General features: G+C 38.4%; 1 protein-coding gene across 1 annotated transcript; it reads left to right on the top strand.

Annotated features, from left to right (window-relative positions):
• Nucleotides 1-37,468: 37,468 nt before the first annotated feature.
• Nucleotides 37,469-70,189, top strand: SYT10 (synaptotagmin 10). The gene is made up of 7 exons (XM_053943159.1): nt 37,469-37,619; nt 49,259-49,616; nt 55,174-55,738; nt 66,760-66,880; nt 67,218-67,389; nt 68,867-68,996; nt 70,066-70,189. Exons 1-7 carry the CDS (start codon nt 37,469-37,471, stop codon nt 70,135-70,137), a joined length of 1,569 nt encoding a protein of 522 aa, XP_053799134.1. The 3' UTR covers nt 70,138-70,189.
• The last annotated feature ends 1,900 nt before the right edge of the window (nt 70,190-72,089 follow it).

Here is a 72,089-nt window from a genome sequence, read left to right as displayed (position 1 = left end):
ACACATTTCTACAGATGTAAATGTGTAGTTAATATTACAGCTGACAATCAGCAACTACCTGTTTGTGGAGGTGATTGTTAAGTGATGGCCCTGACTTATAATATGCAATTTAAATTAATTCCAGCAAAACAAATTTTAATTCTGTAACAGGCAGGAAAAAATCATGGTTCCATCAATGAAATCATATTCCTCCTTCAAGCCAGATAATAAAATATTAAGGCAACATGATCTCCCTATTATTTAAACCACTCATGCTTGCACTCTCTTGATAAATATTCCTAGCAGTACTCTCCACATTCTCAACTCTCTTTCTTTTCTTTTTTTCTAGTTTATATCCTTCCTGCCACCACTTTGCCATTGTCATTTTTACTATGTTGTGTATGGCCAGTCACTTTTAGACATACAGTTAGTCTGGTCATGTCCCTGACTAGACGAGAATATGTGGCAGACCCAGCAGAATTGCTACATTCACTGCAGGGTTAGCTTTCACTCCAGGATGCAACAATTCACCTTATTTTAAGGAGCAGTAAATGTTGAAAAACCCGAGACTGCAACAGCTGGGAGTACTTTCAGATGGAAGAATAATTCTATATTAAGTACTGCACAGTTGTTGAGCCAGAAAACTAAAAAGAGCATTCTGTTTCAGAATCATCCTCCTTCTTAAAAGTCTTCATTTTTCCAAAAGATCTGTGGTCCTCCTCTGTATTTCAAGGTACCATAGATAGAAGTGCTGTGTCACAGATATGTGAGTAGGGACAGGCATTATCAAACCAATTTTATAAATCAATAACCTCAAACATTAAGTGTCTAAAATTCACTACAATCAAAGCTGAGAAAATTACCTGTTTCTCACAATAACCAGTGTAATGTCCTACCCATTGAACCATACTTCTCTGAGACACTGAATCAGTGTTCAAGGTCCTCCTGTAATTATACAACCACATGCTTCCATATGAAATATTTTGTTTGATAATTACACAAAGGATGATGAGTCTGTTGCAAAATCCATTTGGATGTGTCTTGCAAGTTGCTGTCATTAAAACTTCATGTAATATTATGGATATTTTAAGAACCCATGAAGTTACATCTTTTTTCTCTTAGGGAATGCAACACAGCACAGGTTGATTTTTTTTTATCGCATTTTATAACTTACACGTCAAGGTAATTTTATTTTCTCAACAACAATCATTATTTTCAAAGGTATATTTTGAAAAGCAAACAAGCACTTATCATAGCAAGTTTAAAGCCTAAAAATTCTCATAAATTCCATTTGCAAGAATGGAAATGAAATATTTTAGAAAGATAAAGATAGCTTGCAGAAATGCAGGGCTCTTCTGTCTCTATTATTACTCTTCAGCAATTTTCCTGTGCAAGTACCTAAAGACTGGCAATAGAAAGAAAACAAAGAGATCAAGAGGAGCATTGCAAGAGACAGAGTGAGAAAGAAGAAGTTGAATTGTAAAGAGAAGAGCCAGGCTACAGGATTTCCATGATTCGTGGTTTGATATAATGTAGAAAGTCATGACTCAGAGGACCAGGGGAGGATATTCTTCATTACAAGAATTCCCATCTCCAGGTCAGCTCACAGGCAGACAGAAGAGGATGTTTTCCTACCCTATATGCAGGTTAAGAAGCCCCTAAAACCCTAGTATTAACATTAGTATTATTGCCCTTATAATTTAACCAGAATTGGGCAGAAGCAGGTAATATATCAAATGTTGATAAAATCTCCTCTGGTGAAACAAGGCAGTAGGGAAATGCATGCTTGAAAAATATATTAAGTGTCCTTGTTGTTTAAAGTGAGAGACATGCATTTTATCTAAATCTGACTTTTGCTGGAAGATGAAAGTTCTGCAGAGGATGGACACTCTGGAGGTGGAGTTCTCTAGGAATTCATGTTGCTTTTCTTGACAGCTGATTGATACCAGCAGAATTAACCACATTTTGATGCAACAGAGCCATATATAGAGCCATGCATTGTTAAAGAAAGAGCAAAAAAATTAATTTAGAAAATCTCTGAAATGCAAATTAGATAAATAATGAATTTATTAGCTGATTTATTGTGGCTTGAAATGATAAAAAGAAAAAAATGTGTCATGAGACCTGCCTGTTCCTGGTTTCAAAGACAAACTGACGTTCTTTTCCTCCTCCACTTATTTTTTAATTGCAGCAAGTAACTTGTTAAAGTGTTCTGGTTGATGGAACTATGCCAGCCTATTTTATGATAACACATTTTGATTCACTATGAAAGAAAAGGTTATTGCACATGTCATATCTTTATTGTACTTGACAAGCTGGAAAGCATGTATCCCAAAATGAAACAGAAGGTGAAATATCAGATTACTTTTCCATTATCCACAACACGAGCTGAGATGTTGTAACAAAACTGTGTTGAGTGGACACTGGCATTCCACAGTGATCCATCTGGGTTTTGCATTTACTTCCCTGGAGAAGGAATATTAAATGCACAATTCCACAGGAAAACTTGGATATGTATATAAGTGGTGTCCTAAGTGGGAAAAGCTGACACACTGTTGTTGGACTTGCTTACCCAACTTGAACTGGAAAGAATGTCCAAAAAAAAAGCAAATTCTTGTTACTCTGAATAACACCTTTATCCCTATGTCATGTTACTACACATATTTTTAGATGAAAATTGTGAAAAAATGTTTGAAAAAGCTTTCTCAAAATATGGAAATGGAAATATGTTTTCCATTTTAAAAGAGCTTCTCATTAGTAATGTGCATGTGTTTATGCAACAGTATAAAAAAGACCTGATTTGATTAGGATCTCCAAATGCTACAAAAAATATTTACAATTTTTGCATACTAAACTCAGGAAAAATTACTCCTAGCCACTTGTGAAATTTCTTCACCTACTGAGCCCTTTTCCTTTTTTTTTTTTTTTGCCTTTGATGTTAGTTGACAGGAAAGAGTTTCATTCAGATTTTGCAAATATAATCTCCATGCATATTCACCCTATGACATGAAAAGATAAATTAATGGAGGTAAAAACTAAACTCACAAATTAAAAATTATCTCTGTGTATATTGTTCAGGAGATTGGGGCATGATATTCTAATAGTTCCCTTAATTTTCAGAAGGACTTTTATTGGGTCTCAGAATTTTACTTCGACATACAGCTAGAAATGCAATGAATAATTGCATATTGCAATATTTCAATATCATATCAGTAGAAATTAGCTAAAATGATGGCATGCAGAAAAGTTATTTCCCCTGAAGACAGCTGATATTTAAAAAGAAAATATAAAAAGTAAGGATAAGCATGCATGATATGTAGTTCCGGGATTGACAGACACACAGAAAAAAGAAATAAAAAAAAAAAAAAAAGACTGGACTTTGCCAATATTTCATCTCTGCAGTAGAACATTTTATTGGATGAGTTTTTAGTTTGCAATAATGGTCAGGAGCAGCATAGTGTCCAGATTAGCAGGCCATCAGCGCTACCCTAAGTCATCATTCTTCAAAGAAACACTAAACTTGTCAGTGGTCCACCTTTAAATAACATTTAGTGTTCATTTTCATGCCACAGGAAGAGCACTTAGAAGGAAGTATTTCAGCATGGAAAATCATATTTAAAACAATACATTCAAAAAAGAATTCAAGAAAAAGTCAATAGCCACAGTATGTGAAGAAGCCAGACTGTAACGATCTCTTGTTTTGGAAGGAACTAGAAAAGGATTAGACAATTTTGTCATTTGTTTTGTTTGTCTTGGCAACAATGAGCCCTGGCATATAACCAGCAAAAGAGACTCATAAATTTGCAAGATTTTAAATAAAAATGGGAACACATATGTCATGTATAGCTCAAAAACAACACAGAAAGTTTAATGAAACCTTTAGTACTATGTGAACCTGCTTTTGTAGGATCCTGAAAAAACAGAACACTTATTTTAGTCATGGTTATTTGTACAGTTCCATTGATTTAATTGCAGATTTTTATTACAAAAAATAAAAATGGTATGACAAAGTCTCAAAGAGCCAGGGTCCACAAGTCCTGTCACAAGTCACACATTCAGACATGATCTGTGATGACAGGAGACAGCCCTCAAACCACAAAAATGCTGAAGGAAATAACATAGACAGTTTTCTTCCTGCCCTTTTGCATTCTCTGAGAGGCCATTCAAAGAAATTTTGCATGAAAGTTCAAAATAGAATGAGCTACTTAATGATTCCTCTTCCTCACAAAGGGCAAAATTTATAATGATACCTCAAATGTCTTTCTTTGTGAGTACTGGTACATTTTGGAAGCTAGCATTATTTCTTAGGAACTTTTTACTTGGAATCAGCTCCAAGAAATCAAAGAGTAAGAGAAACTTGGGCCTTTGAGTTGGTCATTTGGCCAGCATCAGTCCTGTCGCTTTTTCAGTGTGCTCTGAAGTCTTCAAACACTTTGGAATTCTGCATCAATAACATGTGAGGGACTACATGTGTCAAACCTATTCAATCACACAGCTGTCGAACAGACCTCAGGCACTGCTGTTCTTAGCTCTTAGATATTTATTTGTATGGAAAAGGACAAACTTGGCCTCCGTATATGCAAGATTCTGCCCGCTATAATTTACAGATGAACTTCATAACATTTACATTTTCAAAGCACATACCAATGTTGAGCAAATACATGACCTTGAGCACCATTAATTTCATCATCTACCCGCCGGTTTCCACCAGCTCTCTTTTTTAGCTAGATTAATGTACTGCACAAAGTTATATTCTCATTTTCAAAGGTCTCTAACTCCTGTTTCTATTTATGCACTAAGAGGAGATTTGATGGACTGTAAGACCTTTTCTTGTGAGGAACCAAGCTGTGCTCCTGTAGAAAGCCAACTCCTTTGACCAGCAGAGAAGCAAAGGGAAGGCTGATTATATGGAAATTTCCTCTTTTCAGGTAATGGGAACTCATTTTGGAACTTCTTACCCTGTGACCTCTTTTGGGCAATGCTCATGTCCTCCAGCTGGAATGGGATTGTATCTATACCCATGGATTGAGACATGTGTCTCCATTTACTTTGTTTTCTGCTCCTTTAATCCACTGGGCAAAAATAAGTACACCCCACATCCAGTCCTCAGCAGCTCTCAGGTGGCTGCAGCCAACTGAGTTGTGATAACTTGAACCTGTTGATCCTCCCCCTTTGCTTACGCACTTGCATAGACTACAAAAAGCCTCACAGCCACAAATCTGGAAGTTGAGCAAAGCACAGAAATTTTATTCTAATGGCTGTGAAATGGAAGATCTTTCAGCAATGCCACAGTGAGGTTAGATAAATTTTATGCTCGCTTTGTGCTAACACAAATTACTACCTGTAGTGCTTGATGGGAGAGCATTTGGTTAGCAACTGACAAGTGTCTCATCTCTCCCTTTATTCTAGTTTGGGATGTTTTTTCAATTCACATTTGTGAATGTTTTTTTCAATTTCATATAGAATACGCTGAACCTGCCATAATAAAAATGTATATGTTAGTGATTACTGAGCTTTCCTTTCTCACAAGTAGCTATTATTATTCTTCCCATACAAGTAAGCATAGTCATTTGTGGCAACATTTTATAAAATGTCCATGATTACCACAGACCTGTAATTATCCTTAATCATTTGTTGATTCAGAAAAATCATTTGCTACTGCATTGCTTCACCTAGTTCTCTGATGTTTTCTGTTGGCACATCTTGGTTCAGGTGTTTGAAGGGTTAGTGACTGAAGAAGTTTGTGTTCTGCCAAAGCTGCATGGGATGGTTGCTTGGTAACAATATTTGTGGCATAAAAAGCATTGCATCAGGCATATGCCTGTTCCTACCTCTTTATAGGGGACAGGAAAGAATTATAGAGAAGATATATTTTATTTAAGGAGCCTAGGAGATCTAGAAGAATTGCTGCCTGAGAGATGAAGCTGAAAAGGGAATGCTTTGAAACCAATTTATCATTGGAGACTGCCTTCAGTAAACCACTCCAGAATTAAATTAAATTCCACTGGAACTCTCTAGACAGCTGCCATGGGAAAATAACCTGCTTCCAGCTGCTTGCTGAGAATCTCACCCCTGTAAGGCAGCCATCTGCTTTGGGGAACCATTTGGGCATAAGGTCCTCCACATTTTGGCCTCAGAAGGCCTTCCAAAGCATTCAAACTCCAAGCCAGACCACATGTTGCTGTCTGCAGCTGTGACAGTCACCAGGCACTGCAGCAGCCTCCTCTCCCAAGGGCAGACACAGCACCACACAGCACCACACAGCAGCCTGAGTGAGTGCTTGGTGAGAGTTTCTCCACAGCTCCCACTGCTCCCATGACCCACCCAACTCTCTGTGCTGTGACCCACAGACTGACCAAAGCAGCATCTGCTGAACAGATTAATCTTTATTAAATGCCTCTCAGGGCTGGATGGAACCTCTATTTTTTTCTTCTCATCTTCTCAACTGTTTACTAACAGGTTTAATCCTGTGTCTGTGCACTTGTCAAGCCAGCAAAGTTTAATTCTTTAGTAATTAATAAACACTAAACAATGCATAAGGAGCAGAAGTACCCAGACAGACTGAAGGAGTATTTTGCCCACCAGACATCATGGGTTACTACCACGGCTGTCAAAATGCAGTTTGGAAAACAGTGAGCATCTGTGAAGAATCTGTGAATACGTTTACAGCATCCCCAGTTCTACTTCTTTTGAGGATGGGCAGAGGTATGCTGGTCCCAAAGGGTAAAGATTATGTGAGCTTAGAAGAAAATGTGTTGTGCTAAAGAACCACTAAACAACTGAGATGGGAAGAGACCTCCAGAAATTGTCTAGTCCAATCCCATCACTCAGAGTGCCAGCTAGAACAGGTTGTCCAGCACGTTGTCCAGTCCTTATTTCAGAGGGACTCTAATTCATAGCTTTTACTCTTTTCAAGCCTCTCTTGAGTCCTCAGAAGTTCACCCTGGCCTATAACATTGATGGCTCAGGTTTTACCTTTTATATTTTTCAGATTCTGTGCTGCTTTAGTGTGTACTTCTGAGCTTCATATTGGGGGATAAAAAGCTCTCTTCACTGAGTAGGGAGACAAAACAATTCCTTCTCTAGCTGGGGATCAAGGACAAATGATCCAAATTTCAGGCCCAAGAGCATAAACAATGGTGGACTGAAGAGAGAAAAACAAGAAGGATGGGACTTCATAACCTACAGCTGTAATTGGACAATTAACTCCAATATGCAAACGGACCAGAACTTAGAAAAGTGTGAGACCCTGTGACCGATTGTTCATTTTTTGTGACCATTTTGGTTCATCTTGGGTGTAGCCCTGGCTGGGCTCTTGTGCTGCCCAAGGTGTATCCATTGAGGCCTTCTAATAAACACCTACTTTATTCTTTAGCTCTGTCTAGCCTCTGTTCTAGGTCAGCCTTCAAAAGGCATCAGATAAAGCCAGATGTGGTAATGTCAAAAGGAAGAGACAGGGTCTTCTAGCCAAACTCCCTGTTCATTACAGTCAGAGATGTTTGTCTATTAATTGTGGCATCAAGTCCAATAACCTCTGGTTGATTAGAGCAAATCTTTCAGGATGACATTTTAATCTTCACTCTAAAACTCCAAGTGACAGAGAAGCTAAAACACCCCCTGGACAAATTACTCTGATGATTAATTGCCCCTTCTATTAATAATAATTTTTAAAAGACAGTATTTGCATTTTTTCATGCATATGATAAGTGTGTCTGCTAGATTAAAAAGACTCCTATTGCTGGGATTTTTCCCCCAGATAGATATTTATGCACCATGTTATTTATACTTTTCTATGCTCTTGGATGATACATCCAGTAGCAGCCGTAGGATAGTGTTCCATGCCATTTTAATAATCACCCAATCACTGTTTTGATCTGCTTACTATGGATTTGATCAAACAGATTTGATATGATCCATCATGGTGTATTCTATAAAGAACTGAAAGGAAAGTAAGAAGTGCTGGTCAGCTACTCTGAAGTGAGGAAAAAGATCTAACCCTTGAAATGAAGTTTGTCATTAAATCTCCTATCTTGTGCATTTTGTTGTCATTAAATGGAAACTTAATCCTGGGCACCAAGTGATTTCAAATAAACAGCTGCTGAACACTGGAGAGTCAGGAGATTCTTGTGTGCTCATCTTTGCTAAAGCTGTTTCACTTTTTGTTGCTAACCCAGTTTAATCCAGCATTACTCATGTTTTATAATTGCAGAACCTGGATAAAATGTGTCTGGGGATAAGTGTATTTTCTCCAGAGAAAAGAGCCATGCAAGCGGAGCTCAGAATCCATCACACCTTAGCACCTGTCACTCCCCTTTTTCCTAACTCCCTCCCTGTGCCAAAATACTTCAGTCACATCAGTAGAATCCTGCAAAAATAGGCCCTGGATATATGTTAAAGTTGTGACAGCAGACTTCCTGACATGGCCTGCTCATTCCTTCTGAATCAGCTAGCTGGTTCTATCAGACCCAACAGCAGACTGCAGATTTTTGGCACCAGTGTGAAGCCTACTTTTAGAGAGCTAGGGGCTTTAGTGATTAGCAATTGAAATTTATTCCTTCTGGAAACAACACCAGGTGTAGAACACCAGCCATCTGAATTCTTCATAAATTAGTGTCTTCCAAATAATGCTGAAATTGTGATAACCTCTCCAATTCCTTTCTTATTTGAATACAAGACCTACATGCATGCATGTATATCTAAAATATGCATATATTTTTCATCTGCACATATAAACATTTTCATCAGTACTTTGGATATATCTTACTATCATACTGCTCCCTTCTCTATGTGTATTTTTCAGTGTTTTGCCTTGCAACATTTATAAGATAAGGATAGAGTTCTGGGTTTAGCTAAACCAAGAACAGATGAGTCCATGCTGTTCACTGGGGCATGGACTAAGACAGGCCAAGGCTGGTATAGAACCTTACCAGCCTCAGGAAAGTTTTGTAGCTGTGCCTGCATCAGCTGCCTGGTGGGGAGGAGTTTCTGGCTTTTTGCTGTGTCCTACGTGAAAACAAGTTGCCCACAAACCCACACGTGGCTCATATAATTACTTATTCTTTCTAGCAAAAAGAAGAGAAAAAAGATGTACCAACCAAGCTGTGTTTTCCCTTGTTTTGGTTTTAGTTGGATAAATGAGTAAAGAAAATAAACTATATCTTCAATAGGTGGAAATTTCCATCCAGAAAAACATATGGCAAAATCCAGCAAAGGTCCCCCAAAAGAGGCTTTGCCCTGGACAGCTGAGAGCTGGATGAAATACTGTGAAAACTGAGTGGTGTTTTCACACTTTCTTATGGAACAATAAAATTTGAGATTCCTTTTTACTCCTTTCATCCTCCCATTTGCATTATTTCTGTTTAAGGTCAGGAAATGAATTCAGGTCAGCAAATTAATTCTTACCACTGTTCTCTTCTTTTTTTCTCCCTCACCTGCTCCTTTTTTTTTTTTTTTTTTTTTTTTTTTTTTTTTTTTTTAATATTTGTGGTTTACACTATTTCTGTGTATGAAAAGGACAGCTGAGCAATCCCAGAGGCGGTTGCTTTGCTAGGTGCTGGGTAGATAGTTGAAAGGGACAGATCCTAACTTAAACTCTTTATGGATGGATAAAAGAACAGATAGAAATAAATAATTTCCACCCCTGAGCCTTTTGTGTGTGTGTGTGCATATGTCTTTTGAGGTACAGACATCTCAGAAAACATAATGGTTTTCCTAAATCTATGAAGGAAGAGTATTACAGAGCCATGGAGAGATTCAAGACCCACTGTCCTGCTCTCAGACTTTAATCACAAACCAATCCTTCCCTTCTTGTTTCCTTTCCTTTCAGAAAGATCTTTAGTGATCAGAACATGGGCACAGCTACCCAGGCATGTTTCTTGTCCTCAAGACAGATAAATGTTGTGAAAATAGATACATATGAAATTTAAGTTTGCCTTTGTTCTAGGGCTAATATGACAAGAGATTGGGTTAGACTTCTTCCTCAAAAAGAGCCTCAGGACTCAGATACCATGGAGAGCTGTTAGACAGCAACAAAGAAATTAAAGCCAGAAGATTGTTCTGCTTTCCTGATGGTCTCTATCTGTATTTATTAATGTGTTTTTTAGAGAGCAACTTCAAGGATCAAACTGTCCAGCAAGTTCAGATTCCTCTGGGGCTTTGCAACTTTTTTATGAAGTTAAAGTTATCACTCTTTCAGACTGACATAAAAAGAATTCAGTGCAAAGAGAGACAGCTTTTCCCACATCTGATTTCTTTGCAGTTTTTTCTTTTTTTTTTTCATTTTTTTCTCTTTTTTTTTTTTTTATTTTTTCCCCTCCATCAAGAACATTCTTAACGATGTAAGACTTATCCTCAGGGTAGTTCTGAGGTCTGTCTAACCCAATAGTCTGTCTTTTCAACAGTAGATCCCTCACCAGAATGGACAAGAAAGCCACTAAACCATTCTTTCTAATTTATGCTAGAATTTGGTCAATTACTGTAAAATAAAAATTCACACTCTTGTTAAAACTTTCTTTTCACCTGTAGCTTGCAAATGTTTTGAATCTCCCTTTAGCTTTTGGTTCCTTTTACAAAAACCTGAAGTAAGAAATCCCTATCAGTCTTCTTTCTCTTCTGCTGTTTCCATTTTTCACATTTATAGCTTTTTCTTTCTATATAAACCAGTCTAGACCTATTTGTATCAGTCAAGAATTTGTGTTCCACCTGAACACTAAGTATTTAAACAAACTTTTCACACTAACATGGCAAATGTTCTCTCATTTGTGGAGAAATTCATTTGTTCTCATAATGCCATAGTTCAAAGCAGGTGGGAAACATCTCCTCTAGCCCATAAGAATGCAAAAAGGACACAGCATAAAGAACTCATTATTTCTGATGTTCAGCATATCATTCATATCCCATTCAGTGAAACTGAAGAAAATACCAAGTTTTGAGGATTATAAAGTAATGAGTCCTAAGCATTATTCAAAATGACTTAAAATGCAGATTTTAAATATCAAGTGCAGATTTTAAATATCATTTTCATAAGGAAAAGGTGGAGGGGGCGGGGCAGGAAATAATGCAGCAGCATTCAATACACCATCTGGGAAAATCATGCAATACATATGCATGATTTTGGGTCTCTCTTCCCTGATCCAGCCTCAGCAAACCAGTCTCTGGCAAGCCAGAGCAGGTTGATAGGCAGTCTGGCATTAACAAGGACCCTATTAGTTGCCATTACCCAGAGCCACTCTCTACTTCTTAAGATTAGACCATGAGGAAAATAAGAGCAACATTAAAATATTTATTACTTTCCCTCTCAGCATCTCCCTGTAATTGCAACTGAGAACCACAGAACACAAAGATTGAAATAGTCATCTTAAGCAGGCATAAATTTAGGAAACACATTTTCTTTCCCTGACAAAGGGAGATGAAACCAATGATAATACAAATACCTTTACCTTGAGAAAAACAAAGTAAGTTAGGAGCAGCAGTTCTCTGTCAGAATATTCTAAATTCTCAACATTTCTGTTTAATAAATAATAAATTAATTTATTGTTTCTAAAGAATAAATTGCTAAAGAGCAAATTTTAAGAAGCTCAACAGAAAGAAATTGGCATCATTATTCTTTCTTAAACAGATAGCACAGGCACTCAAACCTTTAATTAATTATGGAGGATTTAAACAGTATTGTCCTCCATTAACGAGCAAGCAAGGAACAGTTTCTTTTTAGGCAATTGCATTAATTTAAAGTGACTTTTAAAGGGTCTTTTTTCTAAAATTAAAAATTCCATTCACAAGCATCATCAAAATTAATTCCACAGTGATATAGAACCTGGCTAACAACCCAAGTTTCATATTCATTTGGAAAATTGGTCTCTGCATAGAATCATGGAGCTATCCAGATTAAATAAACAGAAATCAGTACACAAAATTTGCTAATACTGAATGAATTCATACATATTCATAGATATCTGTGTGTTTCAGACCTCCAAGTATACCATTCCATAGGCCACCAGAATTCCTTCTTTACCTGTAACCCAGCTCAGGTGGAAATGAATTTTAACCTCTGCAATCCTGAATGAATTATTGGTAAATCATATCAAGGTTTATCTGTACTCACTCCACTTATATGAGGGTAGAAGATATGCCTGATAGCATCTCACTGTCATTCACAAGGGATGAGGTAACAAAGCTTTTAATTTTTTCAGTCAAGCTTTTAAGAAATGGGAGAATAACACATGAGGATTCTTGCATAACACACCCCCTCAACACTCCTGGCTTAAACTAATATTTCCCCAAGTGATTACACCAAGGATTTCATTGTAAAATATTAAACTGCTACTCTTTCTTTCCCAATCTCATTTTTTCTCTCCTGAGAACATAAAATGCTGCAAAGGCATTATTTCCCTAGAAATGTAAAATCCCACAAGTGGGTGAGCATTCCTCCACCAGTATATGTAAGAGGGTGAGGATCTGAATAAATAAGTCCTTAATATTCAGGGTCAGGTTGGACAGGGCTCTGAGCAACCTAATCCAGTTGAAGATGTCCCTGCTCATTGCAGGGGCTGGATTCAGTGGTCTTTAAAGGTCTCTTCCAGCTCAAACCATTCTGTAATTCTATGATTGTACAATACTGATTCCATTCTCTAATTAATTTAAGTAGGAGTGTCATAGCAATTTCTGAGGGAGAAAAATTCAATTATGGGTTAAAAGGAAGTGTATTTGAAGTTATTACAAATCATGATGAACATGTCAGTCTAAAAATGGATCTGTGATGCTTTGGTTCTGCCTTTAAAAATACTATTTACAATACCATTCTGCATAGCAGCAATTAATAATTTGTATGTATCCTTATCTTGCCTCACCTTTTGATCCAAAAGGCCATTAATTCAAGCAAGTCTTCCCATTACCATTTCAAATGGATTTGTACTAGAAAAATGACAGTTGATTTTTTTTTGAATACAGGCAGAAATAAAAATCATTTATGGCTTTATGAGATAAATACAGTGATATTTATCTCCACCCAGAAATGAAATGTACATCAATACAGCCTGCAAGACCTTCCTTCAGAACAGTTTTCTGGTCTGTGAGCACATTAAATGATTCTGGCCTCATGTCCTGTTCAATCAATTTATATGCACTTTGTGTGTTTTTATAAAGTTCAGCTCTTTCTTGGCCAAACTTTGCTCTTAAGGATGAACAGATAATACAGGAGTAGATCTGCCCTTTATCTATATCAGCAATGCTCCAATAGCTCAATAGGCAGTATATCGATTTATATGAGTTGGGCATGTTCTGTAGTCCCTGAAATTGTCCTCTTTGTTTGATCTAAAGACAAATCAGAGTTAATGTGCAGCAGATATGTCTGAAAGCTAAATTTTTCCCATTATCCTGACATTCATCACTTACCATGCCCTGTGCACTTTAGATTGTTTTCAGATTCCATTAAGTCCAGCAAAACTTGTAATTAACGATTGATTTCATTTGGGTTTTGGCACTGTACCTGTAGGGTTGCTGTCAAAGGAGTGTTGCTGTATTACACTTTTACTTATTTATTTACTTGTTTCATTCTTGGTGCTTTAATGAGCCTTCATCGCCTCCAGAAAACTGATGGCAAGACAGTAGGAAAAATGACTGCTTGGAGGGACACAGTTTGTGGTATTTTGTAGCCCAGCCTCCTGGTAATGGTCCAGAACTTGTGCATGTGCACACTCATGGAAAGAGCAGAGCATCTAAAATTATGGCAATTTTAGGAGCATTTCTTTTTTCGAGTGAATTAAATTGTTACCGGTTTTGAAAGCACAGAAGTATTTAAACTATTTTAGAAATCAAGGGCAGCTGCTTTCCCTACATATTCACAGTAAGCAGTAAACACAACATTCCAGTTTCTCACAGATGTTGGGGAAGGTAATATATGCCTTTTGATAATCTCTGGGACTGGGAGCAGCAGGTTATATTCTGTTTGCTCTCAGATTCAGTTTTCCAGATAAAGTAAGTCAGCATTTATAGTGAATGTAGTCAATGCCAAGGCCAGATCTTCAACAGCTCTAAAGGGTTCCTTTGCCTCAGTTGCTGATATATCTGTCTGTAAAGTCTTTTTAAACCTTGTCTTTCCACAATTATGCAACTGGAATTTTATTTCCATGAATGTCCAAAGTGTAACTATAAGATGAGAGAATTTTGCAAAACATGTTTTCCCCAACAGCATTTTCAGGAAAGGTCTTAAGAGTTTTAAAATATTCCTTGAGTGCTTAATTTATTTAGCATGCCTGTTGAGAAATTACATACTCATTCTGAGTAATTTTACAGAAGTACATGTTTTAAGGAATTTAAATATTGGCTAATTTTATATTGAAGCTAAATGCTTCAATATAAAATGCTTCTACTTGAATATAAATTGCTTCTACTTGAAGCATAATGAATTGAAAAGCACAGTCCAAATAACAGCATTAGAGAATTAATATTTTCTTTATATTTGATAAAATCCTAAAATATAGATCTACAGTATCATTCCTGCATGACAGTCTGACATTTGCAATTGAAGAAGAAGCTTGTGAAAAATTAGTGAATGTGAAATGTGACATGTGAAAACACAAATGATAACTCAGATGTATCTGCAGCCCACACACTGATCTTAAATGTCCTTTTGTCAAAGAACAGTCTCTGCTGATCAGCCATGATATAAACAGTATCTAAATATTTTGTTTTATTTAAGGCAATAAAAGCACACAGGGTCAGCATGAGGAGATTTAGGTTGGTGCAATGTCCCAACCCACTGATGAAGCTAAGGAAAGAACAGTCAGCTTAGCCTGATGTAAACTCCTGAAGTACCCACATCCTCAGGAAGGAGCTGCAGCTCCATTTGCTCAAGCAAATGGAAAGAATTTCCTAAGCGTTTTAGGGAGATCAGTGCTTCAGAGATTCCCTCATCTTTTCTGTGTAGTAGAATGAAACACCACTCCCATTTTTCCCTCTCCATCTTTGTAGCGGCCTTTAGGAATAGCATTACTGCAGCCACCACAAAAGACATCAAATAAATAAAGAAATGGAGGTGGGTTGCAGTTTGAATGTGACCTGATTCTCTGCTCATGACCTTGACCTCTCCAGATCACAACAATTTGTGTATAGAGAAGGCTGAATTCTTAGCCTATTTTATAGAAGGAAAATTCTCCAAAGGAGTAACAAGATAACCGTCATTAGTTCAAACTCATAATTTCTATTTCTCTGCATGAAAATTACCTGTCAAGGGAATAATAAGGCCCTTCTTTGTGCTTCTAGCAGTATAAACTGTTGCTAAGATTTTAGGGGAAAGTTGAATAAGTTCACCTTATTTAAACTTCTGTCTGCTTAAATTCTGAGAAGCACTTACATTTCTAAAATGGCCTTCAGTGAATAAAAGGCAAGAAGATTGGAAGAGTGAAGTTTTTCTGTCTTTACCTCTATAAAGTTCCAGTTATTTCTCAGATTGCATGCTATCTGCTGAACCTGGTGAATCACACCCTGAGTACCCAAAAGCTCACCACAGGATTACAAAGACTTGGTTTGTAGCAAAGTACCTAGAGGAATCTAGCCAAAACCCAGACTTAATTTAGATTCTATCATTGATATTTAAAACTGTTTTCCACTGGTCTAGCAAAGCAGCATACATGCAAAGGTCCACACACAGAACACAAATCAAAGGTCCAACTGAACAGTTTTCAGAGCATTCACCCTCCAGAATGGTCTCACTCCTTGGTTATGCCAAACAAATCTGCCACCGAATTCCTGAATGCTGTGCTTTGATCCTTCTGTTTAGAAATTCAGTGTGGTGTTTCTGAGCTTGTAATGGAGAAGTCAGGAATGAAAAGGGAAATGCTGACAGCTCCTTTAGTTGGAGCAGTTGTTGTCTCTGAAGCTGTGCTATTCAGCATGGTAGTGCAGGTGCATATGAACGCTTTCATATTCATAACAGAAAGGGAGAAACAGTGATTTCCTAAGAGACAAGAGTTAAACCTTTACACTTACATGATCTTAATGGAAAGATATGCATTGAATCAAATTGACTGAGCCATAACTCATTCATGGTCTTGACTGTTCAAGAGGGAATCAGGAAATCTAAAAAACCTCCATACTTAATAATTAATAATCATTCTTAGTGGAAAAAGGTGCAAGGACCACTGTTCATACCTGACCAGGACATGCTCCAAGTTTTTCATTGTTTCCTTGGCTACTCTATGATTCTCATTTCTATGGAGTTCCTTAATGGACTAGTCCTCACTGTGATCAAGGATATTCATTATTAATAAAGTGATTGCTTCTTTAGTCCTCTCCTTTGTTCAAATGGCTCTAAATCCTAATCGTGGAAGATGCAGTTGCTCAAATTCTTATCTCACTAAAAGTGTCATAAACCAAAATATTGAGTCAAAGGAATAATTTCAAATTTATAAAGACTCAAAATTCTGACCAAGTATAGCAAACATAAAATTCAGTGCTGCATCCTCATGAACACACAGCAAGCTACAAAGAGCCATGAATCTTCTTGAAGAAAAGATAAAAAGTGGGTAACTGCTGCAGAAACAAAACAAAATGAAAACAACCTTTATCAAAAATATTTTAAAAGTGCTGAACTGCCCAGCACATAAAAAAGACCACTACACACTGACAATATCATTACTTCAAATGAAGGAAAAACCATGAAATTAAAGTCCTCTGTGAACAAAAGGAGCTAAAAAGTAAAACAATCCCAGTCAAACCAAAATAGGGCATGGTACTGAACAGATCTAGGGAAGCAGGTACACTCTGAAGGTCAGGAAACACATCAATAAACTTAAATATAATTTTGAAAATAATAATTTCTAAATTGAAAATTTAACTCTGTTTTAGTAACCATTTGTAGCCTATACTTCCACCCACATTTACACATTGTATTGTCTGGATTTTGGGACATCACGTTATACCACTGTACATAAAAAGCAGTAGCAGGTCAATGTGAACTCTTCTGAAAAGTGTGGCACTCAGTAGATAAAACACTATGCATCTGCCTGTGGTTCTCAGGAAAAGAAATCACACAAGAGCAAATTGCAGCCTAAAGATGCCTTCCTTTCTTTGACTTGGAGCTGTCAGGGGAAGAGTTTTATGTGTAGACACATAAAGCAAAGTCTGCAAAGGGCTGCTCTTCCTGTACTGGTTAGATTGGTAACTAGCTTTCCAAGACGATGATCCTGACTCTCTAAGACACTCAGCATTGACTGAAAAGACAGCAACTAAGTCACAAACCTGCCAGAGAATTTCTTTGGATCCCTGTAGGACGTTCTCAAAGCCAATCAAGACCCTGAAGAGGTGCCCTTGCTTGCTGAGCTGCACTTCAGAGGTTAATATGGTTAATGTGCCTTCCTGGCCTTTAGAAATGTTTGGCTGCTCTTGCTTGCAGACAGTGCAGAAGGTAAGGACTCTTCTTTAGCTCCTGCAGATTGTCTCAGTGTGAGCAATTTTTTTGCCACAAAGATCACCTTGCTGTGATGAACTTTTAAATCTCCAGCATTTAGGTATCTTCTGGGAAATCTCCAGATGATTAGTTATTCTGACATTCAAGGTGCTTTGTTTCACCACAATCATTCACAGTGAAGTCAAAGATCAGGTCCCTGACCACCTAACAATGCTCTCTGTGGTTTTTGTGTTCAGACTTTGCTTCTTCACTATTTTTTCTGAAATTTTTAGAAAGTACTCTTTTTAATTCAATGAAAATTATTTAAAAATCTATTTATATTTTAAGATTTAAAATTTTCTAGCTTTGAAGAAATTAAATAGTAGAAGAATCACTTCTTTATTAAAAGTCCATCTGACATGTTATGCCTGTTCTGGACTGTTAGGAAGGCTTAACACCATCCAAAATTCATTTAATTTTTGTGTTTAATGCCCTGTAAAAGCTCTCAGGTCTGTCTTTTCCCATGTCTGATAATACATTATATTCTATTCTTTCCTATACAGCAAAATACAGATTACACCGCAGTTCTTTCATTACAAATGTAACAGGAACATTTTTTAAAGCTGTCACTTTGTTAATCATTTTACAGAATCTATAGCAGCAGAGCAAATTTTTGTTTCAGTTGATTGTGACAGACATTTTGAATTACCATTTATGTATAATCTTTTCATCAACAATATCACAGCAACGTCAAATCAAGTGATTTCACAGAACAGATTATCTAATACCTGCACCTCGGATTTTGGGCAAATCTGTACTGACCACTCATCACTTGTAGAAAGCTTTAGATGCAGAAAAGTTCCCAACTCATCTTTTTCCTGTCATCATGCATGGACTGAGCATAATTATTTGCTATTTCCAGTTAAAAAGATTTAGCCCAGATATGCAATTGCATCCTGAAGTTGCAAAATGTCTGAAACAGAATGCAGCCATACTGGGTCTTCATACAGAAATTATATAATTAGGTTAAATCCATTTTTACCAGTTCTACTTTTGTTTCCAAATACTTCCTATTGAAGCTCTCAACCTGCCACCATGCCCTATCTGTAATAGTTCCTTTTCCCACTGCTGGTCACAAGCAAACTGATACATAACATGCTGTGATGGGTTGACCCTGACTGGGTACCTACCAGCTGTCCACCAGAGCTGCTCTATCACTCCCTTTCCTCTGCTGAGGACATGGGGGAGAAATATCCAAGTTTACCCTGCATTTTCTCCCATTTGTTCAGTGTATGTTGTCCTGTAATTTCCTGCCAAATGCTGCAAGTGTTGGCAGATTCTGGCAACCTCACTGTCACTAGAACAGGTCATTACTCTTAAAATGGCCACATCTATTTCCTCATTGCCAAATCTGTACTTGAGGAGCTACAGAATGTGGTGCTTCATATGAGTAACCAGAAACAGCCTTTGTAGAAATCCTGCAGAATGGAACAATCATGTCTGGTGCCAAACACTGGTGTGGAAGATCAGCAGTGGAAAGCTGATGCTGTCTAATGGATTCATAGATAGATGGATTTTGTAATGTTATTTAGCAGACATTGCATTTGGATGGACCTAAGTTTGGGGCAAAATTTTTACATTTGTATAAAACTTATAAAAAAATTTTACAAGGATTTATATCACTGCCCTTGGACAGGCAGTCCTAGTCCCAAATCAGAAGTTACAGGGCATCAAGGTCCCTGCTGGTCTCCTTGGAGCTGGTCTCAAAGCCAGCTGCAGTCCCTGTTCCTGGCATTAACGCACTCAACTGCCTCTCGAAAATGTGAGGACAGGCTTAGATTTTTACTACCTTACTTGATTGGTCTTACATATTTATTGTGAGGAAATTGAAGGAATGTGTTGCATGAATTTGTCTGATCCTTCAAAATATATTCATGAAAGCATACAACAATTGGAAGATGGAGTGGCCAGACTCAGGGAAGAGAATGGGTCATGGTTGGATGGCATGTTCAATTGGTTTAATCTTGCTCCAGCATGAAGAGAATTCGTGAAGATATGTAAATTTGTACTGATTGGTGTTGTAGTCCTTTTAATATTTGTGCCATGTCTACTTCGATGTGTCTGACGGATGATGGATGAGGTTGTCAAAGGAGTGTTTTTGGTTCAAACAGAAGGGGGAGATGTGGAAACCCAGGGTAAAGTGAATATTTCTCTGTCTGCCCTTAGGGGTTCTGACTGCCAGGGAAGCGCACTGACTTTGACCCTCATTCATGGAGAAGGCCTTCAAAGCCTCAAAATAAACTAGAGACCACAAAAGTGTGAAATAGATTATAGAGAGTAGTATAGTATGTCACTTGGGTGAGAAATTTAGGTTTTAGGATTTTTAGTATGTTGTAGATGGGAACAAGATGGAGGGTGTAGGGTGTTGTCTTGTGTTCCTTTTTCTTCCTTCTTCCTTCTTCTTCATAGGTTTAGGTGGTATATTGTAATTGGGCAGAAAAATCCACATTGCGGGTCTTTAGGGGTCAGTTATTGGGTTAGAAAGGAAAATAATTTAGGTGTCACTTCTTAATTGGGCAACTTAGTTTTTGATTAGGCTCAAAAGGCCTTGTAACACTAGACTGTTAGCCATTTTTGTACTGTTTTCCTGCATGCAAGATCTGGTGCAGATAGCATGCTGAAGTTTTGATAAAATAACAATAAACAAGGAGCTGAAGACCAAAAAAGTCCTGTGCATCTCCTTTTCCTGACATGAAACTGCTCCAGGAGGGTTTCCCCTCTCAGGGGAGCGAACAGGGGGAGGCCCAATGTGGGGCCAACAAAGCCATAATTTATAACTGATTTATTCACTTCAGTACACTCCTCTCTGCTCCCTAACTGAAGTATTGTAACAGTGTTCTCTTTTCTAGCCACCAACGATTGGTGGTTCGATTGTTTTGCTAAACTGCCATTAGGGTCAGTAGCCAGAGAGCTCATGAAACCACCCCGTTGCCAGTCTCCTCTAGTATTTATTCCAGCTGCAAAATCCCTTACATGATTTCTTTGTTGTGCCAAAAATGGGCAAGGAAGTAATCTGCCACACCGGAGTGAAAAAATTGGTCTAACTGGAGATAAGGAAGCCCTCAAAAAGCCCTGCTCATTTGCTTTTCCTCTCCTTGTCAACACTGCAAATGGAGACAGATCTACAAAGAGTCCTGATCATTGCAAGGCTCAGTATACCAATACTCTCCTTATTTTGGGACTTGGCCTACAGTAAAGGATCAACAATCATCACTTATTTGTTCCACCTTAAAAAAAAAAAAAAAAAAAAAAAAAAAAAAAAAAAGAAATCAACTGCAATAACTCAAATTTAAATTATATAAATGATTCCTTTACAATGATTGTAAGGAAAATCTTAATTTTCCTTTTTGTGATGCAGATCTGTGAAAAGGCAGGCACTAAAAGAAATTTAAACTTTTAAGTGCTGCATTTCTAGGAGAGTTTTATTTTCTTCAAATTTCTGAAGTAGAAATGCTAGACTCCTGTATGTGTCCACACTTCTGAAGGTATTGGAGGAATGCAATATTAATAGAGCTGGAAGTCTCTAGATAAAGTAAAAACAAGTTTCAAGAGCAGAAACCTTGAAAACTTTATTGTCCTGACTTGGGAAAAATTAACCTCCTAGGAGCAATGCCTGGCTTAGAATGTGCTCTTGCATCTGTAACATGGTTTTATCCATGCAGGTGGACACCATTCTTCTCTCTTCTTTTCTGCAGCCTGCTCAGGGTGGCATCCACCTGATCATTAGGAATAACAAGTAGCTCACCTAGAAGGGCACATTTCATTTCTCATTCTTTTAATCATAGTACTTTGTTCCTGTATCAAATAGAATAATGAATTCTGGAACTCATGTAGGAAATCTTGCTATTGCCTGTAAAAGGAAAATCTTATCCTATCTTGCCTGTGTACATAATAATCTCATTGCCTCATCAACCCAGAGGCACTAGCAGGAATTTGGCTACAATTCTTAGCAGCAGAAAGGATAGGTAAGCTCTGAAAGAACTTGCTGCACTAGTTTGAGGCATGACAATGCCTAAATATTTCATTCAGTGTCTTCTCTTTGAGTTACTGCTTTCTAGCCCTCCAGCAAAAATAGCAGGGGGCTGGCCACGATTCATATTCTTCCAGTCATTGTTTAGCATCAGCACTGAGGGTGGGTTTGCACTGTGCCACCAGACTGGGAAACAAAGGGGCCAGGCTGTGAGCACACAAGAGCAGGGTGACCTTGTTCTGCACCAGGAAAAGGCTGCATCACAGTGCTTTGGTGTTGTGATTTAAAGTTTAACCTAGGAAATTTGCAAAAATATGTGTGTATTATAGATTCTGGTTATGAGCTAAAATGTAAGTTTCTGGAGAACAAGATTTTTTTTTTTTTTTTTTTTTTTTTTTTTTTTTTTTTTTTTTTTTTTTTAATTTTTTAATTAGAGGTATGCACTTTCTGGTCTGAAGAACCCTGACTCTAGATCAGGAAAGAAAATTTCAGGAGAGAGACGTCTTTTGGCAGCTGTTAGCACATTTAATTGGCTGTAAATCAGGAAGGTTGTTAGAAGCTGGTGGACAGAGGAGGATCTTGCAGTCTTTTTCTGAAGTGCAAAGAACTCTCTGTGTTTCTTGCACTCTTTCCAAAATACCTTGCTTTGTCTGAAAGCAGATAAGGAGGTGGAGGGACACTGGCATTATACAGTTTGACAGCACTGTGACTGCACTCCTTTGTTATCCTTATCATGCCTGTGCTGGCATCATTAGGCAAATATGAATATGTACAAAAGAATGTGGGGCTTAGAGCTTTCCTCCTGCTGAAATATTTGCAGTGATCTGCGGCAGTAAGACACACAATCTTACACCATAGCCAAATATAATTCAGACTTAGAAAGGATTACAAATACTTAGTAGCTACTCTGGAGGCATAAAAATCCTCAGTAGGCTCAAATCCATTTTATCATTGAACAGTTTGGGTTGGAAAGGGCCTTAAAGGTCACCTGGTTCCAACCCCCTGCCACAGGCAGGGACACCTTCCACCAGAACAGGTTGCTCAGAGCCCCATCCAGCCTGGCCTGGAACGCTTCCAGGGATGGGACATCCAAAACTCTCCGGGCAACCTGTGCCAGTGCCTCACCATCCTCACAGTAAAAAATTCATTCTCTCTTCTCCAGAGCTGGGAAAAAGCATAAGCTTTTCTAGGACCAATGTTATTTTAATTCTGTTCTAGAAATTAGGAAACAGGACCACAAGTTTCTCATGTAACTGTTAAATAAAATTGAAAATAACGTGCTTATTGGGATATATCTGATTTGAAATCTAATGTTTGTGACCAGTGAAAATGCCCTAAAAATCTTTCTTACATAAACTGTTATTTCAAGACATGCTCTAAATAGAATTATAAATGATGAGATTTAAAAAAAAAATGTGTATGAGTAACAAACATGCTTATTCATTACTCAAGAATTCAAGGCATGTATTTTCTTGAGGTAAATGTGAGCACAAATTTGGTGTTACAAAAGTTCCACCTCAACACAGGAAAATAAAAGATGCCAAACAGCACATGGGTAATTTGGCATAGTTTGGTGATTGTTCTGATTTATTCTTACCATAAAAACTGAGCCATTAAATCTCTAAATCTTCTGAATACAGATTGGATAAAGCAGTGCAAAGACCACAGCTCTGCAGATGGCTTTGTGCTGACGATCTTCTGTGGCTACACAGAGACCCAGCAACAGAGCTCATGTAGAAAAATTTGCAGAGTAAAATGTTTCCTCTTTCACCAGCATATTTTATTTAAGAATTAAGATTAAAATAAAATTTAACCTTATAACGAGTGCTGTTTGTGAATTCTGTAATTCCTTGAGAAGCCTAAAAAGCCCATGCTGTTTGGGCATCTATCAAAGCTTGTGCACATTCTAAAACATCTTTTCATGTGGCTGGCATGTACAGTTTCTTCTAAATTCCTCCTTTTATTCATTTATCTAAGCAGGTGTGGCCTCTTGGTATAAAAATCCACATAAGAGCATTTAGAGCTGTGTTTGGATGAGGGCAATGACACATATATTTAAGTAGGAACAGATTTTTTTTTTGAAAAATCATGTTTTCAGTAATGTAAAATGTGTTGTGTTAGTAAAAAAAGATAAGTATTCTTCTCTTTTGGCATTTTATTGTGTGGCTACAGTAGATGCCATTATGCAAAACAACGATTCCTCCAGCCATCATTAACATTTTATTTTTCAAGTGAAAATAATTAAGTTCCTTGTAGTTATTAATATTTTAACATTATAAATGTGTATTACAACAATCAAAACCTCTGTTGTCTGCTGTTGAAAGAGATGCAGACCAAATTATTCCTGGGCAAAGAGTGTAAAATCATTTCTAAGATTAATTTGCTCTCACAATGCTTATAATCATGAACCTTTTTTTGTTTGACTTTTACAGCAAACATCTTTTTTGCAGAAATATATAAAACACTGAACTTTAAGTGACCACTGGAGAATATTTGTGGAAAGCAAACTGAATTTCTAAACATAAAATATTCTATTCCCATCTTCAGTTAATCAGGATACGAAGCTTCCCATCTGATCTGAATACACATTTTAAATCAGCCAATACAATGCATAGTTCAGCTTTTGAATGCTCATGTTGAACTGCCCCTGCATGGTTTATGGACCAAGAAATACTAATGGAAATTAATAAGACATCTAAAGTATATAGATTTTGGGTTGTTTGGGCACTGACTGTGTTACAAGTAGAGCACAAAAGAAGAGTTGTGCAGGATGAAACCATTGGGGTTGAGAACCCAGTGCTCTTGTCACATTTTGCATGAAGTTAAAGTGGTTCCCTGATGAATGAATGGATGAATGAATGAATGAGTGAATGAATGAATGAATGAATGAATGATGAATAATCAATAGTGGATATAGGGTGTTAGGCACAATCCTGGATCTCTTCTTCAAGGTTCTTTCCCTTAGAAAGGAATCCGATTTCTAACTCTGAGAGTACCCCAAGATGCAAAGTAAAGCACAGAACAAGGGAATTGCTGGAATTGCATAGGTGATCTGAAACACCAGGGCTGCAGATGTGTCTTGTGTGTCCAGCACTTGCTGTCAGAATTTATACTGCAAGGTACTTCCATGCAATATGGAAAAAAGCACTCTTCTTTTATAGGCTAAGGCCTTCAGAACTCAAGAGCTCTGATTTCTAACTGATTTTAAATGCTATTCAGCATTTATATTTCTGAAGCAACCCTAAGTATTATTGTAGGAGTGTAAAATGCTTGCACAAAAACATAAAATACAATACACACACGGATGTTTCAAAGAGCAAAACCATGCATATGTATTTCTTTTTGAGTCACAGTCTTCAAACATAACATGTAATTTTATGAAACACATTTAAATTGCTTTGTGATAAAGATTTTTTTTCCCCACTAATCAATCTAGAGCACAGACTAGCTTCCTTTAATGTGAAATGATGTGTTATTTTAATTTCACAGTATGAACTTTTCTGACATGGAAGAGAGATAATATAATAAACTTTCTTCTGCAATGATCTTTAAAGTCAATACCTAAATCACCAGGGTTACATATTTGAAACAATAAAAGCCTTGAATTATGTCACACAGCAAGACAGGACTGGCTAAGCCTTTAGAGTTAGCAGCACGGTAGATTAGTTTTCTAGCTTTTCACCTCTGCAGAAGCAGCCTCACATCCTGGTGATAAATTAGCTCAGAAATAAAATGAGTTTGCAATTTTCCTGCTTATACCCAGTGGTTAGTCCCAAAGAACTGGTGCCTGGTTCTGGATGATTACCAGTGCTGGTTTAATAGAAACTTATCACTATCATAGCAGGGGGAGTGCCATATTAATGACACATCAAATATCAATGCTCCTCGTCCCTTGGTTGCAGAAATAGTGCGCTGGAGATTAACCTCAGCATGGCCAGCTTTCAAGAAGTTATACCCAGTGAAGAATTAGCGTGCAGATGGAATTTCCTTCTTCTCCAGCAGATCAAATTTGAATCACCCACTGGGAAAGCCATAAGAAAATTTGCTGTCCTGGTGTACATAATCTGTAGCTAAATTGCAGTTTTACCATTTCACAAGGATTAAAAAAAAATGGTTAAAAATCTTTGGAAGAAATAAGTAAAATTATGTGATTGATGTTTTTTTTTCAGTGAAGAAACAGATGAACACACCTCCATTTTCTGGGTTTAATCCAGACATAGTAGATGATAGACACATATTTATATAAGCATAGAAGCCCTTCATGTTCATGGAACACTTTGTGTGTACAAAAGTTGTGGGGTCATATTACTAACTATTAACTCAAAAAGCACCCATTTTATAAACTACAGATACATAACCTAAGTTTAGATACTTGTGTGGGAAAAAAAAAAAAAAAACCTACCCAAAAACCCAAGAAATACAGCTTTCCTTTCTATTTATTGGGCCAAATGGAGCTCTTATATAACAAATAAAAATATCAAAAATTTTCATGCCTTACATTTGTTACATTTACTTGTTACTTGTTGCATGGCCTTGTAAAGTCTTCTAAGTGACACAGATTGATTCTTTTCTTGCATTTTATTTAAAATAAAGTTCATTTGAATCTGCATTTTTCTTCATGAAAGCCAACATAATCAAATTGTTTTATCCAGATTTACACAGAATTGCTCTTTTTGTAATTATGTGATAGCTGCATTCATTAGAGTTATACTGGCATAAAAGTTAGATAAAGCTAGTGAGGCATCAGGACCCTTTTCCCCTCATATACAGATCAGTTTCTGCTGGAAACAAAACCTGCATGTTTTCAACTTTACATGTTTTAAATTAGCTGTACCAAAAAAGGGAATGATGTCTATTACCAAGACTTACACATACTATTCATTATATCCAGAAAGAAAGGACAGGTTCAGTTCATTACAAAGTTGTTAAATTTTTTATTAGACCCTGGCTAGTTAATCCATTAAATGGAACAAACTTCTTTTTCTCAAAGTTTAATAGCTTGCTTACATCACACTGTGAAGCACATAAGAAGGTACACAAGAGACAGCTCAAGTTTTGAAAAGTTTTATCTTTTCATAGAGATGCTTATCATATGAAACAGATGTAAATATATAGTAGCCTTGTTTAAGACACAGGAGAGTTTTTAATGAATACTTTGCATTATGTTTAGTGTCTTTTATGCATTATTTTGATCTATGATTTGTTCTGAGTGCCCTCTACTGAAAAGTAAGACGAAGTGATTAATTATTTAGTACCCAAAGCTATAATGCTAACAAAAAACAGTAGAGAGTTGTACATTCTTAAAAGACACATGTATTGATACATGAAAGGCTTTAGAGCAAATTTACTGCTTCAGAGATAAATGCATTATGTGAATGTGTTTATGTGTATATTAAAATATGGTGTGTTTGTGCCTTCTGCTTCCGACTCTCTGAACACATTTTCTTATTATTATCTAAGATTGTATAACAGCAGGAATCCAGTGTATTTGTTGAGTAACAAGCATCTCTTGACAGTTTGCTCTAAAACCCCTGGAACTTAACAAGAATCTGCTCATTAGTTCAAGTGGCTCTGGATTGGCCCTGAGTAGGTACTGTATAATATTAATCAGGTACACAGACAAATTCAGGACTGTTCTGCTGCTGTGGGACAACAATAAATTAGAGGAAGCTAAAGCAGCAGGGGGCTGAAATTTGGACACAAAAAAAAAAAAAAAAAACCAGCTTTAGATTCATACATGTATTTTATGCATATACATACATATAAATATGCAAATCTCTGTCTCCCTAAACAGCTAAAATGAAATGTTCATCTTGAATGCCAATTGAATCCTTACTGTTCAACAAGCTTCCCATCCACTATGAACCATAATGGCTTTGCTCAATAGAGATGATACAAAACTCATACTTTGAAGTGCTGCATTATTGTATTTTTTTTAGTTTTTTATAGCATATTGGCATATATTTTTTAAAAATCGAGTCATCTTTGATTACTCCCAGCCAAAGGACATACAGATTTTTTGTTGAAGTTAAAAATAATATTTTTTTTTTAATTGCATAATTTTCTGGTTGATGAAGCTAGCAAAGTATGATGCTTCCTCATCATATTGGTTACTAAATATGGGTAAGGGATTGCTATCTCGTACTGCCAACCCAAGTGTATGAGCTAGAGATCCCCTGCCAATAGAGCTCTCTCCATCTCACTGTAATAAATATGATGTGTCACCTGCTCCTGAATCACAGCTCAGTGCTTCTGAACTTTATTGGCCACCTTCACCAATTCTCTCTGGACACAGTGCACTGTTCATTAAGATTTGGGTGTCAGTCTCACCTCCTTTCTATCGTGCTTTTCTTTTTCAGTACCTCTCTTAGCTTTTAAGCAAAGTTTTCTGCTTATTTGGAGGGATTATTTTTTTGCTAGTCAGAGCAGGCATAACTTTGAACATTCATTTATCTTTTGTTTTATAAGTGCAAAGTTTATTTACACTTTCTTTGATTTTAACTTCTCCAATATGTTTCCTTAGTTCCTCTGAAGAACTTCTTGCTGTTAGTTCTCACTCAAGTAGCTGACTACAACTCATATCAGGTCAGTCTTTTTCCTATTTCAGACTCTATCTTCTTTAGATTTGTTCACCAAATATCATATAAATATTGTGCACTGCAACTTTTTAATTTTTTTTAAATGGATCTCAAATATCAATGTTCCCTTACATCCTCTTGATCCTTCTTCCACAAAAACCACTTTCACCATCACTGCCATAAAAAATATTGTTATAAAATGATTAGTTCACTAGCTCCCAGCCTTACTGTTCTCTCTAATGAGCTCAGATTACCTTCAGATTTAGAAATTATAGAATATTATTTTGTTGATGATGTAGAAAAATTGACAAATATAGTTTTTATTTAGGTTTATTCCTCACACAGAATGTGTATAACACATATACAAGGGCATTTGCAAGTGTGCAGAAGCACACATTTACTTTTTTCTTTTATTAAGGATGTTCCAGTCCAGCCCAGTTTGAGTTCATTTTTTGAACAGATTTACCACTTCCTAGAGGGCACACCTGTATTCATTGTAAGTAATTCCACATACCCACACAGCAATATCAGCTGGACCCATGGATGTTTCGTGAGTCACATTCTCATGTAGGAGACCAGTGGAAGGGTTCTGGCTTCCCAGAAGATGAGTAGCTGAAGGAGAAGGTTCTACAAGGAGACTTCAAAAGTATTTTGGACTGCAACTTCCACCACAGATGATGTTCATCATGAAAAAAATCCAAAAATTCCCATGAGATCAGTCTGTGTGAGAACTGGAAGGCTAGTGAAGGGGGAATCCCTTTCCCCAGAACCTCTTACTTCCATAGTTTCATGGAATATTGCAACATCTTCATGCTTTCTGAGTGCCATTCTCTTAGAAGACTGAAATTCTAAATCTCAGAGTTAGAATTATTGCCCTGCACTGCAATTCATGTTCCTGTTTGGCCATCCCTTCACAGTCAATGGAGAATAGGTATACCAAAAGAAAAATTTATCTCATCTGAAGGTAGCAAGTAAGAGGACTCAGATAATTCACAGTACCATGTCCATTTCTGTCCATAAGCTATGAACAGATGACAGATAACACATCTACACTGTAGATAGCTAAATACAGGAAAGACAAAGAAATTCTTCTGCACTCTTCTTTTATGGGCTAAGGCCTTCAGAACTCAAGAGCTCTGATTTCTAGCAGATTTTAAGCTGATGGACAGGCACAATTCACTATCTATTTGTGTATATTAAAAAGAGATTTTAGGCTGCTCTGAAATAGATCAAAATATGAAATCTTCATCAAATAGTACCAGTCTTACAGCTAGACCTACAAGTGGCTTCTTTGTGAGCTTCTTTCCATTAAATCAAATTACAATTTGATATAGAGAAGAGTGCAGCCATATATTTATCCTTTTTGAGCAGAAGAAACTGCTGTCTACAGTGCCTGACTCAGAATTTATGCAAAAGCTTTTAAGTTTACAAAAAAAGCTTATTTTATTTTTTTCCACTTTTCCCTTAAAACGTGTATTTTTAAAGTTCATCTCCAGGTTTTCTCCCTAAGTGCATAATTTACAGTTAGGAATATGAAACACTCTATGTTCACAGTTATTTGGCAGTGGTTCTCCCTTAAAACTGTGTCTTGATTTCTGAATTCTACAGTAAATGGAAGATGCTGTAATTGCAGTAGTCCAGAATTTTGCTCTCAGTCAGGTAATATATGACTTTCTCCAAGCATTATTATATTATTTTATCATTATATTCACTGCCTTTGACTATGTGCATTGTAAACCATTCAAGAAAAACATTTTTAATAGAAAATGCACTTGTGAGAACTAATTCTGAAAAACAAATGTAGCAATGCCATTTTGCAGGTATAGGTTTTCTTTTGAAATGGTAAAACATCCTCTACAGTGCTATCATGTTCCTTCTCAGATAGTTATTTCTGGAATTAAAGAAACACTACAAGACCTCCCTGTAAGGACACAGAGAGGAGAATCAGGAGAATCTTCCCATGGAAGTTAGTGAATCACATGTTTTAGAGACTCAGATGTCCTACCAAGAATGATTGAAACTGCTTCCACCTCTTTCACTTTGTGCCTCAACAGAATTTATTTATTTAAATACTGCTCATATATATATACACCATGATTATATGACAAGTTAGAGACCTATGATATGAAATCTTGATTAAACATTCACAATTCAGCCACATTTGAGACATGATTTCTACATGTTTGAGTTGTTCCTGTGGGTATACTTCCCTATATCCTTATTCTTTCCAACATCCACAGACTCATCAATGTGCTGGAGCAATCTGACAACATATTCAAACAAGCTGAAACATTTTTTTTTTCATAAACATTAAAAATAAAACTGTGCTTAAAATAAAATAGCCCTAATACAGCCTTCACAGATATTAAACACTGCGACCTTTAGGCAGGTTCTGCTGCTGTCAATCTCCCCAGTGCTCACACACCAGATCAGGAAATTTGTAAATATTGTACTTTGTGATATGATTATTAGCTCAAGATGGGTAACCAGACTTCGAGGTGAGGTGGAAGGCATCAGCATTCCTACCATTTATTTAAGCCATTTGCAAAGCCTCAGCTGTGGGTCTCCACCAGGAAATCTCACCTCCTTGAGGATGAGGGTAAAAATTTGCAGCACGCTTTTTCTGGTGCGGCAGACTTGCCCATTTTGTCAGCCTGTGCTGGAAAAAAACTGATGCCATGGCCCTGTGTGCACCCTTCCCATCCCTTCTGGGAAGCTTTGCACCCTGCCAACCCTCATCCCTTCCAAAGACTCCAGTCAGCAGCAACCTCACTCTGCTGATAGAAGACCCCATAAACAGCTCTCTGCATGGCACTAATACATTGTCTTTGGGTATTGTGTCTGACTTATTCCCCTGACTGCAAACAAAAGCAGTGATTCAGGGCTAGGAAGAAATCCCTGAATTGAATGATTATGGAAAATCAGAGTTGATCAGAGTTAATTAGAATTACCAGGGATTAGCTCCTTTCTCTCACTGAAAAAAAAAAATTAAATTACAAATTATTAGAGAATGGAAAAGGTCATTTTAAACCCAACAGAATTTATTTACCACGATCCAGGTGGGAAACTGGCTGTCTGAGAACCAGAACATGAGATAGCGCTTGATGGCTGGGCACATTGCTAAGGTTCCATGACCCAGCCAAAATACTACCCAGCAGGAGTTGTAAGTGCAAAAGGCACAGCAGGGTGAATCAGATTAGTTCTCAATTACCTAAGAGGACTGCTCTGGTTGAGGATGCTCAAGGACTATGCTGTTCTTGCTGCCACTATCAGACCTTCCAAGAACACATCTCGCTGTGCAAGTAGCAGACCTAGCTTGCAGGACATGTCAGACACCCCTCAGGCAGCTCTGCCTGTCTTCCAGCAGAATGAGGGGCAGGTGACAAGGGCAGGAGGAAGGGAGCAGGGTGAGACTCATACCCAGATGTGTGAATGGCGTCTTCTCACTCTGAAAGTTATTTTCCAGCACCTGTTGTGAACAAGGAAAGTTGTTCCTTGTTCCATGATCTACTGGTTAAGAGCTGAGGATCAAGCAAAGCCCTGATGCAAATGAACATAATTTCTATTGTGATTAAATGACCCTGGACCCACTTAAGTCAAAGCTGAATTTGGCCAGTAACATACACCAAGCTCCAAACTAGTGATGACAGAGATAATTAAGAAATAATGACAGTGGAATAGAACAATGTCGCAGGATAAAGGTCTCCTGTGCTCAACAAATGCTGAAATGAGGCTCATTTATCATGAATGAATGTCGAGGCAGAGCTGCTGTCCTCTAAAAGCATGGAGCTTTACTCTTTTGACAATGCTGAGTAGCAATTATTTGTTTCTTTTATGTGGAACTTAATGATTTATATAGATGTAATAATTTTATTATCTACATGTACATCTCCACAGTGGCTATTGATAGTGCAGGTGAACAGGTGTTTATTTCATAATAGTTAATCTATTTTATTCTAATTATCTTAGGATATGAATTAAATGTATTGCAGCAAAAGTGTTGCCCTTCAAAGCAAATGTTTTTGCTGTATCTGCACTATCACAAATTATTTCAGTGAGTTTTGTGCTGTTCTATTAGGACCTAATCATACATTCACTGAATAGTGTTGTTGTAGGAGCAGGATGCAACCAAATGGGCCACAATATCCTTAATTTATCAGGATTTTTAAATTAAATATTTTTTTAAGCAGAATAATTTTGGAACAGTTATAGGAGGCACTCTACCATGGAAATTATGTACAGAGGAACAAAACTGGAACAAAAATTATATTCACCAAACAAGCTCCTTGTGTCTGCGTTTAGGTTGATAATAGAGCTTGAAAATCATTAAGGAGCATGCTCACAGCCATATCACTAGAAGGCACACAGAGACAGAAATTCATTAGGTGCAGAGGAATAGCCCAAATTAATCAGCAAAACCTGGCTGCATTGAACAATTCTAGTAGCAAAAAATACCTTATTTCAACAAAGCTTAGGGTTGCTTTGTATTACAATACAGAGAGTATTTTAAGAAAGTTGGCTTTCAGGAAAAAACTTTGAAAAATATGCTGAGAGAAGAAAAATATTTTTTTCCTATTATTCTATGGGTTCTTCAAACCAACCAACTTTGCAAAACATTATTTCAGTATAGTATCTTGTCCTGAAGCTGAAGAAAGCTGGCTAATGCCAGCCACAACCTCATTCCTCAGTAAGTGAAGCTAGGAGAAAGAAGTGATGGTAATAGGAAGAAAAATGGCAACAGAGCTTGTTAACATGCTATGATTCAATAGGATATGTGCTTTTAAGGCACCATGTCACACATACATGCCCAAACACGTTGCTTCTCTGTGACCTTCTGCTTCAAAAATTAGGTGAAAATGATAAAAATGAGAGGCTGTGTGAATACAGCCACAGAGAGGAGACAAGGAAGCCCGTCTGCTGAGAAATGGCAGACATAAAAGGCAAAAAAAAAAAAAAAAAAAAAAAAGGCAAAACTATCAGAGGAGGAAATTGCCTTTAATTTGCCCTTCTTACCTCTTCCAACAGTCTGTCCACTGGACACACCAAGTGAGGACCAAAATATACCAATATACCCATTCTCCCCATGAGCCAGGATGAGCTCTAGGGATCTGCTGGCTTCCCAGTTGGTTGCTCTGCCATTCCTCCTGCTCAAACAGCCATAAAAGCATCACACACCATGCTTAGGATTTTGCAGTGAAAAAAAAAAGGGATTTTATGTAATACCTGCTAGCAGCTAAAAAGCAAACAACAGCTCACAGTGGATGTAGGGCTCCAAGACACCAAAAATTTGTCAATGCTGTGTATCACATAAAAAGCACAATTTGAAATAAAATAGAGTAGTAACCACTTTGTCCTCTGTCCCTAGCCAATTATTCTGCAGGACTTAACACTAAATCTTCATAAATTTTTCCATGCCATACATCTCTTAAAAAATGTTTTCACAAAACTGCCAACATTGTTAGCTGCTGGCTCTCAGAAGTGGCTTCATCTTTTTGTGCAGGTCCTGAAGGACTGTCTCTGCTCAGATTTGTGGTCTTAAGTACCAACTGCACCAAATCAAGTGGAAAAAAAAAATAAAGTAACAGTTGCTCAGTATTTCTGAAAATTGAAGAAGCATCTGTTTGGACAAAATATGGGGAGATCTCTTTATGATTATGAGTTTTATTCACAGTAAATTAGAAGTTGGAAGAAGCAACCCAGAGGAAGACTGCAGTGCAACATATTATGAAACTGTGGAAGCAAGAAGAAAAAATTATAAGAATGGTAGAAAAAAAAATTAAAATTAGATTTTTTTTTTTTTTTTTTTTTACTGCTTAAACTAAGGAAGACTCCCTGTTCATATGTGCTCATGGCAGTCTTCCTTTCTAATTTGCAGGTTAGGAACATTCAGCTTTGACTGGCTCCTGGACTACTGCTGTATGCCTTTTTTTTTTTTCTTCACTTCTTACTCAAAAGTAGAGGATTAAAAATATGTAGATAAAGGAGAGCAATCTTTAATATTTCAGGGTTTATTTTACTGTTTACAAGGAATTTACTGAGCTGTTATGGGGGGGAATAATGTATTTGTAACTGTTGCAAAGGCAAACTGTGTTTGTAACCTATAGTTTCCATCTTTTCTTCTACTCACAGCTTCCTAAAAGCTGAATGTTGAAATGTCTCTTTTCCCCCAGCCCAAATGATTTTTTTTTTTTTACTTCCTTATTGGATTCCAAATCAAGAGACTGAGGCCAAAACTTTTGTCTGCATTTATATATAGGCTACCTGTATTGCCTAAACTTCAAAACCCCCAACACAGTCCTCATTAAAGGATACTTCTCACAAAACCGAGTATTTTTGCCATGTTTTTCCTGTCCAGAGCATAGAACCCTTACCTCTGGTTGGATACTTCATGGACAACCTGAGGATGTTAATACATGCACTTAATTTGAAAAAAGAGAGTAATTTTCTCCCTTAGTCAACAGGAAGCTGTCAAGCCAGGGTGAACCTGGTAATGACCAGCAGTCAGAACAGTAAGAGTTGCTATGGTCTAGTCTGATGGCACCTCCTGAAACCCATGAAGCAAGAGGTTACTGTGTCCTAAAACACCATGTGGGACCACTCCCACAGGGAAAATTAATGGTCTTTGTGGATACCAGGGCACATGGTGCAGCTGCATATTAATTTAAAAATTGCCAGGCTATTGAAAATCAGAGCAGTAGGAGTTGTAGCTCGAAAGCAAGCTGTTATGTCCTTCCATATGCAGAAAAAGTTGTTTTCCACTAAAAGAACACATTGGAGAAAAATGCCATGATTGGTAATCTGAATTTATATTTAAGACTAAAATCCTCAATAGAAAAGTGAAGCATCCTCTTCATCAATAACTTGATTCCAACAACAAAAGTTGTTTCTGGAACTGGTTTAGGACAAGTTAGTCAGCATATCTCACCAGAAGAATCATTAATCTGTTGAAACTAATCTCATAGTACTAAGACTGAGAAAAACTATTCTATTGATTAATTTTAGTTTATATCCATGCTACTTACTGAAGAACAGGATTTAGATACTTTAGATGCCTCTGATAAAGGTACTAGTTAGTGTGGCTAATGTTTGCTATATACCTAAAAGCATTTTTAAAAAATAATTAGGACATCTAAGAGAGATGAGTTTGGTATCCACTTCCAGATACCTACCTGAAAATCTTCAAAAGCAGGAGCCTTATATTTTTTTAAATTTACTGTAGAAGACACCCATTTGTGCTTTTCTGCATCTATGTATGTATCAATAATATCAATGACACCAAGATGGTGTGATTTTCACTGAAATGAAGATCTTGTGTGCAAAGACAAGCAATACAGAAATGCACCAACGTCTCACTACATAAATAAACAAGCAGGATAGCAAACTGGTCTATGTGTGGAACTTTACTATAATCAGTGGAAAGCTGCCTTTCACTTTAGAGACCAAAAACTTCATTCATGGGCTGTGTGACACATCCATGGGCACAGTCTGTAGAAAAGTTCAGAAGTGAAGGAGCTTAGGTCTCAGCCTTTAAATGCAGTCCTTGCTCTCATTAACACCAATTTCTGATTAAGACCCTTTCTATGTATATGTGTCTCCTGTTAGCTTTTGCTAGAGTTCTGGGTATGTCTCAAAGATAAGCAGACTGCTTAATTATTAGTTGGTGATGCATGACAGAATTTTGGGAACAGGACTGTAAATGTCACACAGACAGTAAATATGTTCGTATTTTGAAGTTTGGATGTAGACAGCCTTCACTCTAATGAAAATATCTACATACATTTCTATTGCTAGCAAGACTATTTAAATAATTATACAGATTTAGTTCCCTATGAGAGTGAAAGGAGTCTTCAAATAGACCTCCACAGTTCTGTGCCCTGACTAGTTACAGTCTAAACATTCCAAGATTTGACAGAACATTTTGCAGCATTAACAAAGGGTTTTGACAATGCTCGTCTCAGGAAAGGCGTTAAATGGGGAACAATTTCTTTAGTAGCATCTGATATTTCTGAAATGGGTGTTATATCTGTGAAAAAAAAAAACTCTGTGGAACAGATTTTTTGTGTTGATGTTACAATTTGTGTACAACTCAATCTACTACTTTCCTAAGATTTTGAAAGGTACATGTGCATAAATTCATCTGTTTAAATGCATGCTCCTTCAAAACACCAAAAGGCTGGGGTTTAGAAATATCTTCTTATGTTTTTAACAAGTATCTATGCTATCTAAAATATAAAATTTCAGAATTAAAACTGGAATAATAATTCATTTTCTTATTCTGTAATTCAGCTATTGAAGAATGGTTATAAAATTTTCAACTGTTAAACTTGACAGTTTGCTAGAGATATTTATTTACAGGTAACAGATAAAAAGCTTCAAAATCCAGAGGGGAAAAAAAGCACAGCAGCACAGAAGTTAACTTCTCATGCCTATGAAACCAAGACACCCAAGCAGCAGACTACAGATAGTGCTGCTAAGTAAACTGCTGGCAGACATCCTTCCAGCTATGCCTAGTTAGAATTAACATTGCAATACATATGTATGCTATCGAACTAGAGGAATTTTCCCTCACAAACATAAAATTGTGTCAGAATTTCAGTCAGTAGATGAACAAGTTAACAGATGAAGTCTTGTTCAGTCCACAGCCAATAACTGAAATAACCACTAGTGGTATACGCTGCACTGATTTTTAGAAGTATATTCAAACATACGCCGTAGCTGCAACTTTTGTATCTATAAAATAACCCAACGTTATACAGAATTTGTTGAGGAAGTAGACCAGACAACCGTAAAGTTCCTCTAACTCCTTTAAGAAGTTAAAGAAATCGACAGAGTCAACCGTCCCGCTGCCTCCGCTGCGGAGAAGCGGGCTGGTGACGGTGATTTGGTCAACGAAGTTATTCAACGCGGCTCGGTGGCCCGCGCTGAAGATCACCCCGCCGAGGTCACTTCGGAATAAACGAGCGGAGCGGTGGGGAACCAGCTCTGCTTCGCGCTGGCGGCGCGATGAGCGGCCGAGGAGTGCTCCGGGAGCGCGCCGCTGTCCCCGCTGCCCCGCGGGGCCGGTGGTCCTGCGGCCGGGAGGGGACAGCGCTCCGCCCGCCGCTCTCCGCGCCGCCCACAGCACCGCACCGCACCGCGCCGAGCGGGGCCGTGGGGCGGGGGAAGGAAAAGTTTCCCGGGGGATGCGAGGGCCCCCCGCCCCCCGCGCCGGGCTGCCATTGGCCGAGCCGCCTGTCGGAGCCCGGAGCCACAAAAGGCGTTGCTAAGTGGATGTTTATTTTTTTTTCCCCCCTCTTTTTTTTTTTTCCCTCCCCCCCCTTTTTTTTTTTTTTTTTTTTTTGCCTCCCCCTGCTCCTTCACTACTTCTTCGGTGCACTCGCGCCGCTCTCGCCGCCGCCGCCGCTCCGCCCCGCTCCGCTCCCCGCGGGAGGCAGAGCGGGTCGGGCGCGGAGCCGTCCCGCGCCGGCCATGGCCTAGCGGCGGCGGCCGGGCCATAAGATGAGTTTCCCAGCGGAGGACGGCGTGGGCAGCCTCTGCCACAAGGCGCTGCAGATCATCTCGGAGCTGTGCCTGGGCGGGCAGGTGGAGCGGGAGAAGTGCGCCGGCATCTTCCCCCTAGAGAGCGCCCGGCAGGGCATCGGCGGCACAGGTACCGGCACCGGCCCCGCCGCCGCCTGGCTCGTCCTGCCGCCGACGCGGGGAGGACAGCGAGGCGTGGGCGGCCGGAGAGCGCAACTTTTTCCTTTGCTTTCCCTGCGTGCGGAGGGGGCGGAGGGGGGGGGGGGGGCAGGCACGCAGACCGCTTTAAAATCCGCTCCCTCTCGCAGCCCGCCGAGGCTGCCGAGGAGCGCTGAGGGGAGCGCCGGGACCGCTGGGGCGGGGATCAGCGCTGCGGGGCAAACGTGGGGGCAGCGGGCGAGGGTGCGGGCAAACGTGGGACCGGGGAGCACGGACAGGTGCCGAAGGGACAGAAATCGCCGCCGGAGACGGCTTCATAGCCCCGCATCTCTCTCGTTTGCCCCCCGCAGCTCAGCTTCGGCAAGGTTTTCCCCACGACGGGAGTTTGTACGGAAAGCTCGGCGCCGGGCTGCTGCTGCATGTGTTGGCGGGGCCGTGCGGGTGGGCAGCGGGGCAGAGCACTGCGGTCCATGCTCCTGTCACGGGTGGGCAGCGGGGCAGAGCGCTGCGGTCCATGCTCCTGTCACGGGTGGGCAGCGGATCCGTGCGCTAGGCGCGCCACTTGTTCCCGGCCGTCCCTCTGCGTTTGGCGTGTGACGCTGCGGCCCGGGCAACAGGTTGGGCGGCGGGGAGTGCGGGCAGCCGGCAGGGCTCGGGGCGCAGCCCGTCACGTCCCGCTCCGCAGTCTCCCCTTTTTGAGTGGGGTTAGAGTGTTTTGCATCCTCTCCGCTCATCGCTGGGGGAGGCAGGAGAGCCATCTGACAGGCAGTAGGAACCTGTGGATTCAGGGCACAGCTTCGGTCCGGCCCAGGTCACTTGCCCAGGAAAATTTGGGTAGCGTGGAAGGAAAAAAATTGGATTTAAAGATTCCAAATTCATAAAAATTATCATATTGAAACTAAGATTTCGAGTCCTAAAAGTGGTGTCTTTGGTCCCTGATATCTGGATTTTCTGCACCTTTTGTACCAACTCTGCACTATTACATTATCCTGTGTGGTGCTCCCTGGGCACCTTGTTTTCCTTGGCACTTATTTTTAGGACAGGGCTTGAAAGTTGCTCGAAGTTCTGAGCTTAATTTCTGCTAGAAGGGATTGATAACCTCTACTGTCTGTCAATAAATGCAAATGAATAGCCTGCATTATGACCAGCAAATGCCAAGTGTAACAGTGCAAATTAAATAAATTAACACTGGGTCATGTAAAGCAGCAGGTTTTCAGCGGGTGTCCCAGCTGTGCTGTCGCTGCCACTGCAGCAGATGGCCTTTTTGTTGTTGTTTTCTTTTCTTTGAATACCCACAGATTTTACCACAAATCTCGGGTTATTTGAGGTATCTCAGATCAAAATCACTGTTGTCTGACCCTGCTCTCCTCAGCCCAGCCCCACCCAGCCGCCCAAGCAAGGCGAGGAGGGGTGAGGGGGCTGCAGCCTTTCCCCCAGCACGGATCATGAATATTCTGATCATGCTTTGTGTTAGTCTTGGTCTGAATGGTAGAAGGTTGAATGAAAATAGCATTACCCTACGGAGCCTGGAAAATTGGGCTCTGCAAAGTCAGTGTATAAACAGGTGGGATATGAAGGACATAAAACATTCCATGAGGTAAACCAAGATCTGTTTTTTAGAAAATGTGAATCTTCAATACTTGGTTCAATATTGCATTGTGTATAATAAGAGGAGCTTCTCTTTAAACATTTCTTGAAAGTCAACAATCTTCTTGGGTTTCCCTTTGTAAACCCTAACTACCTTACAGTTGTTGGCTTAGGGAAAAAATATAGTTAATAGACCAGAAGCTGGAACCACTGGGTACCACATCTCAGCTGAATTCCTGAATCTCAATTTTCCCCCTTAAAAGGAAACCAATATTAGATGATGGGTGTCAACTTTACTAAGATGCCCAGTATATTGAGCATTATCTCATTAATAACACTGCTAATGAACATATAGTAATACTCAGTCTCCAGAGGAGGACCAGACATACTGTCATTGTTGATAATTGACAATATTTTAATATGTAAACACTTAGGTAGACAAGATATAAATATAACTTGCATCAATTTTATGAGCAGAAATACCCTAAATACAGTTGAAGGTGATAGAAGTGGTATCATTGAAAGGTGAGCCATGCAATATCTCCTCTTCAAATGCACACAGAGTTCCTTGTCATCTCTATGGATAAAGATAATGCTGTCCAGAGCACTGAACAACCTTAGATCCTCTTCATTAAAGGTGGAAATGGTGAGTTCATTCAGTTTTCCTCATCTCAAAAAGTTACCTAAAATTATCACAAAGGTAGAATAGGCAAAAATCACTAATGAGATGTCACTAAAGGAGAGAAGTCTAAACAGTACCAAGGCTGACAGAGCTCAAGAAGCATTTGAGCAATGCTTCCAGGCTCATGGTGTGATTCTTGGGGATGGTCCTGTGCAGGGCCAGGAGTTGGACTCGGTAATCCTTGTGGATCCCTTCCCACTCAGAATATTCTGTGATTCTGTAAACCATGAGGAGACACATATTTGAAAAGGAGCAAACGGTGCAAGCAACCTTTCAGAAAGTAAAAGAGTCAATGGTTAAAAGGAAAGCAGACCATTTTTATTTAATAGAAGGATAAAAACATGTTCTGGAAGTTGAAAACACTGTGAAATGCAACTAGAACTGCATTGGTATGGTTATGTTAGTCAGTGTGGTGATAGCTTTCTGTTCAGCTAGACCATGAAAAGCAGCCAAGCTTCTCAGAGGAATCAGCTACTTGAGGCAGAAGATGCATCACCCAATCACAGGCTCAAAGCAAAATATGAGACAATATTGACCCCATGACCCAAGAAGTTTCAGAGGGAAGCAGAGATGCTGGGTAGTGATTTTTTTTTTAATAGTGTATATGCCTAGATGAGAGAAAGAAGCATTAAAAAGATAAACAAAGAGGAAGCTGGAGATACAGTCAGAAGAAAAAAGGGTGAGTATGGCTCTGGGAAGGCAGAGTATACAGAATGAAGCAACAAAGCAGAAAGGGGAGATATTCAGGTTTCCTGCCAATAAAGGAACAGACAGGTTTATATCAAAAAAATGACTGATTATTCAACAGTTTTTTTTTCCTCTCAGTGTCAGAACCAACACCTTAGGACTCTCAATTACTGCTCCATACTTGGGTCAACACATATTTAGTGTAATGAACAATCAATCTACAGAACTCATAGCAAATAATCTTCACAAGACAGAAATTTTTGTAAATTTATAAGAATGTTAGACAAGTGAATACAGACATCTGTTGTTATATTTTCTGTCCCAGTAATGACAAGAACTACTAATTCACTCATCTCAGGGGAATGCTCAAGTGAAAAGATTAGGAAGCTGTTTAGGTTTATAGTACCTTTGTATGATTAGATGACTGTGAGCTTTCTTCTGAAAGTTATAGCATTTTTGCCAAAATGCTCAATTAGATGTGCAGCTGCTTTGTTTTTATTTTACACCTCCAGTACATTTGGGCAAAATAATTAAGATGTCCATTATAAGAGTTAAGGTGGAAAATAAATGGGAGCTGGATGTGCAGGATTTCACATAATAAAATTTATCTCTAAACTTATTAAATTATTAATTTTCTATAACTGTCCCAAACTCATATATGCAGTGTGGTTATACTGGTATCTTGGCTCAGGCTATCTCATTAACAAAGGAGTCTAATTAATTTTTTCCAGCTAAGCATCCCTCCTCATTTTCAGTGGAACTAAGCACATCAAAGGTCCCAGTTGTGAGCATTTCTGAAGATTAAGCCAATTGCATACAGCATAATGAGAGGAGTTTGGACATTCTGCTCTAGGGACACATGTTTAAAATTCATTTTATGTTCTCTGCAAATGGTGGGTACTTTGTGCTCTTTGCCTTTTTTTAGGCCTGCTGGTCATGCAAAACTTTACTCTTTCATTATCAGTTCCCATGGGTGACAAATGTTTATTACAGAGCTGGAAACCCAGCTCTGCTATAAACATCGAGGACATATTTTTGCCCACTAGAGCGGGTAGTGAATATCTTGAGAGTGATGTTCACGCTTGCACCTTTGCTTGTCAGACAATTGATTTTTGAAAGTTGACCATGCAAAGAGCATCAGCTTCTAGGGGATCATTTGTTATTCATGTAAATATTCTACTGACAGTTATTCTGTTAACATAACAGTTTAACCTACCGAGTTTTTAACCCTACCACTGACTGACAGTTTGCTATAAAAGTACAGAGGGAGTGAGAAAGCACTGGAGCATCCTGCACATGGCCAGTCTGTAATACAGACTCACTCTTCCATGAAAAGCGATGCCTTGTGTCCTCCTGCTGTAGCTGCCATGTGCCTCCTGTTGGCTGTCAGAAGCTTCTCTGATAGCTCTCAGCCTGCTGGATGGCAGCTGATTTAGTTTACATTTAGTCCTGGTTCCTTCGAACACACTGTGTTCATGCACATAATGCACGCACATCCACAAACAGTGTGAGCTGTGGCTGTGCTTGCACTGCCTGGATCTATTTAGGAGAGGGGGAAGAACAGATTTACCCCATAGAGTGGTTGTAAATTCTGCTCAACTGTGCCAAAGTAAGCATGAAGGGGATAAGAAATGGCTTGGACAAATGTAAGGGCTACTGTGTTCAGTGTAGGATTGTCATGCAAGAAAGGAGCATTTTTCTTTGTGATAAAGTAACTGTTGTGTGAAACAAGTGAGCATTCTGTTACAGAGAAATGAAACAGTGTCTCTGCTACAGGGGAATGTGAGAAAATCAAATAATAAACATTTTAACAGTTAACAGACCGAGCAAATTATTTACCATACAGTTCATCACCTGGTTAGATCAATGTTACTATCAGAGAAATAAGGCTTGGTGGGAAAAAAGTTCAGGGTTACTGAAAAATGTAACTTACAAAATCAGTGTTAATAAGCTGTGAAAACCAGAAATGCATCTAATTCAGCAGTATAAAGGCAAAACAGGGGGGTAAACATACCACTGAGACCAGATTTATTTACAGCAAATGTGAAGGCAGTCACAACAATGCAAACAGCAGCAATACACAGAAAAAAAACAAGAGGTTTACAAAAGAATCTTCCTCTATACACATTTAGTAAAGAAATACAGGGGGGGGAAATACAGAAAGATTTATACCATCTGGAGAACAAATCTGAAAAGATGATGAAGAGACATAGTGTTTTCCTGGGTGCTGTCACATGTGTGAGATGATTGTTATATAATGCTGGGTAAGAATAAACACAGCCATGACAATTCAAAGATGACACTTGAGCTGCATGAACCTCCTTACAGCTTGCGGTATACTTGTGGTGAACAGCAGTCCAGTGAGCTCATGGAGTGTTCTAACTGAAAGAGGATAGGGAGGGCTTCTTGCAGACACAAAGAGATCCTCAAAAGTTTGAGAACTGCATGGGACCAAGCCTAAGGCTGTAGATTTTTTTCATTTAATGAAAGGGAAAATGGTCAGGTGTGGGTCTAGCAGAGAGTCCCTCCTGTTGAGATTGAGAGCCAACAAGCAGAAAAGCATGTAGGCCAGAAAAAGGCTTGAAAGAGAAGACCAATAATTTATTGGCAAAAGTGAGAACCATCATCTCTAATATAGCTTAGATAAATTGATTTTGACAAGAAATTCATAATTCTGTATGCTGTGATCATGCAGTAAATCATAGTGTTCCCTGAATTCATTTGCTTCCCCTCCTGGAAAAAAGCTATCATAGAGTTCTGCTAGCATTAAGAAGTAATCTACCAGCCAGAAGATGGTGGTGGCTGTGTGGAACAAATTCAGACACCAGAATGAATTAACAGGGAGGGAACACATTCACAATAAGGCCAGAGTAAAAGTCTGAGGAAGATCTTCTAAGGATGCTTCTCCATGGGAACAGGAGAGGAGGTCACACCAACTCTTTTAAATGAAAGGCTTTTTTTTTTCCATTTGATATCTAAGTCAGGTGTTTTGACAGGGTCCGATTGAGAGAGAAAATACAAGACTCTGCATCTGCCACTTTCTGAGGCATGCTAGAGCATCATGTCCCCATCTGAAGGGATTTGGATGAGGTAACTGTGGAAGAGGTAATTGTGGAAGATCTACTAATGCAGAGTAAAAATTAATACCAGCAAGTTTTTATGTGCTTAAAATTTCCCCAAGGAAAACTGATCAGCAGAAATGATGGGTTGAACCAACTAGTTCATCTTCATGGGGATGGGGGAGATTTATTGGCCCCAGACCTTTTATAATTTATAAGGGCCCTGCTTCCCTTCAAATCCTAGAAAATCAGAGACATTAATTTATCTGATTGAGCTGACTCCTGGTGTTACAAACACAAGAGTTCCTTTATTATGGGAAGGCTGAAGTACCTTATGGCTTGATGAACAAGAGAACAAATTCAAAGTTAAAGAAAAATATGTTTGAACACAAGTTGCAGACATTACCCTTTAAATATTTAAGAGAACCAAGATCAGATATAGACAAAGAAATGGGCCAGAAGAGACTAGATCTCTCCTTTCCCCAGGTGTTCCTTTCACCCCTGCTCCTTTTCTGGGAAGAATCCATTCTCTTTAATGTGGTTCATTTCAGATGTGCCTGACCCTCATACACCTGGGCATCCACATCACAGCTCTGTGTGGTGTTTCTGTCTCCGTTCAAGATCACGGGTTTGTGGAGTATGTTTTTCCAAATTCAGCCTCATGAAGCATATGCTGCCTAAAATGTAAGTGACCTTAATTTGGTCTTGAAATGGAAGTCTGCCAATATGCATTCTTGCAAATGAATCCATGGGCAGAACTTTTCTGAGGCAAGTTCCAAACAAAAAATTTTTGAAATCCATAGTACCAAACCCAATGCTCAAGATATTACCTAGCATCCAGAAAAGAAAAAAAGAAAGAATGACACATGGGGATGTTTCTGAAGTGCTTGCTTGATGAAAAAGACCGGCTATCAAGGAGACTTTTATGGTAGAAATGCATCAGAGCATGTTTATTACAATACAGAAAATTTTCGAGGCTTCTCAGTAGACATGCCATTCTTAAATGAGTAATATAAATTTGTCCAAAATTTCATATCTTGAAAGAGTGGTTTTAGATACAAACCATGAGGAAACAGGATGCTTTCAGTTATTAAATTTTATCAAGACTAGAAATATGACATTTACAACAAATGTCAGTAAAGGGACTTCACCAAGAATGAAATTAAGTCATTGGAAGATCTCCCACTGACCAGAAGGGGATGGTATGAGAACAAAAATCTTCTTGACATTCCTGAGTATACCAAGCGTGAGAACAAGAATGGGAAATGCATAATTCTGTAATATTTCTAAATTTTCAGAGGGATGTCCTTTTCTGTGCAAATCTAAATCATTGCAGATAATCTGCAATTACCAATTCAGAAAGAGTTGTTCAAGATTGTTATTGTTTTCTTTTGGACCAGTGAGAACATTATTCACAATGTTGACAATTAATACTTTCCCAGCATTATCTCCTCTGCCCTTAAAAACTTAGGAATTCTTTAAATTTGCCACCAGTTCTATATCTTAAAATAAAACTTTTGTCTGTGAAGTGCAACCCATCCTTCAGTACCCATTTTTCTTCCCAATCAGGATTCTTTGGCAGGGGTGTGAAGAAGCTCCAAGCCTACAGAACTTCCTCTTAATGTTTTACATTCTTTAACCAAACTTCCTATAAAGCCTTAATATAAGAGACATATCCAGCCTAACACACAAAGGGTTTTACTGCCCTTCAGATTATTTCAGTCGTCACATAACAACAAATGTCTTATAATTGCTCAACTAGGTGACTGACAGAAGGAAGGACATGAAACATTATGCTTTGTATGTCAATTTTTATTTTATGGCATTGTGATTGCTTTATAGAAATTGTGGCAATAAATGTGATCAAGTAGTTTTTCATAATGAACTATTTTTGGTCAGTTTTCTTGGAATTCAAATATTTCCTGCATTTGTTGCACTATGAAATTCAATATGTGAGGCTGTTTAATTTATTAATAAAATAGCAAAAAATTAAGACTACAATTATTTATAGAATTAGTTCTTTATCTCTGCTTATGAGACTTTAGATGTTTCATGGGATTATTTTACAGATATAAAACATATTTTCTGTAAAGGTTTTGGGAGTTTTTTCAACTTTGAAGTAGCTTAATGGAAATCCAGAAAAACAGCTTAGAGAAAGTTGAAGTACAGGAGTAGGTGTTGAAAGAAGACAAGAAGTTATTTGAAGGCTTGAAAAATGTCTTGCAGTGAAAAACTTAAATTAGAATTGGCTAGAAATGCTTTGATGCAATGTTTTTCAGCTGATAGTATCTATTCATCAAATTGAACTTCTGCTGGAAGGGATCAATTTTCATATTTCTGATTTTGAAATGTTTCCAGCAGTTCCAAAGTTGTTAAAACATCCTCCTTCGACATTTTCCAAATGGAAAAAAACCCTACAATTTTCAGTTCTAAAAGTCTTCCTCTCAAAATATAACCTAATTATGCCAATCATCCCTAAACTGGGCTGGCAATATTGCAAATCATCCAAATTGAATTTATTTTTTGTTTTCTTCTCTTTTTTTTCCCTTAATTTTTATTTATTTCTGGCAGACCATCAACATTTTCAAGCATTCTACTTTTTGTCACACGTTGAGAACAGAAAAAAATTTGGGGAGGTTGCCTGACAATTGGTCTGGTTCAATATGTCAAAGAAGGTTCTCAAGTGAGGCCTACCTCTGTATGAATATATTAAATTCACTTTTGACTGTGCATTGGGTTTGCCTGGCCAGGTTTGGTAGCAGGAGGGAGGTTTCTGTGAGAAGCTTCTGGAAGCTTCCCCCATGTCCAACAGAGCCAAGGCCAGCTGTCTCCAGGATGGCCTAGGCCAAGCTCCACAGACACAGGACTTGAATGAAAACATTTTTAAGAAGGGAGAAAAAAAAATCTGCTGTGTATCAGCAACTGGAAGAGAGGAGTCAGAATTTGTGAAGAACAGCTCTGCAGACACCAAGGTCAGTGAAGAAGGAGGTGAGGAGGAGCTCCAGGTGTGAGAGTGAAGTGCCTCCCACTGCAGGTCTTCACCGCTGCAGCCTGTGTAGCATCCCAGTCCCAAAGCAGGCGAATTCCCAAAGGAGGCCGTGACCCTGTGAGGAGCCCACCCTGTAGAAGGCTCCTGGCAGGATGTGTGGACCTGTGGAAAGAGAGGATCCCTCAATGGAGAAGGTTTGCTGGTAAGACTCCTGACCCTGCAGTGTGCTCCCAAAGGTCTGCTCCCAGAGGAAGGGACACCCTGGAGCAGTGTGTGGGAAGGATTCCCACTGGAGTTTGTGCAGGACTGGCTCCTGTGCCAGGGACCACACACTGCAGGAGAGCAGCAGGGCAAGAGCATGAGGAGTCCTGCAGAGGATGGAGCAGCAGAGACAATGTGTGATGAACTGATGCTGCCTCATTGCCCATCCCCCTGTACTGCTAGAGCAGGGAGGCAGAGAAAGCAGGAGTGAAGTTGAGCCCCAGAAGAAGGGAGGAGTGCAGAAAAGTGTTCTATGGTTTGGTTTTATTAGTCACCATTGATTTGATGGGTAATAAATTTTTTTTCCCAAGTCTGTTTTGCTCATGACAGTAACTGCTGAGTGATCTCTCCCTGTCCTTATCTTGACCCACAAGCTTTTTTGTTATATTTTTCCCCTGTCCATCTGAGGAGGGGGCTGACGGAGCAGCTTTGATAAGCCTCTGGCATATGCCAATCAACCCACTACAGACCATTCCCTGGAACTGAGGTCATGCAAGAGCCTTTCTCCTTGCTATTAATGTCTGTTGTCTGCTGAAACAGAAGGGCACATCCAAACCACCCACTAAGAATGATCATTTTCCTATTCTGATTCCTGATCCATGTCTAGGAATTGACTGGGAGGGTATGATCTCCAGACTACAACATTTTCTATACATTTTTGTTTTTCTCACACATTTTCATGAGGAGTAGTCTGTAAGTTCAGTGTTTGTTACTGAGAGATGCATCTGGATATTATATATTAATAAAGAAAACATTCCCAAATTTTCACCTTCAGCTTTCTGTCTTCACCATTCTGCTTGATCTTTCTGCCTTCAATTATCATAAAGCATTGGTGAGGTACATAATGTTTCATGGAGCTAATCTATACCTTCTTGCCCATGTGAAAATTTGTAAAAATATGTTCAAGCTCTCTTTGCAGTTTTCCAGTGATTCAGTTTAGTAGCCTGTAGCCTGGAGTTATGGATACAAAGTATTAGCTGTTAAACTGTCAAAACTTGTTGTAACAAACAGCAGCAGCCATTACTTGAGGGATATTTAAGCAGGGTTTAGTGAATAATTTTAAGGCACATAAAAAAGCTGTTTTGAAAAGGAAAGGGATTTTTTTTGTTATAATATTACAGGATACTGGAAAAATCAAATGGAAGCATGTCACATAGAATAAAACTCCTAGTTAGGGCTCAACTGGCAGTCCTGGTGATCCACCATCTCCTAAAATACATGTGTGTCCATGGAATTTTGTTGGTATGAAATCTGTCCTTCTATCTTTGACCAGGGTATTGGATATTCTAAGCAGTTTTGGCAGCAAAATCAAATACAGGGCAGCAGGAGTAGCTCAGTCCACAGCATGATCTCTGTACAGCTCAGGGCATTTCACTGTGTTCTCTGAAGCCAGCTGCATTTTCACAGCAGAATTTTAGATACTGATATATCTGTGCTATCTTGGTCTGACACAGCCTTAGTCCAGAGCTGATGATTTAACCACAGAAATCTCTTATTTATGACAGACTTTATCTTGTTCATATTTACGTCTAAATGTTAGGGTTTAAAATGTTTCTGAATCAGTTGGCACACAGAGTCAGAAGTTTGGCAAGTCTCAAAAAAATTTGTGCATCAGCCTAGAAGTTCAGATCTAATCTGTCTTAATGTGTACTGATAGAAAATGTTGACTGTGGCTTAAGTTTTTCATCAATATGTTCTTGATGCTCTAAATATATGCTCTAGAGAACTAAGCATAAACAACCTCTGACTGAAATTAAAGTTGTTGATGTTTTCAGCATCTGTGTCCTCCACCTGAAACCAGTAAGTAAAGAGATGTGTATGTTACCTCTAAGGAGAAGGCTGTCTATATTGGCACTTGTTTTCAAAATCTAGATTTGGGAACAGAATTCTCACATGTTTGCTTTAAATCTCAGTGAGGATATTTGTTGTTTGATTATAACAACTTTTCTTTAGCAAAGTAGGTCAATATTTCTGTCACCTACTGATCTCAAAGTCCTTTAGCCAACACCGGCTGGGAGGTTTAGGATTGTTTCCTTACTTCTGAGAAGGAAAATTCCTGAGAAGGATGTCTGAGATGTGGTGAGTGGTACACATACTGGCCCTTGGCCTGAGCAACTAAAGGAGTGTTTGTAAAGCAGATATTAGAAAATAATAACATCTTAAAGGTACAAGTTTAAATATCAAAAAGAAAAAAAACAAAAACCTCATAATCTTAAATAGTACTTTAAAGCTCTACACAAACATAATAATAAAAAAGCTTCTATCTCCTTGCCTGTGTAATTTTTAATTTTTTTTTCTTTGCATGTTTGTCTGTCACGATGATTTTTGTTTCTAATTCCTTGCAGATGTCTCAGTCAGTCTCTTAGCAGTCGTTGTCAGCTTCTGTGGGCTTGCCTTGCTGGTGGTCTCGCTTTTTGTCTTTTGGAAGCTGTGCTGGCCCTGCTGGAGGAGCAAACCTCTCACCTCCAATGCCAGTAATGTCCCGCAGAGCAACTCCAGTGCTCCCACGGAGGTTTTGGAGAACAGCGAGAAAAAGGAAGTCAAAGAAAATGGGAAAGCTACGACCAAGGTGCTTGAGGCTGCACTGAAAATCAGCCACACTTCACCTGATATACCAGCAGAGGTCCAGAACGCGCTGAAGGAGCACCTGATCAGGCATGCTCGGATGCAGAGGCAGATCACGGAACCCACGTCCTCATCAAGGTAAGTCAGAGGCACTCGCACTCGTGGCACCTTTCCCAGGAACAAGTAGAGCAGGAACACTGCTGAAAATTTCCAGGATCTGGGATTATTCACAGGTTTCTTAGAAGTTATGGGTAAAACATCAGTCATGTGAATGTGAAGCCACATTGGACAGAATATTCCAAAACATTTAGTGTACCTTCAGTTACATAATCGTTTTAACATATGAAAGTGAAATCTACATCTTCCAATACTTTGTAAAGATAGATGTTGCCACTTTAAGCATTTCTCTTTTGGGTTTTGATTACAGGAAAACAGATTTCAGTGGTTTTTTAAAGAACTGCAAGTCTAGATTTTCACAGATATGTTTTTTTATAGATATATCAGTTGTTTTTGCAGATGAAAGTTTCCCTTTCAACCAAATAAATGACAGACTCATTGTTGATGGCACATTTACTGAAGACATGGTTTGCTGATTACGAAGGAATTATAATTACAGTCTAAAAATATAGATCCTCATGGACTGATCTTAAAGCTGTACAGGTTCCATATAGGTCCATAAATAAATGACAAACACACAGCATTCCTTAGTGGTTTATTTAGTATTAAAGTGGAGGACACAAAAAATTAATTTTGCATTAGGTGCCACTTTATATTGAAAAGCAGTGAAGACATGCAGGGATCTACAGATTCAAATGGGATTTTCTTCAAACACTGTCAGCAAATTTAATGCATGGAAACAAACAATGAACTGCAAAGATCAAATTCTAAATGAAAAGGGGATTGTTTTATAAGCAAAGATTGGGAAAATTAAGGCTAAAAGAGGCACCTGAAGTACTGTGTAATGTCAAAATTTACAGTACAGATACTGTGTAGGAAGTAGCATTTTTCTCAAAATGCTCTTTGCTAAGGAAACACATATTACCAAAAAAAAAAAAAAAAAAATCCCAAAACCAACCAAATGAGGAAACCCACTAAACCCAAAGAAACAAACGAAAGAAAGGCTCACATTCACAATAATTCGAGGCAAAAGGAGGAGAAGGCACATGCTTTACACTGAGTGGGCTCATACTTTGCTGGCCTCCTGGGAGCCCTAAAGACAATGTTTTGCCAGCTCAGTGCACTCGTTATGGTGGTGAGTGCTCAAGTGCTTTTTCCCAGCTATTCCAAACTCACAGAACAGCCAGGAGGAAGCCACATGAAGCTCCCAAAATGAGAGCACTCCAGCCAGAGGAGGTCTGACTGACTTTAGCAGCTGAAGCATCTCCTGAATTATGAGACTGTCCAGCTGGCTTTAAGCCATATTACCCTGACTATATCTGGTTCCTGCTACTGTATCCATCTGCTCAGAACAGGCGCACAGCATCCAAACACTGAGGAACATTCCCACAACACTCGGATAATTTTGAATTTGTAACCGTTGCACTAAATACAGAGGAACAAAAATTGCTACAGTTTAGCATAGCAAGCTCATTACCTAGCTCACTGCTACCTAAAAGGATATTACCTGAAAGAGTTTATCCATCAAATCCAAGTATTCAGATTGTCTGACCTCCTGAATAGACAGAAGAAATAGCTGTCTGGCAAATGGACTTGAATAGTCTCAGTGGTACTATAGGGGAAGAAAGAAGTTCCAGGGATATGCTCCAGATCTATTTCAGGCAGTGAAAATATTCTCACAGGTCTCTAGAGTGATTTGGACTGGGGTCTAAATGAATACAAAATATTTGTGAAGCCAAGGACAGTTTTACATAAGCAAAACCTCCTAAAACTACCAGCAAAATGACTGAAACCTGGCCCCTCAGTCCTTGACTGGGAGCCTCTAAATAAAAAGGAGCCAAAGGCAGATACAGAGGCAGCACAATTTCTCTTGCACCATCTTCAATGCAGCCCTGCTTTGTTATCCTCGGGAGTCCTGAGGGATCCAGATGCACCCTCTCCTAAATGCATTCCATTGACAAAGGGTCTGAGAGAACCATTTGCTGTCTGGATTGTCTCCTGTACACTGATCTCACCTGAGATGGGACAAATTAAAGGGCTGTAACCAGCTCTGTGATGGCTTCATGCAGCCATCAGCTCTTAATAAAATAAATGTAATTGAAGCATGAGGATTTTAATAAGCCAATCAGAACAACATTCAAATGTGCCCAATCACAATTTTTAGACTGTACATTTGACACAGAGACATGTTAGTATAGGGAAATGATACATTTCTGTTTAGTTTTAACTGCATATTTTTCCTAGTCCCTGATAATATGAAAAGACCTGTTAAAGCTCTTTAGTCTTTGATACCTACTAACCACTGCAGCAGAAGAACCGTAGCAGTGGTGCTCATTTGCAAATAATTTTGCTCTGTGTTTTTGAGAACCACCCTTTCCCATCCTTTGTGATAGCATTTTGCAATATAGTTTATTGCTTCTATGGAAATCCATTCTTTAAACATTCACCTGTATTTTCCAAGAACATGCTTTTTTGCTCATTAGTGTCAACTGGAAAGGAACATGTTGAGTCAGTTCCCAAGGGGCACAAAGGCAAAAGTGAGGTGCATGGGTTTGTTAAGGTTAAAGAAAAACAAACATCTATGTTGATTTTAGTGTTTGCAAGGAGAAGCTTTTGTTCTGTCAAAATATCATGAGTGATCATGCTCTTTTCTGGATTTGGGCCAAAAGATTGCTCTAATGTCATCTAGGAAAGCTAGATCCAAGTCACCCCTCATAAATCTCAAGTCATATCATAAATCAGCATCCTATCCCTCCCTCTTGTCACAGATGTGACAGTCTTACTGAGTTAGAAATCAGCTTTATAGTGTCACTATGCCCATGAAAATACAGTCTTATATTAGACTTACATGCAAATTTGCTATCATTCAAAATGCATTTGTTCTGTTATGGAAGGCAAGACTTCTATAGGAGTGCTGCATGTTAGAGTCAGTAGAGGTTGACATACCTGGATTTGCAGATGTTGGTAGCTCTGCCACATTTTAACAACCTGGTTTTCTGACATCCTTGTATTTCATTATCACAGTCATTAATCCCTTTGTTACTGCAGAACAAAGGAAGATAAATATGTTGCCATGACAACAATGAAACATCTTAATAATTAGCAGACCAATTAGCTGTCTTGGTGAAATGCTGTGACTCAGAACAGATACGAGGCACTGTGTAATTAGGACTTTGGCTTACTAGAGCAAAAGTGCTGCTGATTCCCACAGGGAACAGCCATACAAATTCTTTTACTTAGTGACATCTCACAACAATTCAGTAGAGCATCTGAAGTGCATGAAGTCTGAAAATTTAAAAGAAAGCTGGTACCTTAGAAATTATAGATTTGGGGTCTTATATATTGCTTTTGATTGCATTAATCCAGATAGTCAAAAGTGCAAGAGAAGTTGAAGAAAAGAGAATTTGTCATGTACCTGTTTCTGCTCAAAATGATATTGTACAATCAGCTTCACTGTTTCCCCTGCAGAGGCAGTTTTAGCCCCTGCTTATGTACAACAGGGTTTGAACACCCCCATGGCAGGGGGATTGGAACTGGATGATCTTTAAGGTCCTCCCCAACTCAAACTATGCTATGACTCTGTGATCATCTGGGCACCTCAGTAGTACAGCTGCAGGTGTGAGGAGCACTCAGGAAGACCTCTCTGCCCAGGTTTCCTTAGCACTGACAGAAGCTGCAGTAACAGAGGTCTTCCTGGATCCCATTGTGAGCCAAAGATACTAAAAAGATAGTCCCTAAACTGCTGCTGCAATTTATTGCACTACATCTTGGGTGGAGTTCAGCCCCTTCCCCATGTTTGGCATACCCATGAGGTCTAGTGCTTCTTGGAGGGAAAAAGCACAAGAACAGCTGTGCCACTCCACGAGGGCAATATTCTACTTTTCTGACCAGTCAGGGCCTTTTCATTCCTCACCCCATTCCAATGTGGAAATTAGACACTATGAATTCAAGGAGTTTTAACATTTAAGAGAGAAGAAAATCTTTCAACCTGTCTATCTGTAAAGAAAGAAAGGTAAAGTGTGTTACAAGAGGGGGTGTAGTGTTCATCTAAATTTGACATCCAAACACCTGGGGTTTTTTGAGCTACTTCAAGTCTAGACTGTGTAGCTCTCCCTGCCCTGTTCTTGTGTTGAGCTAGGACTGCTCCCTGCACGTAGCAGGACTGAAACAGCTGAAAGGGGAAACATTCTTGTCTATTATTTAATAGCTGCAGATTACCCTCTTGTATCTCTGCTCAGCTGAACTGCAGCAGTTTTGTGCTTCTTGCCTTCTGCAACCTCTTCACTTACAGCAAAAACACAAATAATATCTATGAAATGAGTCCTGGTTGCTTTCAAATGGACAATTTGCATTTCTGTTTTAAAGAAAGAAACACACAGCTGTGACACCTCTTGTTTTCAGAACACAACACCACAGGGGAACCAAGCAATAAGGCAAGGCTACTTGTGGCATTAATAAGCAATTGATTGCAAAAAGCAGAGGAAATTCTGACAATCGGATTGTTCTTTAATGGCAGCTAAGTGTGCTCACAGTAGGAGGTTGTAAGCTTCTGCAACACAGATTGTTGGGTAGGGCAGTACTAAGGAAATGTGAAAATGCCTAAAAATAGACTGGATAGTCTAGTCTGCTGCTGATAAATGCTGTGAAGCATTTTGTCCAGTGTTTTTATACTACTCTAAAGTTGTATGGCACTCCAGGGGTTTGATTTCACTCATAGTAGAAACAGCACAACTTTCCATTCAGATTCATGAGCCAAGATAAGCCCATAAACACATATGTTTATGCATCATTGTATTCAGAGTTGCAAGGAATTTAACATGCTGTTTCTTGCTAGTGGCACAGGAATCAGCTTTCTAATACACTGCACAGCAGACCATGAGAACAAAAGGAAAAAAAAAGGAGCAATGGCAGAAAAATGTTGGCAAAACTCTGAAATGCATTGCAAGCAGAACAAAATATTCCCAGTGCTTCTGGAGAAGTTAGCCTGCACCTCAATGTAGCAGATCAAGCAGGTGTACATAAAATGTTGTAGGATGGCAAAGCACTATGCTAGAAACCTCCAGACACAGTTCTGCATTTCCCTTTCAGGCGCCTTTCATGGTCATCAGTGTGAAAGCTGCTAAATATTTAATTGGAAAATCACCATGGAATGCCTCCAAAAAAACAGAGAGTACTGATGAAAATTCTGCAAGTGCTTTTTTTTTTTTTTTTTTTCTGTTTGACTGTACTTTACTCAGGCCCTAGCAAAGTGGGATCATGGAATGTTGGAGCTGTCAATTTGTTCTGTGAAAGTACATGAATTCAGTTTCAGCTGCATAGTCTGAAAACAAAGTTATAAATATATTTATTTCTGGGACAGTGGGTGTCTCCTGGGCCAAGAAATTAATTCCGAATGATCATTTCCTCTCAAGGATGCTTGAACACTTGCAGAACACTGAAGGGGGTGTGGAGAGAATAATTTTTTAATTCTTTTAGTCTCTTCACTAATTTGTTCTTATATTTTCTATTGAGAGATGGTCTTTTCCCCGAGATAACCACAGCTTGTTTTGTGTGTGTGTGTGTGTGTGTGTGTGTGCAGGCACAATTCTTTCAGGAGGCACTTGCCAAGGCAGATGCAAGTGTCCAGTGTTGATTTTAACATGGGGACAGACCCCGTTTTGCAAAGGGGAGAGACCACAACCAGCATTGGGAGAATAAAACCAGAACTCTACAAACAGAAGTCTGTGGATTCTGATGGGCAGCAAGAAGATGTGAAAACATGTGGAAAACTTAACTTCACTCTCCGGTACGATTATGAGAATGAACTTCTGGCTGTCACAATTGTCAAAGCCTTAGATCTGCCTGCTAAAGACTTCACAGGAACATCCGACCCCTACGTTAAGATTTATCTGCTTCCAGATAGGAAAAAGAAGTTTCAGACACGAGTTCACAGAAAGACATTAAATCCTGTCTTTGATGAAACCTTTCAGTTTCCTGTAGCCTATGATCAACTCAGCAACAGAAAATTGCATTTCAGTGTTTATGATTTTGACAGATTTTCTAGACATGACATGATTGGGGAAGTTATTCTTGATAACCTTTTTGAAGTCTCAGATCTCTCCAGGGAAGCCAATGTATGGAAAGACATCCACTGTGCCACCACAGTAAGTAATGTGTTATAAAAGCATTAACATCATATTTTCATTTCTGTTTTGTAGTTTCTGGCAATGTACCCTGTTCATCAGCAGAGTGCAAAATAAAAAAACCCAAAAATTAAAAGAGGAGCTGTCACTATTTTCCTTTGAGCACTGAGAAGAATGCTTGGGAATATACAAAATTTAATTACCAAAAAAATCTTCTGGGAGCATACTGTCATCTTTATGGCTCACTGTTTGTATATAAATTGCATTTATTAATTAAATGCTGCATTATGAAAGTCATTGCTTAGCCAGAACTAATAACATTTTCCTGTTAGCAAAAGACTTTGTTCTGCGAAGTGGCCATCTATTAAGAAAAAGGGCCCATCCTATCCTGCTCTTGTTAGGAAATTCTCATAGGTTAGAAATCTTGGTAAGGAAAAGAGGCTGAAAACGCTTGATGTGTAAAATGTTCTCTGCTGACTGCACTGTGCTTAGGGTCCCCAGTAGTTGTATCTGCATTGCTGCTGGTTGCTAGGAAAACTCAAGAGGCACAAGCAAGAAGAATTAGGAAATAGAAATTAATTTTTTATTGTTGCAAGCAAGAAAGGAAGGTCTGTGCATGGATGACAGGATGAACGACAGGCTACCAGAGAACAGCAGTCTCCAGATATTGCTTTATTAACCTTGAATTTCAAACTCATCCTCCTTGGCTAGGATTTGAAGGGAAAAAAAAAAAAAAACAAAACAAACAGTTAAAATAGTGAGGTATAGGGTGTTTATTTTGGTTTTGGTTTCAGTTTCTTTTCAACTAGCATGCTATTTATATAGAAGTTTTGCCATCCCTGGTTCTGTGGGTGTATCCAAACAGTGTGACTCATCCCAGGGTTTCAGCACAGGCCAGATTTCCACACGGGGGTGAACAGAGGACAGACCAGTGCTACACATCAGTGACAGAAGCTTCACACCATCCCTTCTCTGCAGCCAGACACTTCCCATGCCTTCTTCACCAAAGGCTTTCATGATGTTCATACCTGCTAGACAGGTCCAGGTCTGCCTGATTAGAAGGACAAGGAGCACTGATATGGCCTCACCAGTTTGAGCATGAGCACTGTGATCCTTGAGAAAAGAGAAATACCAGAGTGTCAAATAGTGGAGGCAGTTTTAAAATGTGAATTCATAACAGCAGCTATTTATTTCAACTGCTGGGCCTACCAAACAGCTCTGAGCAGCCTTCAGCACACCTCCAGAAATCTGATTCTGTATATGCTTAGTTTGATCAAGCTCAGATTTAAGGTGAATTTAAGAATTGTGTTCTCAAACTTAAAACTGAATCTGTGTTTAAGGTCTTGGAATAATAGTCCAAGTAACCATTTTTAGAAATTTCTTCAAGCTTTGATATTGTGTTTGATACTTTAGTCATTACTTAAAGCTCACTGGTCACTAGCAGCAGTGTCTATGAAATTGTTAACTGATAACTAGGATGGTTTCAGCAAATAATAATCTCTGGTTCATCACTGGTTTTGAGCAGATTGAAATGCCATACCAGATTATGCATTTGGGGTTGACGCTAATACACATATGGATGAAAATAGTTGCTAAACTTGGCACTGGATCCTAATTCAAGTTTCTTCCTCAGTAAGGGTTAAGGTTAAGGCATGCAGTTCTAGTGCCTAACTCACTCTGCTGGTGTTTTCTTCTGTGTCAAGCTTAAAAGAAACTTGAGGTTTTTGGATTTCAGCCTTTCAGTCAGTATAGTTTAAAGTACTGCATGTGTATGAAAAGGTTGTCTCCACTAAAAATATCAACAATGGGCACATAAAATTAAGATATCTTTTAGTGCTGGCTAGCCTCATCAGTTTTCACAAGCCTTAGCCTATTCTCAGAAAATTATGTAAGAAACTGGCAATTGATTTTTTTTTCCTGGAAAAATTAGGCCTTCCCAGAAGATGTCCAGTAACTGTATGTGCAATGTGCTGCCTTGTGTTTTACTTCTTTTATGAAATTGTAATACAGGCTTCTAGTTTTGTCATTTCAGAAACTGTAAGCTGAGAGAGCCAAACCTCCAAAGGAATAAACACTGTGTGAGATGTTAATCATTGAGGACTTACTGTCTTAAACACCAGATATAAAGTTTACCAAGTCACTAACTAGCAGCTAAATTACTAATGTTGGCCAGAGTCAACTGAACTTTGATAAACCTTGAAAAATAAAGATCCAGCTGGTTCTACAATTGGTGGAAAGTCATTCTAATCCTAGCAAATATGCTTCGGTGTTTGTAAAGAATCCTTGTAATCAAGCAGTCTGTGTGACTGGAAAAGGCCATACCCACCCACTAGAGCCCAGGAACCAAGATGCCATTCTGCAAATATATTTCTCTCATGCTTTTTACTTCTTCACCTTTGCTCTGTTTTGTTGTATATTCTGAGAAGTTTTTGTCTCTGTTCAGACATGATTCCTACACTCAGTGGTCTGCTTGTGCTGCTGCTAAATGATAGATGTGGAAAATAATAGAAGTGCTAGATCAAAGAATTAGTCCAAAACTTAAAAACACAGTGGAAGAAGCCTCTCATCATCTGGGCATCTTTTACATCTCTTCCACAGTCAAGAATTTTCTACTCAGAAGTTAAAATGAGAGTAAAAATAATACCTATTACCAGTGTGAAAAAATCTATTCTTATGACACCAAACTCTGCAGTCTTAAACAGTACTTGAGAGATTTACCAAGAAAATTAATTGCAACATTTTGCCTGTGAAGAAAATTGCCACAGGAGATCAGGAGATTCTTCATTATGCAACAACTCTTTGTCAGTAGCTAACATAATTTTAAAAAGATTTGCTTGCACAACCATAAAGGGTTTTTATTAGTACAGGAAATGCAGTCTGGGAAAATCAGTCTGGACGGTTGCACTGTGTCCTTTTGGCTCTAAACCCCATGACTCTGTGTGAATCTACACTTTTAATACACTTTCTTTGCTCCTAATAATAATTTGAAATTATTCTACGGAAGTGCAGGATTGGCCCACACACACATACTCATTTTTATTCCCATTGTTTTCAGATGCTGATATTTGTTCACATATTGTACTTTGGGTTTTACCTTCATTTCTTCGTTCATACCATTGTTTCTCTGTTGTATTTCTGTGTTGTATATTGAAAACATATCACGTTTAATAATATGTAACATGTACCTGTTAGATTAATAATCTAAAATGCAAAGTTAGATTATTAATTTAAATTTAGAGCAAAATCAGCAGTGTAGGAAAAGTATCTTAGATATCTGATATACCCCCAAATTTTGCTTGAATAGGTGATTGAATTTTCAATTAATAACCCATCATTTGCTTCTGTTCACCTGATTAATTAAAAAAAAAAAAAAAAGGAAAAAAAATCAAGAGTCAGATTTGGACTACCTGTTAAGGTTGTTCATTATATTGGAATACTTTAATTCTCACTACACTTGAGAAAATTAATTCATAGCATTAGAGGCAAACAAATAATATCAAATGGTTTGTTTAATCAACACATGAGGCTTCTGTTTTTTTCAAGTGCTTGTAAATTTTGCATACATTTCTGAGGTTTTGTTACTATACTTTAAAAAAAGAAAACTCTCTTTTTGGAATTGCTAACAAGCACTTCTAATATTCAGTGTCTTAAAATTTTCTAGGCAAGAAGTCCACTGCTTGTGATCCATCAATTTCTGCATGTAAACATTTATTAGGCTACTATAATACTTTTTAAAATTATCACCTGCTTTGGAAAATTCATCTAAGGCTATTGCCTAAAAATATTGGCAAGTGACTGTAAGAAAGATTTTTTTTTCCTGAAGGTATCCTGTGAAATCTGTTGGAGTAACCAATGATAGGAAACCATGCAATTGGGAAAAAATTAAAGCTCAGACATTAGAGGAAAGCCATTCCCATTTCTAACAGAGGTAGCCTCTTGGGGATCTTAATCATCAAATTGTCATGTACTTGTACCCTCTTGAATTATCTCATGTAGATAGATGGAACTTGATTACTATTTCCCAACACCAGGCATTTCAGTGCTGCAGTTTGCTCATTTGTGAAGTGGAATGTAAAAGCAGATTTTGTAAGGACATAGTCTTCATGTGATGTCTGTGGTGCATGATTGCTGTTTCTAAAGCAATTGGAATATAATTAATAGCATCACTGGAAAAGACAAAAGTGATTAAATATATGTATTTTTAAATAGGTAGGACAGTAACATTTGTCTCAGTTCATTTATATCAAACACTTGCCAGAGTAGGAAATAACACAGGTAATTCTGCTGGCCTCTGTTATGGAAATAGATTCTTCTGATTTTCTCGTCAAACAAGAATGAAGGCTATCTCTGAATTTCACCCAGAGCATAATTTTTGCTTTGTTTTCTCCATCTCCCCTGTTTTGTAAGTGGACAAAGCTTTCGACCTTTTCCTGAGTAAGGCAGTTGTGGTAGAGAGCTGACAGAGGTGTCTTTTGTAGCCCAACCTTGAGGCCACGTTTTCAGGATTGTCCTGTTTCTTAGTGTTCAAAGAGCAGCACTGTGGGGAAATGTTTTACCAATGTAGTGGGCCAAGCCCTACAGCTACCCATCTTCATCAGAAGGCACTTAGACCTGTGAATGTCTCTGGAAATGCACCTGAAATGTTCAGCAGAACCTTAAACCAGTGTGAAAGACTAAGGGCTTGTCAGTGTAGGAGCACTGATTGTGTCTGTAACAGGAACAGCCCCTTCTAAGCCAGGAACTGCTGGCACTTGTCATTTCTGCTCAGGGCCAGTGATAAAAGGGATCCATGTGACCAATGCTGCTGCTGAGCAGGTGAGAGAATACTCTGGATCATTCTTGAAACCTTTTGGAGACCTTCATTTATGTTTGGAACTGATTTAGGTCTGGTTGATAACTAGAAAAGACAATGGAGAAAGGATGGGTTTCTGTCCAGTTCCTGAAGGCAGGGAAGGTTTCTATTATTATTATTTAATGTTTCTTTTCATTTGAAAAGACAAATTATTTTAATATTTTGATTTTCTAGAGGCAAACTGCTACTTCCACTCTACCCTAAAAGTAATAAACATTAGGTGAATAAGGGCATGGTTTCCTCAAGGGATTTTAATATCTCTGCATCCAGACAGTGCTGTGGCAGCTGCAGGTACATGACTTGTCTGACCTGCTGTGCCCTGAAAGCTCTCTGAGTTTCTCACTGCAAAGTCTCTTTGCAGACATTGCCCTGCAGCTTCAGAAAAGCATCTTTCTGTGGGAGGCCACAAACAATTTGGTTCATTCTCCTGTCACAGTTAGTTCCCAGAAGAACCTCTGTTCTCAGCTGTTCTGAGGCAGGGATGGGCTTCCTTGCTGCCTGGCAAGGCGTAACAACCCCCCAGTGCACAAGACAGATGGTTCTGTACAGAAGGAGCAGCACAAGGAACACCCAGGAGGCTTCCAGGGCACTACTGAGGGCATTCTGCAGCCTCAGGGAGTCCTCCCTCTGCCATCAGGGCTGCAACCAGCAGCAGAGCTTACCCAGAGCAGCCAGGGTGACCGGCTCAGACAAGCATCAGCCCTCCATAAGCAGACGACACAGTCATTATAGAGCAACAGGCCCCACTGCTTCCATACTGTCTTCCACAGAGGCAAGAACAAGCACAAACTTAATTGATTCATTTCCCAGGGCAACAGCTTAATCAGGAGCTGGTACTGAGAGGAAGGAAAGAGCTGGGTTTGATATGCAAAGAATAACAGAAGACGAAAATAAATATTAGTGGTAGGGACAAAGTTTCCAAAGGAAAATCCCCTCGGGAGGTGGCAGAATTAGCTCTCCAGCCTGAGCCTCACAGAGCTTTTAACAATTTCTGTGATAGTGAGGGTACAATTGCATTCTAAATGCATAAATGAGAAAACAGACTGGTAGATTTCTGTTCTGGTCTTTACTATCACTCTTTGAACTCTTGATATATGCCTCAAAACCAGAAATACCTTAACACATTCTTAGCTAATTTTCTCAGGGGCCAGGTCTTCTTTCTCTTTCCATCCAACTCCCAACATTCATTGTTATATTTTATCCCTGAATCTTGAAGCTTAATGTCAGCAGTTTTCATTGGAAAGCAGAAATATATATAATATGTTTCTATACAGAGAAAGATAAATCTGTGCTATGGGGGAATTCTCTTCCTGAAATATTCAAGTAATCCAAAGTTCTAACTCTGCCAACACATTTTTCTTTAAATTTACATACTATATATAAGAACAGTTTTCAGTATTGCTAAAGGAAACAGTTAAAAGTCTAGAAAACCAAATGCCTGAATACCTTCTTAGGTAGACAGAAAATTACTATTATTATTCATTACAATGGCTTGCTCAAAATATAGCAGGAAAACTGAGAATGAAATTTGCAATTAATTTGGTTAGAAATCCAGTACAAACGAAATTCATGCCACCGTTAGTATTTCTGTTGTGCTACTCTTACACGCAGTCTTTAAAATATAATTTCAATTACAATTAATAGGAAAGTAGTTCCAGATATTAAAATTGAGATTAAGAACTGAACTTGTTACTGTGGATTACGATAATATGAATGACAAATAAAGTAGCAACAAGTAATTTTTTGAGAGAATCTAATTTCTACTGCACTACTAATTATGTAGATACTTCTCATTTTAACCATGGAAATTAATGACAGACTAGTAACAACAAAATCATGTAAATTTTCCAGTTTCAGTAACATTTACATAGTTAATTGTAAGAATACAGAGCAAGTTGCTGCTTTAAGATTTCGCTTGAATTTCAAAACTTGAAAAACTAGTGGAAAAGAGAAAGAAACAAACATCAGTGAAAAAATGGTCTAAAGTTCACTTGTGACTCAGAAATGAAACCTTTTTTCACATATCAGGTCCCTAAAAGCTTTTTACCCCTGCTATCATAGGAAATGAGTTAAGATGTTGGCATAGAGGAGGGAAACTATGAAAGTTATTAGTCTATCAGTATAGGCAATAAACAGTTTTCCTCTTCAGTTTCAGAGTTGTGGGGGTTGATATGTAAGTAAAAACCACCCTGAACATAGAAGGTTCTATAGCCACCTTCCCCACTGAACTTGTGGAGGTTCCTAGTTAAAAGTTGTCTCTTTTATTGAATTTTGTGGTAACTACTGAGAAAATTAATTGGAGTAAGTGGCAGCAGAGCTTTTTACCAGCAACAGCAGTTCAAAAACCTCAGTCCATTTAATTGATGCTCCCCTACAAGTTCTCCAAACTTCTCCTCACATCCCTTCCCTTTTTTCCATATTGTGAGTAAGGAGCACAGCCTCTGTAGAAATGCTGCAATTTTTACAAGCATATGTGTGGAAATGAGAGCACTGGTGTCCATTTGGTATGGTAACAAATATAATAGAATAAGGAACTTTTTATTTCTGACTGTGCCAGCTCCTGGACTAATTTCCCAGGAGCCCACAAAGCAGAGAATGTGGAGAGATCCTAATAGATCCATCCTAATGGAAGTAATGGAAAAATATTATTAGCACATTCATTCACATGCTTACTAATGTGGGATGGGAATTATGCTAATTTTAAAAATCTGCATTTTGTAGCTCAAAACCCACAAAGTTCATCAGAATAACTGATATGTGCATGTGAGACCATTTTTTCTTTTTTTTATTTTGTTCTAGACCCACTGTACCAGAAAATAGATGGGGCAGAGGTAAAAGGGCAGCTATGAAAGTAACTGAAGCTGGTAGAGTGCTGGCCACTGTTTCAGGTCCTTAGTGCTGTGTGGTGGCTGGTGGATACAGAAGGGAAATAAATGAAGGAGAGATATGAGGTGTCAACAAAAGCTTCCATTTGCATAAGGGCAGCTGTGCTCAACGCTGGGTTTTCTGTACCTGTTATTGGAAGCCAGTGGGAGGCAATCATTACAAGAATCCATAAAGCTAGCTGTTAATTGAAACCCAAATTTAGTTCAAGAAAAAAAAAGAAAAATTCAAAATAGGTCTATGAAAGAGATGAAGTGTCATGGGAGTTATCTAAGATTTTTGGAAAATATGTGATACATGCAAGACAATCTGAGAATTATTTAAAAATATGCACAGATGACATCCACTTGATTGTGTCTTGTGAGTTGTGTTTTGTTTGAGGCACACTGTGATGCAGATTTGATTGTTGGGGGCACTCTGTGCCTTGGTTCCTTCAGGTTTGCTTGTGCTGAAGGGCTCCTGTCAGACTACTTGTGTCAACTTAATTATCTAGTGAATTATAAAGTGAAAAAAACACATGAATTTTCCATAGCACTGAGATTCTAAATTAAAGTGAATGCTATATTTAAATCTCAACTAAAATTGATAATGTTTAAGGATCCAGGGAATTTAAAAATGTTACTCATGACAATCAATGTGATTAACAAAGACTGTCATGAGAAGTTCAAAAATAAAAATCAAAACAAAGAGGTACTATGTTTATAATCTAGGTCTGAATCTGTGTTTTCAGCTCCAAATTTATGAATTTCTAGTGCTCAAATTAACAGTAAAATGTGGGTTTGTGTGAAAATGGAGATATCAGACATTTTTTGAAATACCCAGTTTCTTATACTATAATAGGTATAATTTTAATCTTAATTCTTAAAAAAAAAAACATTTAGAACTTCACACATTCACACTCCTGTATGAAGAAAGATCACCAGTCTTGGCAGATACTCAGAGCAGAAACTGCTTTTCTCTATACCTCTCAAAATGTAGAGTAACAACAGAGTTTGGCAAGCATTTTGAGCAATGCTTTTTTTAAAACATTTTAAAATACTAGTACATACTCCTGTCTGTATTCTGCTTTATCAGCTGGGCTCACACACACCTTTGAGTGGCTACCCAATTTCTCTTCAAAAAGAAATAATAGAACACTCAGGTTCATACTCCCATCTTCAAAAATTATTTTTTCTCTATTCACATACTCAAGCTATCTCTCTGAAAAAGAAAAAAATAGATCTTTTTATGAGCTACCCATGGTGTTTCATTATCCAACCCATCTTCATCACCTTTCTCTACACAGATCTTAGGTAACTTTGAAGCACTGAAACTCTGGGAACTCTATTTTCTTTTCAAACAAAAGAGGAAGATCTGTTTGATATTTGGATATAAGAAACAACCATCAGACTCAGAGAGTAATGCCAGTAGGAGAAGCTCTGCTTCAAACAATGTTCAGATATATCTGAACTGAAAGATATATCACTTACCATTGTAACACATGAGTGGAAAGAATTACTATTTAGTTGTTCAAGTTTTATTTGTTTTCTGAAATAGAAAATTGGTTTTGGTAATTTAGTCTCTGGCACAAAATTCTGCACTCTTTGTGGCAAAGAAAGGAAGAGGTCAAATAGCTGTATTTGTCTTGTGTGAAATAAATGAGCTCAATCATTTTGAAATTCTGATAAATCTGAAATTCTGACAAGCATGAAATTTCCCCACAGTGCATGTTCACATGCTTATCAAACTAGTAATTGTCAAAACAAAATCCCAGCAAAATGACTGAACTTGTGAATTGACCGGCCTGCACAAAAGTCAATATTTTATTACCACTACAACAAAGACTTTAAAGCTATTCAAAACTGTATTCTTCAATCTAGTCTGCAATGCAGAGGGAAAAAAACAATAACAAAACAAAATACAAAAAACCTCACACCCCAAAGCATGTGATTAAGTTCATCTTTACTCAAGAAAGATGTGAATACTTGTTTCAATTTAGACAGAGTATTAGCCTGAGGGAAGTCAATAAAACTGTTGACAACAGCTGAAGAATGTGAACAAGAAGCCCAGTCTTATAACTGTAAACAATATATTTCTCATCTACACAGCAATCATTATTTTAATATGTTTCATTTAAAAATATAGTATGCTTGCCTTTTGATACTAGAACAGCTATACAGTAAATCCAGCAGTTCTCAAACAAATTTGTATTCTCAGGGTAACCGTAGGTTTGACAGATAAAATACTGAAGCTGAGATGTTAAAAATAAGCTTTTTAGTACTAGTCGAAAAAAAAGTCCTTTGAGATCATATAAGCATGTTTGAGAGTGGTTGCCTTGCAGAGTGGCTTCCTTACATGCTCCTTACAAACTCAAATCCTAAGTTCTTAATATGCAATTTTTTGGAGGGTGGGAAGGTAGCAAAGGTGTATTTACAATTTAGAACAGGAACAATTTAGAACATAAAAAACATCTCAAAACCTTAGCTTTTGCAGTGCTAGGATAACTGTATAACTGAGAAAAGGAAAAAATAAGAACTGGTAGAAACTCCCTTAGGTTACACATGTCAAGTACTGTAGTATCTAAACTGCATGACAACATCTTATTGCATTAGTACTTAGCACATGGCCTCGATATAGAACCTGTCTCTTTGTGAGTATTATTAAAATTCATATGGAACCCATCCATCCTTCTGAGTATATTATCCTCCAAAAAGTTGTTGTTGAGCCAGGAAAGCTGTAGGTGCTACTCCTTTAGTTTGCTTTTCTTCTGAAACAGAACAACCTCTCAAAGCACATTGAGAGCAGTAAAGAGAGCAACTTTTACAAGCATATTCTTCTTTTTGAAACCCTTTGACAGGATTAGCTTTTTATACACATACCTGTGCAGAAATTATTCTCCTACATAAATTCCAGTGTCTAAAGGGCATGTAAATGTGCATGTTCTAAATACTCCATCAGATTTCTTTCTATTGGGGCTGATAGAGTATGAGTGTTTTCAAGAGCAGAACTTGACATTCTACTTTCAGCACCTTTTTGTTTGTGTGAATTCAGCACAAAAATACCAGGAATCCAGAAAATTTTGTCTCTGATTTTGTTTTGATTTCTCAGTTTAGTAATTTAAGATCTTGTCTCTAAACTATTATTTTGTTGTTATTCCTCCTGTACTTTATGGAAATTATTTTTGAAAACTGTTTATGACTTCTTCAGAAGCATCTGAGGCTGCAAAAGAAGCCTCTCTCCATGTTAAAAAAAATGTTACAGTTTTGCATAATCTGAACTGAATTTTAGTAGTATGATCAGGTTTCTAATAATTGCTTTTCTTTTTCAGGAAAGCATAGATTTGGGTGAGATCATGTTTTCCCTTTGTTATTTGCCTACTGCTGGGAGAATGACTTTGACAGTCATCAAATGTCGGAATCTCAAAGCAATGGATATAACTGGTGCATCAGGTGAATCTACTTCTTTTAAACAAGGCAGAGTCTATTCAGAAAGGGGATTAATAAGAGTTCCTTGGGTTTTGTGCGTCTAACATGGCTGTGGGATGGAAGTAGCAGAGAATGGATACAAACCCTCTCTAGACGGAGTGGCAGCCAGTGTGTCTGTTCAGCACGGCTGTACCTTTCCTTTGCATTTACAGCATGATGAAAGCAGTGTTTGCCAGGGTCACTCAAACCTTTGCAACCTTTTACCTTAGCAGTATAACATTCTTACCACAAATATTGTTCTTGTGCTACCCATTTGAATGGCTTTGAGTCCTAATGCATGAGCTGATTATATGTTACTCAGATCCGTACGTCAAAGTGTCGCTGATGTGCGAGGGACGGAGGCTGAAAAAGCGGAAAACAACAACAAAGAAGAACACTCTGAATCCCATTTATAATGAGGCCATCATCTTTGATATCCCTCCAGAGAACGTGGACCAAGTCAGCCTCTCCATTGCAGTGATGGATTACGACAGGTAAGCACAGTTCTCTTTCTGACCATTGAGACAATTCCTTATCAGTGCAAGCAACTGCTTTCTGCCTCAAGCTTATAAGCAGCTTCAGTGTCACAAAAGGTAAAGCCTTGGGGCCTTTTAATGAAGAGGTTTAAAGCTTCCACACCTCTTAGAGCACATGGCATTTTATTTGTGTCATAAATGACTGAAATGAGGAAGAAATATGGCTCAATTTTCTTTCAGGCCACTAGGCCTGACATACATTCCTGTCCATTTCTAGGGACTGGACTATGTACAAACTTTATAAATCAAGTATGTCTTCTGGCTTAAGAAAGTTCCTCACACCTCCAATACCAACAGGTATTTGAAACTAAAGAAAATTTCAGTGACTAAAAAGGAATTAAATGCTAATTATGTCATTGAACTAAGTTGTAATTATTTCTTCGGTTGATTCAGTAAAATAACCTTTCCATATGTAACCTTCAATATGTAACCTTTGGATTCAGCCCTCACTGATAACATATCTTAGGCTAATTATCTATGGCTTCACTGAGAACTGAGAGGAAGAGACTCCTGCTTAGAGTGGCTCAAGGACTGCAGGTTGATCAAGACTGACAGAACCCTGCCCAAGCCAAGTCTGCTTCATTCAAGTGCTATTTGTAATGAGCTCTTGAGATTGCAGGGCAAATACACTGTGAAAGTCCAATTTAGTAACATCACCCTTCAGATTGTTTTCCCTTGCCATCAGATTTCTGGTTGTTCTCCAAGTTCTGCCAGGAAGACTTTCTCAGTCAGACATGAGAGTGGCACTGTGGTGCCATTAGCAGGGAAGGGGCACAGCAGCTTGCACACTTTCAGTCCTCCTCAGCTCCTCCCTTCCCAGCACTTGCTAAGGGGAAATTGGAAAGCATTATTCTAAGGTACATAGAGTCAAGGTACAGAAGCTTTCTGATGTTTCTCAACCAGTTTATGTCACTGTGAGGAGCATGAAATATTAAGGCATAGCCTATTACAACTATGACTCTTACCTTTCACATTTTTGACTGAACTTCCGAAGATCACAACAGCTAGAGCTAAGAAATAGTTTTTGAAATTATGTCTGAAGCATTTGCAGCAGGAAATGTATTCCCCACCATTTTCTTTCACCTTCCTCTCTCACAAAATTCAAGCATGTTTTCCTTCAGATAACTTTGTGTTATGATCCTTTTCTGTCCTTGTGTTTTTTGGGCTGTAACCTTTTAATGGCAAGGATTATGTTTTCACTGCTATTTTTATAGCTGTTAGAAGCATTCTGGTAGTGGTTGGAGGTTTTTGATGTTACCATTACAGAATTTAATTTTACTATACTACCATTAAAACTAATATCTGTAATAAATGATGTGAAAACTTTGGCCATGTATTCTGTGCCACACTAAGCCAGTAAACAGAATTCTATATCAGATGTTATTAAAACTATTTTTCATTAAAAATAACTTCTTTCTCACTCTACAATTCTCAGAGTAGGGCACAATGAGGTCATTGGAGTATGTCGGACAGGAATCGATGCTGAAGGCCTTGGAAGAGATCATTGGAATGAAATGTTGGCTTACCCACGAAAACCAATAACTCACTGGCACCCACTAGTAGAGGTAATAAGTAGCAAAATTTTGTCCTTGATATTGAAAGATTTTGCCCCTCACATTCATGGGCTTCTGAGAATCACGAAAATCAGTGCAACACCTGTAGATCAGATAAAAGATCATTAGCACAACCTAAATCTAGTTGCATGGGTTTATCTGTAATTTAAAAGTGCCATTTCAACAGTTTCCATGATGCTCTGATGGCATTGTAAGATTGCACTTAGATGTTTAAAATTTTCAGAGATTTTAATAAAGAGCTTACAGCTACTTTGAAGAGATCATTTGTGAAAATTTCAAAAGCAATCATTTCCTATTCAAAAATCATTAGCATAAACTGCTGTTGCTAAAACATTAATCTGTGACTGGCCTGCAAATTAGGCTAAATTGTGGCAACATATGAGCAGCTCCCTCCAGAGTTATTCAACAGATGCTTACTGGAGCTTTTTCAAATGTAGGGGTGATTATATCTACAAGTCCCTGGGCTTGGACTCCCTCTGTGATCTTCTGTGGCCACACATTGTTGGTGTTCTGTACACAAAATCCTCACAGCTCTGGACTCAGAAAGATACATATTGAAGCCTTAGGAAGCAGCAGGGCACTGTGTAGCCCATCACAAAAGCAATCTGTAGAAAAAGGAGATGCTGCCTGAGGCCATGTGATTCCCCCACTCTGGAGCACATGGCTGCGCAACATGTCCTGTGAGAGGTAGCAAAAGCATAATATCAAGGCTTCAGTAAAACACCAAGAAGCATGTGGGGGCAAGGAAACTGAGTCAAGGCAGCAGAGGAGTGTCTTTTAGAGGTTTATGGCTCTATCTGGTTCATGTAAATTAGGAGACAGAGGTACAACCCCTGATGGTGAAATAAACCCATTCCTGTGAAATGAATCAGAGGCATTTTTAGAAGGTCACTTCAGAAATTTTCTTCCCATTATTAGTTCTGCTGGACACTTTGATCCAGAGACTAGAAAGGGTCTGGATGTGATCTGGATTCTTTTTTTAGAGAGTATCTTATCCTCTGAAATGAGCATCATGCACAGCCAGACGTGATGACGTGTAAAAATAATACTTTTCTTGCAGCTACCTGGCCGAGCAACCAGTTTTGATAGCCAGGGATCCTGTTCCTCACCCAAACCACCGCTTACGCCCTAGGAAGCCCAAATGGATCCATCATGCTCAGTGTCCAAAACTCCCCCGTAGCTCACATCTACATCAACAGAAGGTTTGGCTTCCACAGATTAACTGTATGCATATTTTTTAATCAAAATACATCTTTCCTATTCTAAGTCTTATATGATGGTTTATAATAATTTGTTAAAGTATGAATGAAGTTGACTCTAATCAAATATAACCCTTCCTTGTGCAAATTCATTAACCTGTTTTATCTCTGGCATATATCCAGTGTCATATTCAAGCAGTGGTTTGATGGGGCCTGTATCTTTTCACAGGCAAAGAAACCAGAAAAAAAAAAATCCCTTAAGTAATTCAAAACTACTGCACCTTTTAACACCTAATTCTTTTGAGGGAGAGCAAATATTCATATACAGCTCATGTAGTAAATTCCTTCTAAATTGCACTAAATCCTCTATGACTTTGCAAGATAGCACTTCAAACTGAATGTTGCATGAAAAAAACCAACTGCTGTCATGTTTTGAGTATCTGGAAAATCAGTTCATTCCTTGGGCAGGGAGGAAGGGCTGATTTAAAGCCCACTGGAGCCAATGAGGCAGATCTACTGACTTCAATGGGCTTTAGGTCCAGCCCTTCTGAAACAGGTATGAGAATTGGATCTATGCAGCTATAACCTTCCAGCACTCATGATGACAGCTGCATCTCTACACAAGTCAAACTGCAGAGAAGAGAATGCTCAGAACTAAAGGAATTGATTTAATGTGATTTATCTCTTCACAAAATTGACCAAATATTGCAATTACCCACAACATTTTTGTGATTCTTGTTTTAATTTCAGACAGATTTCTTTGAAGTTATTTTGACTGAGTGCACAGCACACATGGAATTTAGTTTCTGGTTGCTGGCTGGATGCCTCTAGACACATACGCTAAATATGAATTTGAGATGTGTTTTCTGTCAGTCTATAGGCAGAGAAATCAAAATGTGACTATTTTACAAGTAAGTAAACTAATTTATTAGAATACACAGTGAGAGCAAATGCAAAAAATCTATTGGCTGTAGTCAGATACTTTAAAAACTAGAAGAGAACTATATATATATTATTTTGTGGATTTATCTCCAAACACTGCAGTTTACCTCAATCAGATAAATCACATAATTCCTTTCTTTTTTTTCCGTTTTTCTTTTCTTTCTTTCTCTGAAGAGTGTAGCACAGACAGCATGGTTGGGTCTGAGGTTTTGAAAGCTGGACTGTAATTAGAAAAAGTTGGGTGGTGGCACCTTTTGTGTCTTTGCAATATATATAAAGAAAACAGAGGAGACTGTTTTCCAAAACATATTTTTACAGAAGTGTCATGCAGGAGAAAAATCTACAAAGATTGATCTATGATAATGAAAGAAATTTTGAGAATTCATCTGTATATGAAGGGAAAAGGTTATTTTGGCAAACTTCTGAAGAACCATTTTGAGTTGGTTTAGCCTGGCTGACACAGAATACGTTCCTGAAGATCCAGTCCCTCCATGCCATTGACTAATCTCTAAGGCAGTCAAAAGTACCTTGAAGTGTCTTAAGCTGCTCCAGAAAAGCTAGCAGGGCTGGTCCTAACATTGCAGGTGTATCTAAGTCAAAAAAGGAGGCAGCTTTTATACCTTGCCTCCTGTGCCTATGAACACAGCAAGCAAGGAAATAAATATAAAAATCAATCTATCAGACAATCTTTACAAATAAGGGAAAAAAAAGAAAAAAGTGGAAAAAAAAGGCTCCACCCAAGTTTTTGAATGCCTGTTTCAGGTTGTTATTCATGGCCTCTAGGCTGAAATGGTTTCTCCCAGAGAGGATTGGTAATGCTGAACACTGATCCTCCCTGCTTAAGATTGTATTTTCATCACCATAAATACAGAGCAGCCTTGCAGAATTTCATTCCTCCTTTTGCTCTGGATGAGTCATTTTTTTTAATAGGAGAACAAACTCT

Source organism: Vidua chalybeata, chromosome 5 (assembly GCF_026979565.1).
Source record: "Vidua chalybeata isolate OUT-0048 chromosome 5, bVidCha1 merged haplotype, whole genome shotgun sequence".
Taxonomy (NCBI): domain Eukaryota; kingdom Metazoa; phylum Chordata; class Aves; order Passeriformes; family Viduidae; genus Vidua; species Vidua chalybeata.
The sequence above is the reverse complement of the archived record's forward strand: the minus strand, read 5'-3'. Positions and strand labels throughout refer to the sequence as shown.

Coding starts and splice junctions, on each gene's coding strand:
- SYT10 (XM_053943159.1), top strand. CDS start 37,469: ATGAGTTTCCCAGCGGAGGACGGCGTGGGCAGCCTCTGCCACAAGGCG. Junction 37,620..49,258: donor GCAGGGCATCGGCGGCACAG/GTACCGGCACCG, acceptor AATTCCTTGCAG/ATGTCTCAGTCAGTCTCTTA. Junction 68,997..70,065: donor ACTGGCACCCACTAGTAGAG/GTAATAAGTAGC, acceptor CTTTTCTTGCAG/CTACCTGGCCGAGCAACCAG.